Source organism: Anopheles coluzzii, chromosome 2 (assembly GCF_943734685.1).
Source record: "Anopheles coluzzii chromosome 2, AcolN3, whole genome shotgun sequence".
NCBI lineage: Eukaryota > Metazoa > Arthropoda > Insecta > Diptera > Culicidae > Anopheles > Anopheles coluzzii.
The window spans coordinates 118418265-118488680 of NC_064670.1; the positions used below are offsets into that span (position 1 = coordinate 118418265).

Sequence of the window (70416 nt, forward strand, 5' to 3'; positions counted from 1 at the left end):
GTAGAAAACATAACATTATTTCAAAACAATAGAACACTGTCACATAATTTCATAACAAAAGCAAGACCCAAATGTTGTCATCACCTTGAGATAACGATAAAAAGGGATTTTATACTTGAAATCAAATCTCTAGGGGTTTTTGCGATCATGCTTGCACCAACAAACCCATGCTGCTCTATCTCTCTCCCTCTCTCTCTCTTCTTTTCTTTCTTTCCTTTCTTCCACAGCGCTGCGGAACAGCATCGCTCCCTTTTCCACACACACACACACCCATCGGAACCGGACGGACCGTTCGCTCTGCGTGTGCATTTCATAAACCCCTCGCAGCACGTAGTGGTATTGGTGGCGCAAGGGGTTGATGATGTTGCCAGCCCAGCGCGAGCGCAACCGTACGAATGCACGCGCGCACCGTTTGTGTGCAGGAATGTGTTGAATGGCGCGATGCGTGTATGCGACCCAAACGCTCCATCATTCGTGGTGCTGCAGTATTGGTGTGAGGCGCATAGTGGGCTTAATTGAATGCGTTGCGGCGGTTTTCGACCACCATGCGCTCCCCAAAAATTGCGTCCGTTAAGCAAGAATAATTTAATTAGAACATTTTCTAGGTCAAAAGCAGTTATGGGGGGGTTCGGGAGTATGGCGTTTTTCTCACTTGTTATGGTAGAAAACAGTTCTTTTGTGGCCGGGGTTTGCTTATGCCTCCAGCGAGTAAGAGTCGTTACACAAGAAATTTTCGTTAATCAGATTCTAATTTTCTCACCCCAAGGTACATGACTGCAGCGCAACGATTGGGTTTAATGGCGATGAGCTAATAATAGTTTGAAATTATTTTTAAACGGCACATGGAACGGGATACAGATTCTTGCACAAAAACTCTACTTAAATTGCTATAAATTATGTAGGCATTTTTTGAATTGAATTTCCAAACCTCACAAACAAAGGGCCGTTTCACGTGCGGTGCCTTCATGCTGCCCTATAACTTTTTAATTGGACACATTTAAATGGCCACTCAGTTTTATTTTTTCAAAATTAATTGTAGCCTCATTTTTTACAACATTGATCTGAATACTGAACTGCTTCTGGGGTGGCCAGTGCAAAACGTTCATCACACATCATTAGGCGCATCCCGAGCGCCTAATGAGTGCCGTACCGAAGGCATCTCCTGCATCTCCGTCTGTATCGAGGGTACACCTTGAATGGAATCTTCCACTTGAGTAAAAGAAATCGAAAAACAAAAAAACAAAAGTGACCCTAATTCGGTCGGCCTAGTAATTAGGAAGCTTTTTCTCTCGTTTACTTTCGTTCGATCGCGACGCGAGTGTGCAAACAACGCGTTTGGGACTTCCTGCTCCTCAGACACGGCAAGGCAAAACCAAAAGGTAAACAAATACAGATACAGATACAGTTAACAAATCATGTCAACTCGGCCCGGCATCCAAACATCGGCCAACATCGAGCATAATCGGCACAGAAGTAAAAGTGTGTCCTCATTTCCCTGTCCGCCAGCAAAATGGGTCACATCCCGCCTAGAGCACGGCTTACTGTGAAATGGTCATTTGAAAATCCCGCGTCCTCTAATCGCATCCCCCTTACTGCCCCTATCGGCAGCCTGCAGCCCACGCGCATGGCACGTTGATTTGTTGGTGTTTGAGAGCTGCCTTTTTTCACCCTTCGAGCGCCATTACCTATTGCAATCAATGCAACGCAAACATGTGCATCTCGCCATCCAATATGGCGCTATGGGGAGCGCACCGTTGTGTGCGTTCAGAAACGAGCAGAACCGGTTGCAATCGAGAAATTGCAACACTCACACACACCAACATACGGAATAGGGACCGAAAAGTGCACAAGAGAGAGAGAGAAAAAAGCACCCCAACAGCACGAGCGAACGATGGGGAAATGCAGTTTGTGCACCCTGAAGACAAAGGCTTCGATGCAAGAGAAAAAAAAACAAACCTCCAGACACCCTTTCCAAGAATGTGCAACAAAGACGGAGCTTTTTGGTGGAGCGACACTGCCTCCGACGCTGTACGTTTGAGCATGTTTTTGCAGCATTTTCGTTGCTCGCCCAACAACCCCTTTACGACTTTTATTGGCCATTTTCCAGGAACGGTCTTACAGGCGATGTACAGTGGCTTCGTGCATATGCAAGCGATTCGGTGCATTGATTCGATACAGGAAGAACACACATGCCTGCCTTCCAGTTGTCTCCATTGCACACCCCACCAAAACCCCGTCCACCCCAAATCGACAAGCTGCATCGAGGCATTGGAATGCAAACGTGCATCGCTCTCCTGCCCTGGGTCTTTTTGCGAATTGTCGTTCCGGTCGTGGAATGACTAATCGGAAAAAAGCCTCCCCCTTTCTCAGCTCCCCCACCATTTGCGGTGTCTTAAAAGCGTGATGACCGATTAAAAGGGCGTGAACGGGTGACTTGTACGAAGGCATAAGAGAGGAATCTATGCTAGGGTTACTTTATTATCGAAGCTCGAACTTGCACTCAACGGGGCCCTACTGCACTGACGGTCGCGATGCTGGTGGTGGTGGTGATGTTGCCGCCCCGTCCAGATGCCGCAGATAGTCCTGCTCGAAATCGTTCATCTGCTTCGACTGTTCCTGGTTGAACTGTTGCTTCTTCAGCTGGTCCACGCTGAGCAGGAGCTTCTTGTAGTCGGCCAGCACCTCGGTTCGCTGTTTGCGCAGTTGCCGAATCTGCTTCTCGTACGTGAGCCGTTCCTGTCGGGCGGCGTCCCGTGTTTCCTGAAGAACGGGAAACAAGGGTTAGTAAGTATGGGTAACATTGTTTTGTAACTGTGGTGTGTATGTAACTTAGAAATTTTGTTCTTAATAACGTTTTGGAATAATCAATAACCTGATAGCCTTAGAGTCTTGGATTTTTAAAAGCTTCTATGAGTTTGTGACAAGCATTTTATAACAGAAGTGCATACTAGATTGCCAAAGTGTGCATTATGTAAGAGCAGATTAGTAACTTCATGCTTTTTCTTCATTTATGAGCCAAAACTTTGATAGCAACTCTTTATGTTTAAAAATAAATACTTAAATGTACTTTGTGGACTCATGTAAACGTTTCGTAAGTTTGTGGTACAATGGATTATTACTTCAGAAAAGTATTTCATTCAATTAAGCTTAACACAACGCTTTAAGTCCTTTATAATTTTGTCATATTTCTATACCACGTGGAAGAGCAGATGACTTGAATTGAACTCATCATCAATGGTTACATTACTGAGGTTTTTTTTAATTAATTTTGAATTAATCCCGGCATTACTCCTTACGTCAAATATTATACTAACATCTATCAAAGTATTAATGAGATTTCTCAACTAAACTAATGAAAAAACTTACAGGGTTTTTAAGTAGAATTGAGATCTGACATGATTTCCCAAGAAGTGGTTTGACATTTTGATAGGGGTTTCAGTTAAAATATATTTGAACCACTTTTAGCCTGATTTCAAACACTTTGAGCAAGTGTTTTTGCTGGAAACCGAATTCAAAATTATGTAAAAACCAAAAACTCTCAGAAAACTTGGTAATTGTAAAAATTTCTGCGTTGGTTTTGTCGTGTGATAGATACACACTGCTGACCATGTTTCGTTTCCCATCCGGACAATTCCGTCAAACAAATAAGACAAGTAACCCTGCTTAAAAACCGGCATGAACGCGTAGGTCTCATACGCCTCGGCAGAGCAAAAGAGGCAACATTTACATGCTAAAAATATTCATATTTCAATTCTGTGCGTGATCTCAAGCACTGCTCCAAAGTCCAAAAAGCCAACTCTCTGTGTCTGTGAATGAATACAGCAATATTTAGCATCGTTGGAGTTCCATCGAAAGCTCCATCTTTATGGCGGACAGAATATCGTAAATATCATCTCAAGCTGTGAGCTCTCGAAGCACTCCATACTCCGCAAATATCTTTGAGCGCATCTTCTCCAAAATTCCCCACTTGATCATCTGTAACACAGCGTACAGAAACGGGAAGAAAAGAAGGGGGGAGGCCCAAAGTTTCCCAATTTTCTTACCCACTTGCTAGAACCGACAGGCAAACAGACAACCAGAGAAGAAGCCTTTCCGTCAACAGACGTAACAAACCGATACCTTTTCCGAGTCGTTCGCAATGCTCAGCTTGATGCGCAAACTTTCGACCTCCTCCTGCGCCTTGAGCAGCCGCCGGTCCTGCGTTTGGTTGTGGTTGGCAAGGTTGCGTATCTCGGACCGCGCACCGTACAGCTCCTTCGCCGAGACGTTCAGCTGGGCGTCCTTTTCCTGGAAGCATCAATCATTCGGCGTTTGAAATTGTGAGTCAAAAGACTTCACACAACCCTCTCGCCTTCGCTCGAACGCAACGTACCTTTAGCAGTTTGTCCAGCTCCACGTTGCGCTCCTCGTACTTCTTGACCGTGCGCTCGAGCGCCCCATTCTTCGTCAGCAGCTGTTCCTTCACCGCCTCGAGCTGCTTCAACCGATCGAGCGCCAAATTAAGATCCTTGACATTCGCCTCGTTCTGCTTCTGGCTCGCTTCCAGCTCGGTCTGAAGGATGGCGACTTTGGACTTGAGAAACCTACACACACACACACACACAAACACACGACCAATCGTCAGCTCCGTTAGTCGTACAAACAGCCTTCCCCCCAAACCTACTTGATCAGTCCCTCCGAGCTGATGTTCTTCTTCTCCAGCACCTTCGGTACGACGTCGGCCATGTTTTTGCTGAGATTGCGAGCCGCCGTCCCGGCCGATGTCACCGATTTGCTTGCGATCAGCATTCCACCACCCGGACCGGGGCCACCGCCTACACCACCACCGCTACCACTGCCCCGCTGGCCATTGCTTACCTTGCGCTCCACCGAAACGGTCGTGACCTTCACCAGCTGCAGCTGCTGGTTGGTGGTGGTAGTGTTACTGTTATTGGCCCGCGTGCACTCTTCCTGTATTGCGTCGCACCGAATCTCGGTGAGGGTCGTCAACGTGCTGGCCGGTTCCTGGACACCTCCACCGTACGTATCCTTCTCCCCATCGCGCACCACCGCAAAGATGACGGCCGACGAGCGTTCCTCACATTCCGGGTCCTCGTCCGAAGCACCGGCAGCAGCACTGCCACCGCCACTGCCGCCCACACTTCCACCACCGATTCCACTTTCCTTATCGGTCGTATCGATCGAAGCGCCCAGCTCGGAGGAGGACGACTCATCGCCCGGCCCGACCACCGCCGTCGCCGCCGCCGCCGCCGCCACATTGTTCAGCTTCTTCAGGCCGTGGCGCAACCGGCGCTTCGTTGTCATCCAGCTGACGTTCTCGTTCAGCTCGAACAGGCCCCGTGACTTGGCGTTTATTTCCTCGTTCAGCCGGAACAGAACGCGTTCGCGCTCGAGTAGCACCGGATCCATGCTGTATTGTTTTCCGTTCCTGTCCGGGTTTCTTACCGGGCAACTAGCGGCACCAAGTGTAGAACACTTTTCTTTGTGTGTCAACCACCGCAAGGTGCTGTGCTTCCAGAACAAACCAACCGTGCACGAAAAGTGTCCCAATCTTTCTTTACTTTCCAGCACAAAAAAACCCCACAAACGAGAACTCTCGGATTTTCCGCTCCAACGCGTTTCGCTGCAATCGGTGCCCGGCGAGTGAATGCACGCCAAAGTGCCAACCGTTGATTGAAACGGGTGGCGTCGTATACCGTCTACAGCCGTTGCCGTTGACAACCGACCGGAAAGCCGGCCCGGGGGTTGCTATGGTTTTTCCTTTCGGCGTAGCGATGGTGAAACCGACAGCCAGCCCTGCCATTGCCGTTGTTTATGTACGCCAAACAGAATGCCGGCGACGCACCTGTTGATGGCTGTCCCGTTGCGTGCCGAGGGTTTGTTGACGTCCGGAACATACTGGGAATGTCAATTGAGGTGATGTGTTCCGAAAAAGCAAAGAACGTTGCCTACCGTGGGACGCGTTCCAGTTTACCGAAATGTGAATAGAACATGCATTGCTGGTGGTAGAAATGTGTTAAACCGTGTTTCTGCGACTACTAGGACGTGTTCTATGAGTCATTGCTTTTGGGAAGGATTTACAAGAAAAAAAAAACTCAAAAATGATAAAAATTTATTCTTTTTAGCACAAAGTAAAGTTGTGTTATTACGATTGTAATTACGATTTCTGTCAATCATATACATGATTTCTTTTATACTGTTTGGTTTAAATTGTTTTAACTTCAAAACCCTTATGCCACTCTACCTATGCTTGTAAGGGATTGCATAAAATGTGTTTGTTTTTTTGCGCTGCTTTTTTTTCAAATAACTGCTGCCGGAAATGTTTCATTCAACAGTACCAGAGTCTGCTACTGGCTTGTACTGTTCTGGACATTGACAGTTGTTCCTTGTTCCTTGACTGCGCGAGGTTCAGGTACAATGCTTTAATTGGGCTAAGTTTAGTATCAATTCCAGCAACGGCATTGGAATTCAGGAATCATTCCAGGATCTGTATGGCAGGATCAGATACAGACCCGATATCGGTTCGGGAACTGTTTCAGAACGAGTTTGGGCTCAGAACCCTTTTAAAGACCATACACCCTTAATTTTAATGCGGGGAAGGGTTAATGATTCGTTCCAGAACTGGACAGTATTCAAGGCCAGTGCTTCAGAACCTGTATGGGTTCAGGAACTATATCAGGAATTGAATATGATCTGGATCAGATCCAGGACTGGAAAAGCGTCAGGATCAGATCTACTGACGAAATGTGTTCAATATCAGTTCTAGGACCATTATGTTTTAAGGAATCAGTTCCATGACCAACAAAGATTTGGAATCATTTCCAGAACCGATTTGGGTTCCTAATAAGTTTCTTTCAATTTGCCCCTTGTATTTTTGAGGCACCTGTAAATTGCATAGTCTTGAAAACAAAACAAAAATTCTCACGCAATCTGGAGCTTTTTGGCACCCTAAAAATTATGTTGCGTAGTTCTGTAACCGGACTAAATTAACAAGTTTTACAAAATCAAAATCTTTCCAAATAGTAATAACGTATTGCTGCACACTGAACATTCAACGTCATAAACTTAACAACGCAACTACTTTTACACACTCAAACCTCTTGTGGCAAAATGTGCTATAAAAGACACGCAATGTCGACTTTCGTACCAACCAACGCCTTATCAATCGTTATCTGTGGCACTTGTTGTCACTGATTGCACCGCAATAGCGGGACACACCAAACGGAGAAGGTGATTTATCACCAAATTCAGTCTTCTGTTCACAAACGCCTCAGCCGTATCGGAGAAAGTGGCATTCGATTGCAGTTTGAACCGCATCGTAAAGATGTTCCGATTATCCAACGCGCTTGTTTTGGGGTTGCTTTCCCTCGCAACGGTAACACTGGCCCAGCAACTCGAGCTGGCAAAGAATTACATCTGCACCGAAGACTTTTGTGACGTGAGTATTTGTGTCTGCAACGTCACTCGGTGTGTGCTTTTATCAATAAATTGTTCCTCCGTTTGTAGAACTACCGTGAAAGCAACGAGTGTGATGCACTGAAAACGGCTTGCCGAGTGCAGAATGCTACGCACAATGGGATCATCTTCCCGTCGGCGACCCCTTGCTCCTGCTGCAAGACCTGTGTGGAGAACCTAAAGCTTGGCGATGACTGTTCGGTGGGCGGGTTGGGCTATCCAGTGCCGGCTGGAATTTGTGGCCCTGGGCTGTACTGTAAGGTGGCGGAAGGTGATGAGCATCCCACCTGTCAACCGAGTAAGTGTTGTGAGAGTTCTATTTTGGAGTGAAATATTGAATGAAGATCATTTCGTGAGCAGTGTTAGAATCGAGCAAGTGCTATACAGCTCAGAAGCAATTTGACGATCAACGGCAGGCCGGCTTGATTGGGCATCTGATGCAACGTCCAGAGTGTGATGGGGATGGACACTTTCAGCCGGTTAGATGCATTCCAGGACAGACGTGAGTAATGGAGAGCCTGTTTTTTTGGGAAAACTTCTGATGAGTTGTTGTCTCTCTCTCAGGTGTTACTGTGTGGATGAAGAGGGTAAGCGGATCTTTGGAGAGGCCGTCCACACCGCAAGCATTCAGATCTCGATGAGATGTGGTAAGAACTTCAAAAATGATCATTCAAAGATCTCTTCCAAAGATATTGTGATACATGGAAATTATCTCCAACTCCCCAGAATGCTCCCGACTGGCGGCAAAGGCACGCAAGCTGCTCAACTCGCAATATCCCGTACTGACGTCACGCTGTGACTCGAAAGGTTCGTTCGATCAGCTGCAGTGCGTCGACGATATGTGTGTCTGCGTGGACATGCACACCGGTCGTCCAACTTCTGACCTTCGCAACGTTACCCGGGGTCTTTCCGCGCTACCATGCTGTATGTAACACTAATTAATCTCCCCTTCCTCATAAGCTGCATCCATAATTAAACCACTTTAATACCCGCCACAGTCGATAAAAGGCTGCACGAAAATACGACCTACTTGCGGGACTGCGAAAACGTCAAGATCACCCAAATCTACGACATCAGCGAGTACGCGACGGAAGACTACAACGTGCTCGAGTTCGAGCGTGACATCTGCCAGCCGGACGGGTTCTACGATCGCATCCAGCTCCATCCGACCGGTGGCTACCTGTACTGTTCCGATCGGGACGGTGCCCCGATCGAGAGCTACCGGGCGCCAGTCAACTCACGCCTAGCAACGACCATGAACTGCAGTAAGCGTTTGGGGCTTATGCAAACCTTCACAAAAATCGTTCAAAATGACGCGTAGTGCAAATTAATTGTCTTGTTTGTCTTGTTTGCAGAATGTGCCCGTGCGAGAAAGCTGCTGATCGATAGCAAAAGCCTGGAGGTGCCCGAGTGTTGCCCGAACGGGAACTACAAGCGGTTGGCATGCCGGCGCGGCGAGTGCTACTGTGTGGACGAGGACGGGGGCCAGGTTGGGGTGGAACGGCCGGAAAAGGACAAACAGCGGCTGCCCTGCTACAATGAGGGAGATTATTGTCCGGTTTCGTGATGGCCAGGGCCAGTTGTTTGTTGAATTTTAATGCCGAGACCTTGGTCCACGCTAGTGAGCATCTGTTATGACACGTGTCAAAGGGTGGTTGTGAAACGAACAACGAACATACGATGGTCAATAAACAAAGCGTCTTGATGTGCGCTTGAAAATTAAACATTAATTTGCATGTCAAACTGCACGCCACGAGCGTGCGTCTCTCGATTCTCCCTACCGCGAGAACAAGCTTCCACGAAACGTTTATTACATTCTAGGCTCTACACTCTAATCGCTTACATATCGAATGGCACGTATCATAAACAAATAAACAATACAACATCCTCCTCAATACCGTCAGTGTGCAGCAGGGAGAGCACCTCGCTTCTTACAGTGCCGTCTCGTTCAAGGGCCGCGCCCAGTCGGGGAAGGACGCCAGCTCGGGATAGATAATGCTGCCCCAGGTCGGGAAGCTGGCCCAGCTGATGAGCAGCGTAAAGATGGACGGTCCAATGCCGGCAACGGCCATATCCTTGATCCGGATGTTGCCCACCCCGGCCACGATCGCGTTCGGTGGCGTACCGACCGGCAGATGGAACGAGAAGCTACACACCATCGCGACCGGAAACATCAGGTACAGGGGATGAATTTCAATTGCGATTGCCTGAAATTGTACATTGTGTCACGTTATTGTAAGCCCAACACAAGACAGTGACATGAAAAGCGGGCGAGACCGTACCACTTCCGCTAGCACCGGTAGCACCACGTTGCAGATCGCCACGTTCGAGGTAAACTCGGTGAGGAATTCACCGACCACGCACAGCACAAACAGCAGCAGCAGCGGCGGAAGCACCTTCAACCCTGCCAGCGACTGGCCAAGCAGGGCCGACATGCCGGAAGTGCGACCACCCTCGGCAAGGGCAAACCCTCCGCCGAGCAGAAACAGCAAGCTCCAGGGCGTCTTCTGGTTGATGAAGCGCCACGTGATCAGCCCAGGGGAAGCTTTTTTGGGCAGGCGGCCTACCAAAACGGAACAAACATAAAAGATAAAGCCGGTGCCAAGCACTCAGGGATTGTCAAGCAATGGACACGCGAAAGCTCTGCTTAGGTAAAGCTTGAAAGCGCGTGGACGCGCCTGTACGCAATGCTATTGCACGCAAGACTTGTACGCAAACTTACCGCCACCCTTGTGGAAGAAGGCGAGACAGTTCCAGTCGGCCGGCACGATGAACAGCATGATCACGACGAAGATGGCGGGAGTGGCGTCTTTGATTTTGCTGCAAAAGAAAACCCCAAAACCACGTGACCGTTCAATAAAACGGAACAGACATTATGTTCAGGAGTCACTCTTACACATCCGGTACCAGATCGGCCCATCCCATCATGAAGCCAGGCTCGCGGGTAAAGTACAGCACAACCGAGAGGACGAAAAAGAACGCTACTCCAATTTCGTGCGACGTCATGGGGCCAAGTTCACGGAGCCGGTTTTCAATCACCCGCTCAGCCACGGCCTCACCTTCAGGACCGATGTTGGCGGCACGGGCATCCTCACTGTTGGGTCTGTAATTGAGGGAGCCGTTTTGTGAATATCTCCTGAATTTATTTACCTTAAGTACATCCCAATTACCTAAACAATCCCATAAAAAGCCACTGCAACCACACCCAGGTAAGGAAGGTGAACAGCAACATTCCCGGGATGTTGTAGAACATAAAGGAGGGGAAATCAATCCCTGGTGCCTGGGGAAATCGGCTCTCGTAGATGCCCTTCAGCGTCAGATTCACGCCGGAGCCGACGATCGTCCCAACGCCACCGCACGTTGCCGCATAGGCCGTACCGATGTAGTAGCACATCGTGATCTTCGTTGGTCGCGGAAGTCTGCACAGCAAAAAACAAATGTTGACAACATTGAAATAGCTGTTCACCTTACCACACAAAAACACACACACACACACACTTACTCTTCATCCCGTTCTGTGCAGGATCCTTCGACCGACTTTGGCTTTTCGTTAATCTTGCACAGTCCTTGCTGGAAAGGTCAGGAAGAACAAGCGTAAGGTTTAGTTGTACTATAAATAGGAATGTTTCTAGTTCGCACTGCTACTGACCGCTTCGAGCTCCTCCAGCACGGCCTGTACGATCGGGCACATCATCGCGACGGTAGCCGTATTGGAGATCCACATCGAGACGAACATCGTCACCATGGTCAGGCCAAAGGTAAGCCGCCGCTGGCTACACCCAACCACGGAGATCACCTTCAGGGCAACGCGCTTGTGAAGGTTACAGTACTCGACGGCCAGCGCCATCACGATACCGCCGATGAACATCAGCATCGTGTCCTTCATGTACATCATGCACGTCCTGTTCGTGTCCAGGATGCCCATCAGCGGGAACAGCACGATCGGCAGCATGGAGGTGATGGGCAGTGGCAGTGCCTCCGTTATCCAGAACACTCCCATCACCATCACGATGTACATGCAGCGGAACGGGGGCGATGTATCGACCAGGAAGACGGACGCGGCTATGAGTGGAACTAGCAGCACTAGCAGCGTCTTCCAGTACACGCCCATAAACAGGCACATCCGTCGACCGCATCCTTCCGGTAGTTGTGTCCTGTGTGGTTTTGTAGATGGAAAACATATGAATAACACGTTTTACACGCTCACACGAAAGCGCTTACAGTGGTGGATCTAGCTGTAGTGTTAGCTGTTCCTTCTTAATCACGATCGGTGCCTCGGCCATTGCTTTTGCTACACACTATCGATCGACTTCTAAACACATTCACAGGCCGCACCGGAGAACATAAAAGCACCGGACAGCGATCACAGAGTTCCCCCACTAAAACTCCCCCTTGTCAAATGTGATCCGTACCGGTTCGGAGGTGAATCTCGACTGTCTGAACGGCTTTATCACACCGTTCAATTGGGACGCTTCTCGGCACCCTCTCCCCCTCCCCCTCCACAACAGGCGGAACACGCGACACACAGCACACGTTCTCGGTGAAGGGCGAACACGCGCTCTACCGATTAACCGTCCCAAAATGGCACTACCGGAACGGATCTTTTCCCCACCGCTTCACACGTTCACTTCACTTTAGTGTGGTTCGCGCCACTAACACAACGCGTATCTTCCTACTACGGGCGGAAGGTGTCGCAGCAGGCCTTTGCACAATCTCGCCACCACGGCGGCGGTCTCCTTCGATCGGCGGAAGCTGAATGAATGGGGCCGGACACTAAAAAAGCATCCTTTATGATTGATACGAGCCAAGCGCGTGCTGTGTGTGTGTGTTTGATGCCGCCGCCCGATCGACTCCTGCTTGCCCTCCGCTTCGTTCCCGCCAGTGCCGATGCTTTCCGATTATGTAGTGTGGCTGTGTGTTCTACTGCGCTGAATTTTGCTCCATTCCCGGTGTGTCTCCCCTTTGGGGGAGGGGCGCACGGGCAATGTGTCTACAGCTGTTTAAATTTCGAGTACAACAAGCAGGTTGAACGAACAGTTCCCGCGTTGGGTGTGCTAGAATGCTCGCTAACTGAGTGCGAAAAAAAAGAAACCAATTGAAGTAGCTGTGGATGTTTTTGTTGCTCTCCAGCTACACATAGTAAGCGTTGATGCGCCCTTTTTCAAACACGCACTATCAACGCTATCGAGCGAAATGATCGGGCTTTAAACAGCGTTTGGACGCGGGCGGCCATCAACCAGATCGCGCTGTCGAGATGGCTCAAGGGTTTGGTCGCTTATCTGCACGCCAACTCACGCAAACATGCCCTTACACGACCTAAATTTGAAAATAAAAAAAAAATGCATTATAAGGTTAAGTGCACACAGACACACCCGCCGATGGTCAAGCGCTTGGGTGGGTGCTCGGGCTTAGGTGGACGCGGTGGTAATCGGAGGTCGTTAGCGTTGCTAGGGCAATAAATTGAGTCCCCTTATTATCGGGTCCGAGATTAAGGGTAGTTTTGGAAGGTCCAATAGTTCTGGGAAGTGTAGTACACACTCTTCCCCCAATTTGTGATTAATAGTGATCTGTTTGGATGCTTTCGTTATTGAAGCTAGGCACTGTGGATAGGGCTGGAACGATTTGGTTACCTTATTACGGCAGTATACTAACACAGAAGTATAATTTGCTTGTAAGGGGCCATCCATAAATTACGTTATGCTCATTTAAACAAATGATGGTACTTAAAACGGGAGGGAGAGTAGGGAATTGGGTGAAACGTTGTTACGTACAATGGCGGATTAGAGGTTAGTAGAGGCCCTAAGCCGCCTACTAATGTGTCTGCTGAATGTCGGCCCTGCTGAAGTCTCTAGTCAGAAGTCTATCAGAAGCTTTATTGATGAATTGTCAGTCGGAGAAATATACAGATGGATTAATGGATGATTAAAACATTTGTATTTTCAGCGTAACATAATTGATGGATGAGCCTCAAGGAAGATTGAAATGCCCTTTTCTAGATAGACAAATATTGCATTGAATAAACTGTTTTGATCATTCCAAAATTTAGTCTAGATACTAATCCATTTATTTGAAATTAAAACAAAATGCTAAAAAAGCTTACAAAATAGTTATACCTTTCGTCCGTTTTTCTTCAAGTATCACGAATAACCTCTAAGCACAACTATCCATGACGTATTTGTTTTACGCACTTCCCCATGAAAGGGAACTGTTCAATCCACCCCGAAGGCCGGGTAAAAGATCACTGCACTCCAACCAAGTACCAGAATCGCGATGTATTTCCGTCCTCTCCATCCTGTCGATCATTCAGACGACAAATCAGCGTGTCCTCCTCATTAAATGTGATGCAAGCCGGCAAGCTTTATCAACGGGTCTGAGGCCCGGTTCAACGTCTTCTGCCGTCCAACAGGCTGCTATTGCAGTGGGCCTTATCCTTGACCCAGCTATTAATTTTATTAGTCACTAATCTTGTAAAGTGTTTTTTTCGTGTTCTTTTATACCGGCCAGCGTTTGTTAAATGCGTCGTTGATGACGCTTATGCGTCATCGTAGGACGTTGCAGCGGTCAATCGCTGATAGGGATAGGGTTATTTTTTATTTGTTTCGTCTACGTCTGAAAATGGTTCCTAATTCTACAAAAATACCAATATTCGATGACGACTGCAGTAGGGCGTTGATACGCTGGGCGTAAGGAAAAAGGGCCTCACGTACGATGTAGTGACGTACGTAATGGATCGAGCATCGATCACGTTGCCAAGACAATAACAAAAAAAAAACAGGAAGCACCGTTTAACAACGGGTCAATGGATGGCATTGGTTCGGGCCTGGCACGTACGATGATCGCGTGGTAGTCTTGGCAACCTTCAAACATTTTCGGTGCAGAACCCCATTGCAGCGCCCGATAATTCTCTCTCTCTAATGCTGGCTTCCGTTCACTTCACATTCGTTGCGTTTGAAATTAGCGACGAGTGCGCAAACATTCACTCTCATTAATAAAAATTAATTCAACTGTGACGATCGCTAATTAAAAAGGGTACTTAAAGCATTTACAATAACAGTGATGGTGTATGTTTTTTTTCAGAGAGGATCACAAAAACTGCCGCACAGTAAACTATTAAAACCAATGTAATTAAAATTCAATCGTAACCACTTACATACACACATACACACACACATGCACTCACTTTGATCCCATTCGCCTTATCGTACGTCATCGGCGGAAAGGTTTTTTTGTGCCGGGTTAACGGAGGAAGGCCTGGAAACTACAACTTCCACATATATTTACCAAACACCGACACGTACGATCCTGCTGCATTGGCGTGCGGTGTTGTTTTCCACTTCTGATATTTACAAAAACGAAGAAATTTCAATTTGTACCACTGATAGCGTGCGATAGTGGCGTTTGTCGGCCCATGCGGATGGGATGTACTTTTGTTTCCCCTCCTTTCCCATCATTGGGTTTGTTTGCTCCCATTAGTCGGTAATTTGTTTTCACATTACTTTTTCCCGGGGCGTGCGGCGTTTCTGAGAGTATAATTTATAACGCACGATTCGATAGGAACGGGTGATAAGCGGCTGTGAGAAGGGCTGATGTCATAATCCCATTAACGCAGTCACTCATCGGCAAGGGATCGTATTTCCTTGAGCCGGGCGATTGGTGTGATTGATGGCGCACTTGCAATGGGTGATCGATGATCATGATCGTTTCCTCGCCAGACGTGTTGAAAGTCGTCTAGAAGGCTTTCTTCGCCATTTTGTTTCTCTCTCTCTCTCTGCGTTCTCTCTCTCTCTCTCTCTCTCCCTATCTCTCTCTCTCTCTCTCTCTCTCTCTCTCTGATCCAGGATGCACCTAGTGCCGTACTGAGGATTGGCGTCAAACAACTTCTTGGCGATACGTTACTCCGGCATCGTTACTCATCCTCAGTTCGGAGGGCCCAAGACTGTTAGAAGACCACTGAACGAATCAGTATGCAATATATCTCATATTTGATGTGTTCTCGAAGACTTTAAAATCTTAGCAGAAAACTATTCTAGCACTATTCTCCTGCACTATGCGTCTTCGAATTTCAGAGCAGATGTTGTTGTCCCAAGTAACGACCATTCCAAGAGAGAGTCCATTTTAGAGTCCTGCAGCGAGCTAAGAAGAGAATAACTAGCGTAGTTCTTCCTGAAGGGACATACGCGTTGGGAGAACCGCTCATAGCATGGAGAGCAGACGTTCCCGGGTAGGGTCATAATGAACTGTATTGTGCCCCTTTACTATATAGAAAGACTATTCAAGAATTTTATCTCTCGAAACCTCTTTTATTTCATTTTCATTTTATAAAATCTTATCTATGATATTATGAATTGGTAAAAAATGTCATCAAAACTCATCATAAGTACATAATATGGAACTCGAAAACAATGAATGCAATTTGTGAATATAAATATAAATAATTCATGACAAACAACTTTTCGCACGAATCTTTGAATAATCGATAACAAAAAACTGAAATTGAAGAGTGAATTTCGATGAAAGGCATTCGTGCTAGGGCCAAATATGTATCACAAATACTAAACAGCTCTTGATAGATTGTATGTGTAGATATTTAATGTTGAATCTGTTGGCCTGAGATGAATTCTAAATGAGAAGAATGAAAAATGAGATGACATCTAACAAAAGATAAAAGGAAAAGGTAAAAGGACGTAAAAAACAAATCACATTCCTTGTGCCCAAGACCCTCATATGCAGGAATGCAGGTTGTCGCACATCATAGAGAAGAATTGGGAGAAGGAATCCCAATCAATTAATTTGGTCCTTAATTCCCTGTTTGTTGGCCTTCATTTCAAATTTCTCCCGTATTAGTGAGGTATAATATAGTATACTACTGCCACAGTACTAGAAAGCTAAAAGTCTCTAAAAAACATAAGAAAATCCACACCTTGAAAAGAATCGACAACATAAGTTAACAATAATCGTATATTTATTTATTATCTCTACATTCTACCGCTTCTGTTTCATAGTTTGCATAGTTTGTTTTCGTTTTTTTCCTTTTACTTTGTTCCTATTGGCGAAAAACATAAGAAAAAATAATTCTTTCCCTCTTTCTCTCTTTCTCTCTCTCTTTCTCTCTTCACATTCCAACTAATGTCTTCCTGGTCTGATGGTTTAGTTGTTTAGGATTTGTGAAAAGAACAATAAAAATCTGTTCCCTTCTCAGTCGCCATTACACTAAGTAGCTCATTGTTCTCTCGTTTGCTGCTGCTACTGCTGATGCTGCCCTCTGGCCGGAATTCATCCTACTTTTCACTCACTAATTCACACACATACACTGGAAGACTTCGCTTACAAAATGTTTAACCATCCGGCCTATCAGGGCAGCGCTACTTCAGGATTTTATTCCAGGGGGACTGGTAAGTACACCAAACCCATAGGATCAATTGATTTGCACAAATTCGCTGTCTTGTTGAACTAAACACTTCGGGGTTTGAAAATGCATCACGGAGCTCTGCTGGCGCCTGCATACCAGTGGCAGTTATTCCAATAAATGCATTTCCTCTCGTTTTTCTTGCTTGTTTTTGCTTTTTGCGTGCCCTTTCTTCCAGCTTGAACTCATCTCCTGCTTCCAGTTCAGGTTTTGGCAAACTTTTGGCACATGTTTTGGTACACCGTGTTCTAACGTAAGATGTGTAAAAAAATATATGTATGTATGGATAACGCACGTGTACCAAGCCGCACTTAGAATCCGAAGTACATTACACAATCTGCCGGTATGTGAAAACGAAATAAGAAGGATGCATCTTCAACTCAAATTTAGACTATGTCACTGTGTTCCCCTTTAGTTTAGCGTCGCGTTCGTGATGACGGGCCGTGCCCAGTCGGGGAAGGTCGCCAGCTCGGGGTAAACGACGGCACCCCACGTCGGGAAGCTGGCCCAGATGACGAGCAGCGTGAATATCGACGGTCCGATGCCGGCCACCGCCATATCCTTGATCGCAATGTTGCCGACACCGGCGACGATCGCGTTCGGAGGCGTTCCTACTGGCATGTGGAAGGCAAAGCTGCACGACATAGCCGCCGGGAACATCAGATACAGGGGGTGAATTTCGATCGCAATCGCCTATAAGAAGGGTTTGTAAAGCAATTAGATGTAATGCTTGCATTAGGTATCAATCTTCTCAAACGTACCATTTCGGCGAGCACGGGCAGAATGACGTTACAGATGGCCACATTCGAGGTGAACTCCGTCAGTGTCTGCGCTGTCAGACACACCACGAACAGGAGTAGTAAAGGAGGAAGCGTCTTCAGTCCAGCGAGTGATTGACCGAGCAGGGCGGACATGCCAGATACGCGGCCACCTTCAGCCAGGGCAAAGCCACCGCCGAGCAGGAAGATAAGACTCCACGGTACCTTCTGGTTGATGAACTTCCAGGTGATCAGTCCGGGCGTGGCTTCCGTTGGGAGACGTCCTGGAAGAGAGTATAAGATTAGTATGAATGTTTGATAAATGAAGTCTCTTGAAATTGATGCTCCCTCGCTACCTGGATTGCTGCGGCAGAACTTCAGACAGCGCCAGTTGGCAGGTATCATGAACAGCACTATCACAATGAACATCGCCGGCGTCGCATCCTTGATCTTGCTGTAATGTTCCAACAAACAAAAAAACATTTAAATACAATCTTTTTCTAATGCTTTCTCTTTCCGTATCAGATCTACACTTACACTGTGTTCAGCACGTCAGCCCAACCGGTAATGAATCCTGGCTCGCGGGTAAAGAACAGCACCACGGCAACGATAAACAGAAAAGCGACACTCTTCTCGTGTGACGTCATCGGTCCGAGCTCCTTGTATCGTGTCTCGATGACACGCTTCGCCACCGCCTCACCCTCCGCACCAATGTCAGCTGCCTTCGCTTCGGGACTGTTGGGTCTGTGTTGGGCAATAATGCAAAAAAAGCCAAAAGGTTCCTCTGTCAATCATCCTAATCAGAAACGGACGGGAAGTCACGTGCCAGCCCTGCTCTACCTGAACATTCCCATGTACAGCCACTGCAGGTAAACCCAGGTGAGGAACGTGTACAGCAACATGCCCGGAACGTTGTAGAACATAAACTTCGGGAAATCGATACCGGGTGCAGTTGGGAAGCGACTTTCGTAAATACCCTTGAAGGTAAGGTTCACGCCGGACCCGACGATCGTACCGCAGCCGCCAAGCGTGGACGCGTAGGCAGCGCCGAGGAAGTAGCAGAGGGTCGTCTTTGTTGGCCGCGGGGTGCTGAAAGGCAAAGGTTTGCGTGAATTAGCACGTTTGGAATTGGTGCTGCGAGGAGCGATCGTTTGACAACTTACTCATCGTCCACCTTCTCCTTGCCGAGCATGCCCTCCTCTTCGCCCGTCTTCTTCCTGCGTTCGTACATCTGGCACAGTCCTTGCTGGGATTTGGAAGTTTTTAAAGAATCTCAATTAATTTCAGCTTTTAATCATTTTGGGAGCACCTGGAAACGTACCGATTCTAGCTCCTCCAGCACGGCCTGCATAATTGGACACATCATGGCGACGGCAGCCGTGTTCGAAATCCACATCGACACGAACATCGTTACCACCGTAAGGCCAAAGTTGAGGCGCCGCTGGCTACAACCGATCACCGAGATCACCTTCAGCGCGACACGCTTGTGCAGATTACAGTACTCAACCGCAAGCGCAATGATGATACCACCGATAAACATCAGCATCGTTTCCTTCATGTACATCATACAGGTACGATCGGTTTCCAGTACACCGAGCACCGGGAACAGGACGATCGGTAACATCGACGTAACGGGCAGCGGTAACGCTTCCGTCACCCAGTACAGTGACATCGTCAGCACGACAAACATACACCGGTAGGCGGGCGTGGTGTCGATCAGGAACACGAGCGACGCAATCATTGGCGCAACGATGACTACCATCGAGCGCCAGTACGCACCGATGTACTTCATCGTCCGCCGGCAGCACCCGACACGTGGAGCCGCTACCGCTTCCCTACAAAGAAAAGCAGTAGAAAGTCAAGCATTAATCAATCGTCGATTGAGTTCAATTGGGTGCAGCTTTTGGTTGCTTACATCGCAACCGCCTCTTCCAGATCGCGTTCCTTCTGATCGGCCATCTTGCTGTTCGAGGGCCCACCTTAGCTGACCATATGATTTCACAAGACGGTGGCTCTGTGTTTGGAAGAAATGGGAAGGTAAAGAGTAATGGGGAAAGAGTTATTAATATTAACAACAATCATTAAGTTCTGCGTCCGAAAAACCAGCCCGGAATGCACTTTCTAAATGGTCGGAGGCCCGTTTTGTTCACGATGTACACACACACACACGTCAATTATGGTAGAATCGTAATGACGGCCGTGTACAGGGCCCGCATTGCTGCACGATACCACATCGAAGGGCTTTTCGTTTCGGGGTTCGGGATCGTTTGCTGGCAGGACGTTGCCCTTTTTTTGAAGGGACTTGTTTTTGTTGCTGCGTCTGTTTTCTTTAAAAAGCCGTATCGCAAGAGCGTCCAGGTCGGTGGAAAGGTTATCGGTGCAGGGCAAATTTACATTCTTGCCGCAATTGCCGTGCGCAAGTTGGTAACGAAGGCAACAAAAACTGAGCGTCTTCAAGGTTGGATTGAAGTCGGTTTCCAGAGAACATTTAAATGTACTGTGTAAAAAAATATCTTGTTTTTTGAAGTATTCTACGATGACGTCTTTCTTAATGATGCTGTCGAACGGGAGGAATCTTTGCAGTGGGAGTAGCAACTGTCGACGATCATTGTTTATTACGCCATTTGCAACTGGCAAATGACTCAGCCGGCACAAGTGTTGAGCAGCTACTAGAACAAGTTCTAGCCCAGCATCGCAACGCAATTGACAACCCGAGCCGTACTTCGGTACACCCTGTCACATCTCATCGATCGATCGTGCATGAAGATCGCGGAAGTGTCTGCCATAGTAGTGGAACAACATTCTGGAAACTATTTTGACGTACTCGTTTCAAACGCATGAAGCCGTATCACAACATTTATTCGCCCCGGGACACACATTGGCACACGCTTTGAAGTAGGTCCGGTTGTCGATAAGACCTTTCCGTCTTATCATTCCAACACTACTGTGCGGGGATTTAAAAAGGGCGTAAAGCCACAAGCGCGGGAGCTGCATGAATGCCTTCTCTATTTACTGGCTTTTTTGTGTTAAACCCTCGAGCCACCACATTGGATTCGACACTGAACTTGACCGTAAGCACATCTGTGCATGGGGTCTGAAAAACCAGTTTGGCATCAGTTTGACCAGTTGACAACACCGCAGCTCCAGGCGCGACGCTTGGATTTGCATGGTAATGAAATCCACGCGCCCGCAGTTCCCGCTCAAGAATCCCGTTCGGCACAGGTGGGAGTTGGCAAGATTGCCTTTTTTTCTTCGTTGCTCACAAGCGAAACGGGTTTCCCATGACGCGAAAGCGTTCAAAACTTCAGCAATGTGAACAGAAATCGAAAGTAAAGGCTTCCGGATTCGGGTTTCGTTTGCTTTTAGCGTGGAACAGTCAACACCTGGCACTATGCAGCGTTAACGCGCACGCGAGATAAAACTGTCCTCCGTTTTAAGGGACGTTTGCACGTTCGATACTTTGAAGTTTGACCTATGGGACCAAGGTACAGGCCGCTCTAATCACGGCATTATTTACAAGCTTGTAAGTAAAACGACCGTACGGAATGGGAGTGCGTGCTCCACACGAAAACGTTCCAGTCATTCCGGCCGTTCCCAAGACTGGGCTGATAAGGCTGGAACGCTATCAGCATTTTGCAGAGCGACATGAAAGACCCCCCTCAGCACTACACTGCGTAGTTGGTCCAGGAAGCATACTACTGACTGAAGCTGCGTATTTTGTTAGTGCTGGTATGTTCTGCTCCACATTTCAACACCTTCAAAGTCGCAATGTTTCGTCAGATCTTGGGCATGATGACATAAAGCTCAACGGGGTTCTCTGGAGGCTCGGTTTAGACGGCTTTGTTTGGTTTTGTCTTAACCCCCAGTAAGACTGGATAAAGATTAACAAACACACACACACACATACACACTGATAAAGAAGCGATTACTGTAGCGAACGTGTAAGAGCGGTGCTTAGTTGTGGAATTAGCACACCCCGCGTACTTTCAGCTTGTGTTTGATAAGACAAACCATACGGACAGTAAGCGCTATCTTCAAATCATGGTACAAAAATGCATCTTCTTTTTTGCAATAACTTTGCAAATCAGTGAATCAGTGATAAGTGTTATCTCGTGATTACGCGATGAGATGGACATTGCCCTTTTTTGCTGAGGTAGCGTAGGTGCATCTCTCCCAGGTGTCAAGTGTGGATCACCTGCGTCCAATTTGCGCACAAAATCGCGATCGCGCAACAGACATCTCGTTTTCATCACCAAACCTCAGGGTAGGCGTATTGTTCGAATGTTTAGCGTGTAATATAATACTCTAAAAATATTCATCCTTCTCATGACCATCAGGGCAAGGTCGGGGGGCCCTGCTATGCGCCACATCCCCCTGCACAGACCAAAACAACGGTAACGGAATGAAGCCAACGGGAGAGGTCGGTGTGGCGCTCGAACACTGCAAATTGACGTCAATTTTACTCCATCATCAGGGAGCAAAGCACCATCATCATCTTCTCGTATCTCCTCCCCGTCCTGAAAATCGATCCTCTCATGTTCGCGGCCTCGCATTGCCAATCGCCAAAGGTCACCTGAACGGCTTACGCAATGCAGAATTCGGTTTGGTCGTTTGTCAAAAATTCTTCCCGACCGGTCGGTCGGCCGAACCTGGCACTGAACCGGTAACAACGCGCGACACAAGAGCGCCAGGATACAGGCGTCCTTGTAGCTCGGACTGTCGGACAACTGACATCTGGTACGGCAGGCCGCATTGAAGCACGCCGGCGTCTAATTTTAGGGTTGCCGGTTTCGGTTTGGATCGCGCGCGCACGGAAACTTATCTCACTCTCCCAATCCGTCTGCGCTGCGGACGGATGCGGAAGAGCAACACGCGTCAGCCGCAACTCATTCATTGCGCCATCGAGCTCTGCATGCTGGTGCCGCGCGTCAATAATCACGTGTGGAGATGAACCTCAGCTCTCGGCGTAGGCGTTGCGTCATTGCGCAAACTGGCGCAGTTGGATGAGTAAGTTCTGAGGGGTTTCATTTTCACCGATTTTTGTGCACTAACGCTTCAATATTGACCCGTAGACAAGCTCCGCGCATGGGATCAGTTGGTCGTGACAGTTTTTTTTGTTGTTTTGCAATTACCGGCTCGACGCGACAGCAAACAAAGGCGTTCCTACTGACGACGATGGTGGATAATATTTCGCTTAGTTTGCGGCTTCAGCTTTCCAAACCGACTCCCGAGTCGGTCGGGCCGGATCGCACAAGGTATGCGCATAAATCGAACGTATGGGCTACGTGATCGTGTGCATGTAGCAGAGTTACCGGGTACACTCCAGCCTTTTCGCAACGTCTTTGCGCGTCTGTGACGAATTGGTAATATAAACGAAGCGCAAGAGGAGCACGTGAACATGGAGAGTTTTTTAAATAAACAAAGAACAAACAGTAACGTTTTTCTTCTTGTTTTTTTGGTAAGACGCATTGGTAGAAGAAGGAACTATAAACAACGGAACAAACAGCAGAAGAAGAAAAAAACAACCTTTTTCAAACAGGTTTCTCTGCTGGAGCTGCATGTTTATGTAAAAAGACGCCAAAGAATGATCCAGACAACAAGTTGGTCTCTTGCGTTGGCTCAGGTATTCTGTTTGTGTGTGTGAATGTGAGATAGTTCTTGCTTATCATGCTGCGCTATGTGTTTGAGCAGTTCCACCAACTATGCAATCGGCCCCTTCCAAACCATCGCGATAACAGAACTCGGGCTCCGAAAATCCGTAAGGGAACGCGCCACATGTGCCACCTTTGAATATTTGAACAGATGGGAATGGGACCTTTCTTTTTATTAGGGGCAAAGGCAATTGCATCGATCATACAATATGCGCACTGGAACGTTGTCTTTGATGTCCAGAATTATGGCATTTTTTTCTCTCTGCCTGTGAGTATAATAATTCACACTCAATTCACACTCCCGCCGAAAAGAAGACACTAAACACACAGAACAGAGAATCGGTCTGTCCAATGTCGCGCCTTCAAACAGGATCATCCAAAACCTTCGGCTCGAGTCTCGAGTGGCACCCCACTTAAAGTGTGCTAGCTCGGGTGTCGATAGAAACGGTCAACAAAATCCAGTTTATTTGTGTTAAAATAGCAAAACAATGCTACGTACTGTGCCTGTACCGTGCAGAAGCACACACCCCTCTGTCTATCGCGGTAAACCATCGCACCCCACAACGCATCGTCAATAAACTGTGTCCAGATTTCGACCCCAAAATGCACACCGCCCCACCAGCCTTCGATATAAATCGATCGCGTCTAATTATCGATGGCGCGAAATGTTCGTGACCGGGTCATCATCATCATCGTCATCATCGAAAAGCATACGGGCAGCCTTCTCGCACGGGCAGCGTCGTGCACGCAATAATTGAACCGTGCGGGAGTTACTTCCCGTGCTCTGGTAACGCTTACGTAACGCCGCTGCACACACACACACACAGGCACAGGCACACACACACACTGAAAGGAAATCGGATTTTGCTGATGGCAACTCGCACCAGCAGCAAACAACACTGATGAACTTTTCGCCACCTTGCCCCATGCGGGGTTCAAGAGATCAGTACCGATTCCGCCACGCTATCAAAAAGCTGGTACCAGTGTCCGGCTTTACGCCATGCCACGCTGATAACGAACTGCACTGCCGGGGTGTGTTCGTAGAGTTCGAAGTATTTCGAGAAGGGAACAGCGAAACAGTTCAATTTTGTTGGAACATTTCTGTGTTGATTCGTGGCGGTTGTTGCGGCGGCCCTTTGTTATGCCCCTAGCCTCCAGAACGCTTGTAGGCCAGTGCTGTTACATTGTCCCTTAAGCGTTACATTACGGGTTTAATCGGTTTTAATTGCCTTGCCACTGGCTGGAATGCGGTGCAGTGTGCGTCACATCAACGAACGTTCGTGAGGTTCATGTTTCTCAGAACAAACTCCAACATGATCTTGCTCAAATGATCGTCACAGCTGAGAGTGTTCTTTCGTTGCTGTTCCCACCTCCTTCACCCTCGTTCTGTTCTCGCTCGTTCCAGACACTTCAGGGAACAAGTTTACTTTCTCTCCGTTTTCTCTATTTGTTTCCAGCATCTAGAGAAATGTTCGGTAAACCTCGATAAGTCTCTGTTCTCGAGTCTAGAGCTGCACAGATCTGTCTCTGCGTGAGATCACATGCGGCTTTGAGGAGATCGACAGGGTCGGGCGAAGATATTTTTATCCTGCCTCATGGTGAAGCTATTTTTACCAATTCCTTCTAGTTTCCTCTCCATTCTCATCTCTCTGAGAATACGAGATGCATACACATACACACACAGACACACAAGCACACACTCTATCACAAAACGCCCACCCCATTTCGAATGCTTAATGGATTAGATTCATGCTTCATCTGCATCGCCGAACGAAGATCGTTATGAATTAGCTCGAATGATTTTCTCTCTCTCTTGGCGCACTGTGTAACGAAGCAGAGCACTGTAACGCCTTAGCGACAAATTTCATTTTTCCACATAATACACCGTAATAAACACATACACAGAAAATGGAACACATTGAGGGATGAAAAACCCTCTGCTGCACGTGTGTGCGCCATATGTAAATTCCAACCGTCATCCAGCCAACAAACGAATCCGCTACTCCCAACCAAGAGACATGCACATTTGTCTCCTCAGACCGCATAATAACACAGAGTTCTGCTTCTGCCTTTCCGACACCTCTACATTGCTGCAACGCATTGCACCTTTACACGACACAACCCGCTGCAACGGTGGCAGTTTTGCTTCAAGCATGCACCCCCTTACCGAAGTTTCGCGCCGCTGCACACAGACGCACACACACACTCGCACACAGCACACACACGGACGGACGGACGGGACCGGGCAGAGCGACCGCACCGCCGATGCGTTCAAATCGGAATGAGCCGAGATCGAACTGGCCCGCGTGGTCGTACCATGGGGTGAAGTACCATGGCTTTCGGCTAGGCAAGGAGAGCGAGAGAGAGCGGAGGCTTATGGCACGCGCCCGACAAACGTCCGATAAGGGGGTCGATTCGGGAGAGAGTGTGAGTTGTATATCATTGCCGGCCATAACCGGCTTACCGGATCGAGCAGTGAGAAGAGAGCGAGAGAGAAAGAGAGAGATATAGAGAAAGAGAGACAGAGAGAGAGAGAGAGAGAGAGAAGGAGAGAAATAGGAGTTAAAAAGAAGAATGTATGGAATTTTTGATTTTGTGATGTTGTTTGATGTTCTAATGCATCTCAAACTTCTAATGCTCTTAGCGCAAATTTAAAATTTTATATACTTTTTTATATACTAGCAAACTTTATATTTCGCTTGGTATTTTATACGTTTAGAGAGGTTTGAGTTTTTAAGAGATATTTTCTTCAGTTAGATTTGGTAAAGTTGACTCTTTGTTATCGCTTTGCTACGCGTACATTGTTTTCACATCATTCTTTCGCATCCTATCGTGTCCTAATCTTTATTCAATCTCTCTTTCTCTCTCTATTTCTATATCTATCTATATATCTTTCTCTTTTTCTTGCCATTTTCTCTTAAGTCCCTTCTCACTTTCTCTCTCCATCTCTCTTTTGCTTTATTTCTCTATTTATCTATATCTGATTATCTTTCTCACTTTATCTCATATTTCACTATATCTACCACTTTCTCCCTTATGGTATTTCACTTCCGCTTTCTCCATATTGCTTTTTTCTATCTCTTTCTTTACATTCATATCTTCCCATTTCTCTTGATCTTCATGTTTCTTCTTCTTTCACTTTTTTATGTCTCTCTTTCTTACTCTTTCCCTGTCATTCTCTATCTTTCTCTCAAATTTACTCTTTAGCTCCTTTCTTTTTCCATTGCTCTCGTTTTACTTTTTATTCCCTCTCGCTTTCTCAATCCGCATATCAAACAGCGTTTTGCAAGGAACGTAAGATTCATAGGGTGAACTCTACTCTCATCAACTTGTGAGCTACGAGCGTACTTAGCTCATTTTTAGCGTACGGAGTTACAATGAGCACGCGGAGCTACAGAAGCTCGCAGAGCTATATCGATGATGTGGAGCTCCATGGAGTGATGGGGAGCACCCCACGGGCCTCCTCATAGATGATTACGCACTGTACAATTGATACTAGCATGTACATCTGTTTCAAGGCATTTTACGTGATATAAAAAGTAAAAAGTGAACGATTTATTTTTTATAATAAATAATCGAAATTAAATTAGAATCGAGCAATTGAGAGCATTATTCACTAAAATAAAACTCTTGTTCGCTCTACTTGTGCTGCAATAATCCTTATCCGACGATTACGGTAGCTGGGTAGTCGTGATAGGTTCACTGGAACGCACCCACGGTTCCAATCCGATTCCGACCAGGCTGCGATTCCGATTCCATGGAATCCAGAATCATCCGTAATCATTCGGAACCATCAGAACTATCGGAATGGTCAACATGCGGTAGCAGCTTCGGAATAGTCTGGAACCAGTACCAGCAGTGTTGTCTGTATACCCATCCCTACTGAATAGCCGTTTGGTTGCATTTTTTTAATGGTGCCCGCTCACTATGCTCCAGCAGTGGAACGATGGCTTTCGCGTGTAAGGTGAAAAGTGATGTTGAAAGGCTAAGGCAACTTGTTTGTTTTTTATGTTTTAATGTTATGTTTAATTTTCAATTTAGATAAAGTACTATTTGCAACAACTTTGATATCACATCTATTATTATTTATTTAATGTTCCAATTGGATTAACATTTTGTAATTCTTAAAGTTGTTTGAATATCATGTTTAAAATCGATTTGCAAAAGAATATTAAAAAAGATCCAAAACAATATCTCACCAGAACCAACACCCCCAAAAACCATACAATCATTGCACCATTCACGATTGCGCGGGTATGATGAAAGCGATTGAAAACCGACACGAAATTCAAACACGCTACATCCCGACGCGACAGATGCAATTGCCGGTCTTTTGTGTGAAGCTAATAGTGCCGTTTGTTCTTGTTTAATTTCAGGGTTTCAAGGCTTATTCCAGTTCCCATTTTCCGAGTGTTTTTTCCCTTTTTTAAATATATTTCTTACATGTAGGTATGTAGCTTAATGTTTAGTGTTATAAAATGATGAAATTCGTTCAAGATATTGTAATATTGTGCAATCATCAATGAGTGAATAAAAAATGATGCTTTATGCTGGAAAACTTACCCAAAATAATGCTTGTATCTGCAGAATGGCCTTATCACCGATCGCACACCACCCCCTCTTCCTTCTACCACAAACAGGGGCCGGAAAAGCAACAACCTAAAAACCCACCCCGTCGTTTCCGTGTTTAATAGCCTCACTTCAAATTACCATCCAGGTAGCGCCACACTACGCAACTGTGGAGCCTCTTTCTTCTCCGGGCGAGCAAATTGTCCACACTTAACGACCAATACACTCGACTGTCGGGGTAAAACTGACCCAGCCGCTCTCCCGTGGATCTGCCGCCAGCGGCCTAACGGTACGGAACCCCGGCCCCATACAGTAGCAGAGTAGTGTATGTTCCGCCCTTGTTCCCTTGAAGTTGGTGCACCGCAGCAACCCGTGGCATACCACACCAACCAGAACTGTTGCATGCAGCGCTAATGATAATTCCATACATTTTGATACGTTGCGACGACCTTTCTGGAGTGAGATGGGGGATGGGTGCCTTTTGCTCCCCCGTTCCCGTTGGGGTGGCTGTGGCTTGGGAGGGGATGGGTTTTTATGTGGTTCGTTTATGCGGATCCCCATTCAGCAGGGATGAATAATGGTTACAAACCCACTCACACCCCTTCTTTCTCACACTCTCTCCCCTCACTTCTTTCCTCTGGCTGGATGATGGTTTGATTGATAGAGAACACACACACACACCTCATCAGAGTTCTTTCTGCGCTGGAGTGCGCTTCGGAATGAGGAACTGAACCACCGGCCCAATGCTGACTTGTGGCGTGCTTTCGGTGGCTAGCCATCAAAAATGGAATAGAGAGAAAGAATAATCCACACACACACACCAAAATTGTGGTGTCACAATCGTAAATATTGATTGATTCATTGTGTCAGGTTGGTTCCTTCCTGTAGGCTTTACGTCCCCCCTTTCCCATCTAAAGGACATCATTTGTCTTTCTATTTTTATACTTTCACATTTTCCGGTATAATCTATACAGTCCAAGAAGCGAAATAGAATAGGCTTAGTTAACGGTGTGGGTCAGCCGTGATGGGTTCGGGCAGTGCCGGGGGCCACTACACGGGGTCCACCATTATACTATCCTTTGCGTGACACGCGGATGTCCTAAATTATTAACTTCCCCATTGCTGCTGCTAGCATGAAAATAATTACGAATGTCTTCACGATCGATTTTCGACTCCGATGGTAGGGCTCACGAGAAACATTTGGAACGTTTCGCAGTCTTTATGTCCTTCTCCACCGTTAGGTAGGGAAGAAGCCAGTGGGGGAAAAAATCGAACAACTTTGACCTTTAAAATGTGAAGCGTTTTTTCCTCACTTTCTGCGCTTTCTTACAGGATTACCTAACACAACACATTAAAGCTTGTTGTTTAAAAGGACTTTTACATCTGTTTTCCAAACAACCGAGCTACGAAAAGCACCGTAATAGGATACGTTGTTTAAAAACGGTGTCACACTCACTCACTCACTCACTTAACGGCGCGCGCGACGAGCGCCCGCATATCCGTACGCAACGGGTTGCAAATCCCCTTCGCAGGGACATGATGATGTTCATGTTGGTGTAATTAATTGAATAAATTCTAACCCCTAATTGCATTCGCGCCGCGTACCCGGGCGTTTTGATGGGTTTGCGAATTGTTTTGGGATTTTACATTAACATCGACACATGCTGAGCTGGCTGGCTGGCCGGCAAGACAAATTTCGTATAAAAGATGTTCCGACACCGAACAATGGCATCAGTCATCTGGCATCAGCTTTCCAATCCGGCAACACAGCATCTTACCAGCCACAGTGCAGCATCGTCTTGGTCACATATTTAACTCCAGCAAACCAACCAGCAACCAACAGAATACAATGGCCGCGTTCAAAGTGCTCGGTAGCTTGATTGTCGTCCTGCTGGTCGTTCTCGCCCTGAGCGGTCACGCCGAGGCCGGCTACCGGAAACCACCCTTCAACGGTAGCATCTTCGGCAAGCGCAACGGTAACTCCGTCGGTAAGTGTGTACACAACAGTCGCTACGGTCAATTACATTCTAAAAAGTCGACATCCTTTTCTAATCGAAATGTGTCACAGACTACGAGGGAAATGCGAAGGTCCTGTCCACCATGTGCGAGATTGCGGCCGAAGCCTGCCAGAGCTGGTTTACGCAAGAGCAGAAGTAAAGCAAAGCTCCTACCTTCGCAGAGACAGACCGGACAGAGACCGCCCGCTCAACGATTTGATGTGCTTCTACGACTACTTGCAACATAAGCTACAGCTACAGCGGATTTTGGATTTGAACACACGTGGTTTTGCGTATGAGGACCAAGAACAAGTTTGAAAACACACACAAAAAAAATGATCAAAAACAGTTTGTGCCACGTGTGCAGAGCAGGGCTGCGAGAAGGCCTTGGTTTCATGTAAACGTTCTATTCCGGAATAAAATGTTTTAGTGCTACCTAATCAGTAAAACGTGCTTCAGTAACACTGAGAATTAAGCCATTTTTGTTTTAATTACGCGCTCAAATATAAATCTTTTATTCCATATCACAATAAAATATAACAGCAAAATACCGATCAGAAATGACGTCTGCGGTGGAGATAGGACTGATTCCCCCGCCTTCGGCAACAGAATAGCGTATCCAAAAAGGTTCCATTTCACACAGGTTTTTCGGGTCGGTATGTTTGAGGTGTTGCTAACTAAATGCTGACTTTTGCCTTACGTAGGAGGAAGATTAATTGATTCGTTTCGCTGTTAGAAAATGGTTAGGATTTTCTTACGATTTTTGTGTTTTTTTTAATGCAGCGGTACTCAGTCCGTTTGCGAGTGGATTCAAGTGGAACGGAAAATATACGCTACATGCGGTACAGTAACTAATGCTGATCTTGTTTTCCATGGGCAGTGCTGTATTCGTCATTTCCTTTTCTTTTAATTGACTAAAAATCTCATTCTCCAGCACGGTTGCACGGATGCGACGGCACACAATACACAGGATGACAGCATTCTTTCATACTGCTGCTTGGTAGCGAAAAACGAAATGGACAGCAACTTTCCTAGCACCATTCCAATGAGGAGCCCCGCGCAGGCTGTGGGAGCGAAACGGGAACGAAAATAGATGGATAAAACGTCATAAAAGCTAGCCTAAATTCGAATGACTTTTGAAGTGATGCGGGGTGAAGTGGCGATGCGTGGCGATGCGGACCGAACAGGGTCGACTGCTTCCCTCGACTCGTTCTCTGCACGCTCTATGCGGTGGACTCGGGGCCACCAGGCACTTTTCCTTGCTTGCGCAGTTCGGCGACGTACTTGCGAAGGTAGGTCATGTAGTCTTGCATTAGCGTTGTGTAGGCCTGAGGGGGGGAGGGAAATGGAGAAAATTAGACCGCCTTTTCGTCCTTCTTTGGTATCATCCGGTCTCCTACTTACAGTGTCTAGCACGTAGCGGGGGATGTAGCCCTTCAGATCCAAGCAGAGCAGCCACTCGAAGATGCAGTGATCCTTTTGATTTTCAAGCTCCCGCATCGCCCAACATGACACCTTGTTTTCTCCGCTGCAAAATAGACGCAAAATGATTGCCAATAGTGAAATAAATCCTTCTCCTTGCACAGCGCATCCACCTTACCGAATGTATTTGGTGTTCTGTGGCGCACCGGGATAGTCGATACTGATCGCTGCGCTCACGTAAACGTTGCTACACTTTGCCGTCGATTCTGCTTCCTCGCGTGCCGCGTTCCGCTTCTTTTTCGCACTCCCCTCCACCGGCTTCACCGACGCGGCCTTTCCCTCCTGATCGTCCGTGAGTGCGTCGGAAAACACGTCCTCATTCTCGTCCGAGACGGCACCGCCGCCGCCCGCACCGGTCGCAAAGTCCTGGGCGCCCAAGCTTTTGCTGAGCGTCTTAAATGCAGTCTTATCTTTCTGTTCACTACCATCGGCAGCACCGGCCGTCGGTCCGTCCGTTTTGAGCTCGCCATGCGATTGGCTCATCTGCGGTACGGATTTCGACGCTGGGATGCGCCCCGAAACGTCCCCCTTGCCGATGCTACCGACGGACGATTCTTCCCCGCTCTCGTCGCTTTGCCCTCCGACCGACCCGTTGCCCTCGTACTCTTCCGTCACGGGGGAAAGATTGATCAGCGGGTTCGGCAGGATGTCGACGCCCTCGATGACGCGCCCATCGCGGCACAGATGCCAGCAGCGCAGGTTCACGAAATCGCGACACTTGACCACACCGCCACCACCGCCGATCGTGGCCTGGTAGGAAATGTCCGTGTGACTATCGATTTTCTGAGAAAACAAAAAAAAAAAAGAAAAGAAATCAAACAGGGATCCATATCACTAGGCAGCTTTGTTAAGGCACTTACCCGAATAATCTTCGATTCCAGCAGCGTTGGGTTCCACTTCGGCACGTCCTCAATCTTGTAGAACAGCTCCTGCAGCAGCTTCCGGGCGGGGTAGTGAATCTTCGCGGTCAGCTTGTAAATCTTGCCAATCTTTTCCTGCTGGCAGCTTTGTATGGTGTCCCCCTTGGCGGTTACCTTCTCGATCTTCCACCCGTCGGATTCGAGCAGCATGTACGCCTTCCGCACACACTCCGTGCCCATCTTCTTGAACTCGTCGTCCTGCATAGCGTGTGAGACAGCCAAAGGACACAAACAAAAATCAATCACTTCACTGTACACGTTCTGAACATCTCCTGCGACATCCGAACAGCCCAAACCCTCCGATCGAACTGATCTCCATCAATCTACATCGAACAGCCGCCAGGTCGGATTTTATATACGCATAAGGGGGGGGGAACAAACTAAATTTGAATAAAATATGCCGATCCCGATTTCTAGAACTTCTCCCATCCCACTCGATCGGGCGAACTGTCGACCACTCCTGAATCTGAATTGTCGATTGCGCTCGTTGACCTGGAGCCCAAAATCTTTTCAATGTCAACCGTGTGGCGTCACGACTCGGGATTGCGTAAATCGCTGCTTTACATTGCATTACAATAATATATGTTACCTCCACCAGCGTGCGCAGGGTACCGAGAAAGTTACAAACGACCGCATTTTCGACCACGATCGAAGCCGATCGGTCCACAACATCACACCCGTTGGCGTGTTGCTTTCGCCTTTGGAAAAGATTGGCCAGGAAATGTTTCATCCTTTTTTTTAGCGATGCGAACCTATTCGTACGGGCTTGCTTTACGAACTGAACGGTTGATCCAGACGGGAAGTACTACTTTGAGATTCCCCAAGCCCCAAGCGTACAATCTTGCCTTGAGAAGCGATTGAACGATGAATGGGAATCTTTCGCTCTTGTTCTGCACACGATGCTAATTGAATCATGGTAATTAAAAACCACGCCAATACATCGTTTGATCTTTGCCCGTATGGCTCTACCACAACCACCATTCCTTCCCCATCGTCGTACCTGTTCGTCTTCATCGTCGTCGTCGTCGCTGTTGTGAATGGAGTCGAACGGTGAGTAGAAGTTGCCTATGCTTTCCGTCCTGCCCGCCTGCATTGCGCTTAGGAATGGATCCAGCAACGGGGTGCGTGCATCCATCGAACCGGGATTGGTGATTGCTGGGAATGTTTTAATAGTGTATTAATATTTTTTTCCCCTCAAAACCCCATCTAGCAAAACTTGTATACCCACCAACGAAATAGTTTCGCGCATATCGCTCCTGCGGTATCACGCGACAGTCTAAAAACCATGCTTCGCCCCACGCTAGCACAAACGAAACCACTATCAAAAGCACCTCGAACACCGGCTGTGGTGTAGCAGTCCACTGGAATGTAATGAAAGGTTAATAATGTGTCCTTTTGGTCTTCAAAGACAGCTAAATACGCTCTACTTACATCGTAAAGAAATACTTTGCTAATAAGAAATGCACAGGAACTAGTTGTAGATAACTGGAAGGAAAAGATTTGCAAAAAAATACAAAACGGACGTTAATGTTAATATTTCGCTAGTGATCCCACCGTCCGGCATTGGGAGCGCTAATCGCAATCCACACTTACCGCTATCACTAGCCAGTGGCTGATGCTCAGCAGCCCATAAAACAGTATGAGAAAGATAAACCTAATGAGGGCAGCAATTACAACATCAAACAGCGATGTGTAGACCGTATAGTGCAGGACCTGAGTTTGAAGTGCATGGATCACGTTGTCGCCGGTAATCTAAAGCGGTAAAGCAAAGCATTTCACTAGTGAGAACGTTTCCCCCTTTCACCGTGAAGCTCATGGCTCGCAAAGCAAACGCACCACCACGCAGATGATCCACAGCAGCGAGATGAACACGACATCGAAGGTGACGAACAGGCAGAAGAACCTGCGGACGACCGACATGCGGCCCTGCTCCATGTACCCGGCAATGAAGTCTTCGCTCAGCAGATTCACCGTGTGCGATTGCGATCGTGTCACTGCGGTGAAAGAAGCGAAACATTACAACACATTAAGCGATGTAAGGGCAAGTAAGTTTGTGCAAGCGTTCCTACTCACTGGCGAGCGCATTCATCGGTGGCCCACTGCCGTACCCCCGGGGTCCGTGCATCATAAAAGGGTGATGGACGACCGGCGTGTGTGCTGACTGCTGCAGCTGCTGCTGCTGTTGCTGGATGGTGTAGAACGAGTGTACGGCCGTTCGAATCTCATCCTCCTCTGCCATTATACTGCGGGAAGCATGTGGGAATGCTTCGCAACGGCTACTGCCACATTAAGGGTGAGCTGGAATGGATTAACACGATTATTGGAATTTGATAGTAAATATGCGTTGTTAAGTTGATTGTACAGAACATGAGTAATGATGTTGAAACATTGTTCTTTTACCGAATTCGACCACACTACCAACTGAACCTTACATTACAAAATAAGATAATAAACGACAACAATGTGGAGATTGAATGGACAGTGCGACAAAACTCAACACAAATGTTCAATGTTGCGGCAACAGTGCGACAACATGAACAACGATTTTTAGCATAAACGAGCAAACCCTCCCGTGCTGATAATACCTTTGTTTACAAGCCGTACAAGACTAGACACACTTCCTATTGCCTGCTGCTCTGCGCGCCTTGATGACCGCACCCATACAACCCAGCCAAAGAGCTAGCAAGTGTTTCAATTGCGCTTCGAAGGTGATAAGGTGCAGGGGTATTTACAAATGGGAACCAATAAACGCACACACACACACATACTACAGTCTAACACATATGCTAACCGCCACATTTACACACAGAAACATACCGACCAAGAGGGAACAAAACGGAACAAACAAAAAGGCCAAGAACAACAAACGACACGACGCATCCGATGACTCATGGAATGCATGTAACGGAGGGGTGCATTATCACACAGCGGTGGTGTTGGTGTAAGCATTATCCATTTACCATTGTAAAAAAACCAGTGGGAAGAAGATGCTGCTGCACACGCGGGTGTGTACCAATTTTCCGCTAAATCTTCCGCAGCGACCTAATCGCGTCCACTGATCCGCAGCGAGATGATTTCCGGGTGCTCGCGCAGCTTGTTTCGTTGGCACACTCTTTGTGCCGGGGGCACCGAGATAAGATACGGCACAAATGACCTTAGCGTGGTGCGTCTCGTCGATGTTGTCCCGCGAGTACGTCGAACCTTGACGGTTTGGGCTGAAAAACAGCTGATGTTTGAACGACGGGTTCTTCGGTGGAAAGGGTGATTTTGCCACCGCCGCTACCACACCCGGCCGGCCAAGATTAGACAAAGAGAACGCGGGAAGCGAAGCTAAACAGGATGAAGAGCAGCAGCAGCAGAAAGGACAGAAGGCACTTGAACACTTGCGTGCAGATGACTTTCATTTTTTTGTTGTGTCGAGGGAAAATTCGCGTTTCGCGCGCGCCTTTCGCCTGGGATGACGTAGGTAGTTCGGTTGCGGTTGCTAAATTTCTCTCGCTCGTGTCGATTCCGTTCGACTCAGGCAGGCTAAGGATTGGTGGGTGGTGGACGGAGTGAGGAATGTAAGGAAAGGAAAGGTCAATTAGTAATGATGCCGTTGATTGTTATTTGCACTCAAACACGCGCACGCACACTCACACTGACGCGGGTCGTGGTTTGTGTTCAAATCAATTGCACCAACCCGTATTGTTTCGCTCACCCGCGGCCAAACACAAACGCATCAGATTTTGTGTAGTTTTGCGTATTTCGATGATGTTGTGGTTTTGCTCCGTAGCCACCGTGTACGTCTCAGCCCCCTACCCCTTGTGGGACACTGCACGTCTCGCTCAATTGTACCGTAGAAGAAGGAAGTGCACGGCAGTGTATTCGCTTTTACTGCGCAAACCCTGGTGCAGGTGGGTGTTTAGTTGTAGAACTTTCCGTTCCTATTGCTTATCACGATCACTTTCTATTGTGCAATTGGCAAAAACGCAGTTTTTAGTTGGGAAAAAACACACACGCAAATTGCACAGGGGGATAATTGTAAACAAATCACGATTCTGCTGGCTACTGTCAAATTTGACAACGACGGCTTCGGAGCCAGTGTGGCCAGATTTTGTGGGCGGTTTTCGGTAGGAGCGTCAAAATGTTATCAGTAGTTTTCAGAATGCAATTTTATCGTATCTGCTGTCAGCAGCTATTTCGATTGATATTGCGATTACAGCAATTATCCGCAGTACGCGATACTCGATATACGCGAATTCGCAGTACGCGATTCCTCTAAATTTGACAGCTCCGTGTGTTTTTTGCAAATATTTTAATTTTTTGAAATATTTTATGCTCTTTTTGAATTTCCTTAATGTTCTTTTTGCATTTTGCATTAAATTTGTGCAAAAGATACCTATTTTATAACAAAAAACTTGAATGCAAAACTCTGTGGCGATATTTTTCAACCCTCGAACTGGTAGTGTAAACTATTTTTCCATAGGAATCCGCTATACGCGAAAACTCGAGATACGCTATTGCGCTTGGTCCCGTACGATAGCGTATATCGGATAATGACTGTATTTTCATCAATTGGTAAGTTGAACATAGCAATAACGATAAAAAAAACATACGTTTGAGCTTGTTCCTACTAAACTGGTATACATAGCTAGAATTTTGTTTTATTCAGCTGATTGAAAAAAAATCGCACGTCTTATATTATACGTCGATAAATAAATGAAAGGATAAATGAAAAATCGGCAATTTTAGCGTGGTCATCTGTGAATCGGTAGGCATATCAAAAATCGGTAGGAATACAGATATCAGATCTGGGCACTCTGTATGAAGCAAAAGGTGTTTGTGTAGATTTTTCACTAGGTTTTAAGCTCGAGCAGTTTTAAATTGATGTTTCGGGTAGATCGTTATTTTCTCTTCCTAATTTTAAGGTTGCTCATGTGGGTCTTCGTAAATTAGTGAAAATGATTGGTGGAAGCGTTTATCTGTTCATTCGGAAAGGTTTTTAAGGTTGGTGGTTGCTCTAGAAAATTAAAAAAGTGGTAGAATTTTTTTTTCACTAATAAGATCATTAAGTTATAAGCTTGTCATGCGGTAGGTATTTTAATATTTGTCCAAAAAATATTAATTTCAACCTTTGAAGCACTTTTGTTTAACTCAATAATTATTTCACTCGTTTAAATTGTGAAATAAAATCGTTAAAAATACAACAACAACAACAAACAATACAGGATTTCCCAAAATATTTACCAGTTGCATACTTTCAGGCGTATTATTCTCTTGACGCTGGAGAGCAAAAGCGAATTTGAAAACAAAATAACCGTTAAGCAAACAGTAATTTATAAGAAATTATTTTGTCTTATTGTTTGCTCAAATACACACTTATAGTTGATAGTTTATTGTCTCGAAACAATACCATCAATAGTCCTAATGTAATGGGCAAGAATCATTCCTGTAATGATCAATAAACAACGCATCAAAACGATCCACTTGTAATCGCCCCGCTTCCCGCTTAATGGTGTGTAAATGTGGGAACGTGCATCTTTGCCTCAGCCCGCAGGACATTTCTCCGTCCAGCGTCTGTCAGCCACAATCGGGTGTGCCACAATCATAGCCCGTGCCTTCAAACCCAGCCCAGCCAAAAGATCCCCGAATTGTACGTACGCTGCGAGTGTTTGTCTGTGTGTGTGTGTGTGTGATTAAACGCAACAGGGTGCAATTAGTTCTGCCGTTTAAAAGCATGCTACCGGTATTTGACACGGTGCGTCGGCTGCATCGGCTCCCACCAGCATGTGCACACAGGCGGGACACGAACAACATGTACTGAATAATCACACGATCGTACACCGTTCGCGTCGCGATCACTTTACCAGCAAAACGCCACAAAATCCGGCACCGCACCCGTACCCACTGGTTGCACTGGAGAGGCCATCTCTACCGAAATTAAAGCATAAAGCCTCGCGGGCAAAACGCACCGTTTTGATACGATCTGCTTCTGGTTTCTGGGTGCGCTCCAATGTTTGCAAATGCTAACTTCCGAACATCGGCTGACAAGATATCATCTCCAACATCGGCCATGTCTCGGCGTCGGCATGCGCTGCCGACCGGGGACCCCCGAATGTGAATGTGAAACGTCCAACAAAAAAAAGGTCGATTAAAACCGAAATATAAAAGGTACACACACAGAAACACGTACTGTCTATATTCACAGAAGTCATTGCAATCGCAAAAAATGAATTCAAACAAGGGTAGCAATGCCGGAGGGAACAGCAACCGCCAACTCCGGGAGAGTCTTTCAAGACACGGACGGACTAAGCACAACGCAATCGTCTGCTTCTCACCTCAACACCCATTCGGGCCGGTAAAATAAAGCTACAAGCTCCCCAACCAGCAAACAGCAGAAGCTGCCGGCCAAAGACGAGCTGGATTGATTTGAAATGCTAATTTTTGCTCCTTTTTAGCCTCCCAATTCGTAGCGGTAGAAACAAAACTCCTCCAAAACAAGAAAACCCTCTCTTTTCGAACATGGAGCCAAGTTGCGATAACACTCCTCCCCCTGAGGGCACACCGGATTGTGATCGCGGTCCGCACCGGGGTGAATACAGATCTTCCGTGCCACGGGGAAAACATGAGGCGTTCCCGGTTCGTCGAGTTTTGGGCCTGTGTTTCGGTTGCATGTTGCTACCTTTTTTACGGGTGTATCTTCGGGAGTTTTAAAGGCTCGCTTACGCTTGGGGAAGAACTTTCGCCTTTCGCCATGTTGGCGTCGCCCAATCCCTCGCACAGCCCCCCAAAACCGGACGACCGAAACCATGGACGATTGTCCCGAACGCTTGTTTCTTTTATTTCTCGTGATCTGTCCAAGGTCTCCCTTGCGCGGTTCCAGTGGCACCGCTCGTTTGCGGGAAGGACACATCGCCTCCGGGGGGCGTTTCGTCTTTCATTCTTTTTTTCTTGTGTGTTGTTTCTCTGAAAGGGTTTGACGGAATTTAGGGGCGCATCTCTTGTATCCATGGCAGGGGAGGGGGGTCATGTATCACTAGCAACCGTACGGCGGCGGACAGGCCAAAAAGGACACGGGACAAAGTCAATCCTACACACAAAACTACTGAACGCGCGTTGTGTACGGAAAAGCGGCAAGGATATATTATTAATGAAGATTAATGACTGGCTAGTCATCATCGGCATGATCATTCGCTGGTGCAAGGGTTGATAATTTAATAACGCCAGTAGGCAAAAATCGAACCCCGAAAGACGAGCGCTCCAGGAAGCTGATCGGTGATGCTCCAGTTTTTGCTGTTATTATGAGGATGTCTAACGGGAGTTAAGATGAATCTGATTCTGGCAGAACCGAGCAACATGGAGTGGAGCGGTTGGCGTTGTTTGTTAAAATGTCAATGGGTAATGAAATTCCTGTTGTGTTTTACTTTCAAGCACAACGGGGAGCAACGATCGGCCTTGCTGGTACGTCGTCTGGAGCGAGAGAGAGAGAAAGTGATTAATGAAGACATCGCTTAATGGCGATAATTCAATGCAAGACGAGGGATGGCATAGCGGCGGAATGAATTTATAGTAAGGTTATTAACAATGAATATAAAAAAGCTGGAAAGAGAGGACGGATTGTCAATCAAGTTGATAGTTCCTCCGAAAAAAAGGTTTTCATTATTGGTCAGTAGGTCAAGGTATAGTATACAATTTGAAATTTATAATAATGATACTATCCTATCCTATTCTATTGTTAGGTTTTGAGGATTCAGATGAACTGTGAGTGTTTGTGATAAGAACGTTGCAAGATAACTGAGGAAAAATGTTAGAACCCGAATCTAGTCCCCTCCAATCTAATGGAGGAATATCTGCGAAGAAGGACGTGTCGAATTCTACATCACTCAGGTCTTCCAACAACTCTCACACAGGACTTACACATCTCATCGGCGGAAAAGTGCTCATGCCAGAATTCCCCCGGTGGTCCATTCGTCATCCGAGAGCGATACTTCACATTCAGTCCTCTCCTCGCATCGTCACAGTTCGCGATCGCTATATACCACCAACGCTCCCGAGAGCTGGTGAAGCTTCCAAAATTACTGCAGCTCACGATGAGTCGCGTTTCAAACTTTCCGGTCGCATGCAGCCCGTCTCAGCCGTGTCCTGGTCCTGTTGTGATTGCTCTCCAACAGATGACTCCTCCTAGGGGAACACTTACTCCACAAGAAGTCGATAGTCGGTACTGTTCTCCAGCAGGTTCACTTCGCCATTGCACATTGGGCAAACGCCTGTATAAAAATCGAAAAACCAACTTCATCGCAGGTTAACACCATAATCATTTTCTTAAAATAGATACTTAAACTTAGTTGAAACCAAAATATTTCACGTTTTTATCTTAAACTTACTGAGATATAGGCCATCAAAGTGTAAACTTTGTGTTTTTTGTCCCAAATTTGAGCAATTTTTCGACCGAACATATTTTAGTATATGATGGTTAGATTTTGATAATTAATGTGTCATTGGAAAGGTTTTTTGTGATACTTTGATGTAATGTCTGAATATTTTGCAAAAACTTGTTGTTAAAGTTTATTAATGATTGAAAACCAAACATCACTGCCGAATTTTTGGATATTTTCATTTTGGAGAGTGATTTTTTTTATGATTCGACTCGATTTCACTCGTGTGTCGTATATCATAGGAAAGATCAACATTTTTCCTACGTTTTGACGTCGAAATTAGCTGCGACCATCTGCGACCCCGAAAATTATTAAACTTTTTCTTGAAAAAAGAGCGAGCGATTTTGACGTGTTGTTGTATGAGCCATTAACCACCAGTATCCAACTATCTGTCATAAACGGGCATTTGAAACAAACAGGCAAAAAACAAAACTGAAGAGAGGAAAAACAGTTTAAAAAAGGTCGTAAGATAGGAATCAGTTCTTTTCCAAACAAACCATTAAAAAACACAACTTTTTTAGTGCGTAATACTTTAAAAATTCATGTTCAGTCAGAAACTTATTGCACCTTCGTTTTAATTCCTAACACTTACTGTTGAATCTGTTAACTGATACGCAAGAATGCAATGTTGTGAGCGATAATTATTAAGTTTTATTCGCTGTCTTGACGATTTTAGTGTAGGACTACCCTGTATAGTAAGAACAATTGTATTAAATGAAGAAAAACTGCAATAGCACAAGGAATTGATTTTCATCCCGGCGTTTGTATGGCCGTTGCCCACTGTGCATTGGTGTCACCATGAAGCCCACGATGGAGTTGGCGGACGTGTGCCGTACCTCGTACGGTGACTCCTGCGTTCCATTGCCGGTGGTGGTCTTCTCGAACGCAAATTCCGGCTCCGCTGTGGTTGTTGTTTTGAGAAACTGATCAAAGTACTCTACCTCATCGTCCGGTGGCTTCAGATCACTTGGAGGTCTGTAGATCGCTGGAGTTCCACGGGAGGACCCCAACCTAATTGAATTTTTTTTATCTAAACTTCTATAATGCCCTTACAGAATCCTTACCAAAACCCGATTAACGATTGTATGCTTGAAGGCCATGCATGTACGAAATGAGGTCGTTATGCTAAAAAAGAACATATTATCAGCTGCAATTATAATAACAATCCTACAGTTAACACTACCATACACACATCGAATTACTAATAGGGTATTTTTAATAATTCCATAATGCATTCTTGAATCTCGGACTAGAAAACCGATCATCAGATGTGTGTTATTAGCGAAAAAAGTGATCTTTTCGACATGTTGGATCAAATTATGTCTTGTAATAGCCTACACCTTTAACATCTTCCTTTGGTGTTGATGTTCTTGAACTACTCCATGTCGGGAATTAGAACAGCATCCTTTCCAACGTATCGATCAGCCCGCTGCTAGCGGACTCTGTTCATTTAATTTAGATCACTCAAAAAACAACACAAAATCAGTCGTATGCCAACACCATTCCGTCATGGTTTGGCTTGTTTCCATAATCAAAATTAGGTTCCGCTTAAAAATGGAAATGAATAACAATATGGCTAGCGGTACTGGAAGCGCTCCGCTCGCAAACGACGCCATACTACTCAGGCCCATTGTAATTGCATTGAGCCTAAATTAGCATATAATGATCCTTATTATACGTAAACATATGTTTTGATTTCATCAATCGAGCAAATGCTTACACACAGCCTCCAAATCTTTCTTTCGTTTGTTTTGTGTACTCTTCTTAGAGTCACGGTTTGACGTTTGCAGAATCGTACAACTGGAGCAGTTACAAGCATCTGGATGCTGAAGATGCAGAACCAGCGTTGACCAGCTATTATTATTCTTATTAAAAAAAGGAATTCCCCAAAGTAGTCTCAACGGGTTAAAACTCATTTGTATCCTCCCGTAATACTAAACGACTGATTCTGCTGGACATGATTTTGGCGGAGCCGTACCACGAAACGGTTACAAACATGTGGCTAGCCCTTCTGCTGCGTGTTCACAATACATGCAAGTGCTGATGCGAGCCCCCGAAACCTCGGTAATAATCGTCTAGTTCCGTTTTCACTTTCCAGAAGCGCCCTGGAACGTTTCTGCTCGCCGATCGTTCGTCCGATCGATCGATCGATCGATGCTGCTCACGATGTTAATGACGGTGGCGAAGAAGAAAGCACACTGAAACGAAGGTACCTCGATTGAGATACAGCACCGTGGCGCTTTCCCATTCATTCGCCAGTGCAGGTCCGATTGAGGCAGGAAGAAGCCAAAACCCTGATCATTTAATCATTCAGATTGCGCACTGCACATAATTGGATGGTTTATCGTACTAAACACACCAATTTTGAGGGGGCCTTACGTGAAAGAGTGGGGCAACATTTCGGGCTGCTGACGTCGGACGTACCCGAATTGCCGAATTGCGTCGGTACGCTCTTGCGATCGATTGTTTTTCCAAAAGGAAGCGAGAAATTAGCTGTTGACGTGTTTGATCGTACGTAGATCGTACGTACCACCCGTTCCAGCTGGGCGCCCTCGTCCCCGTCTTGGCGTTCTCATTTTTGAACGGGAAAATCGATGAATTTTCGAACCGCGCTGTACATGTTGTGCCGTACCGGTACACCGTTTTCCAGCCCCGTTATCAGAGGATGCGCTAACCGTGGGAACCGTGGTTTGGAGCAGCTGAACCGAAAAAGCAACATCTTTCTTTTATGTTCGGTACAACTAAATCTCATCCCCACATGGAAAGTACGCCGTGGCGACGGCGCCTGGAAGGAAATGATTACGATAAACGATCGGCAATTATGCGTGGTTGCATGTATGAGGGGTTTGTTGTTGTTTTGTAATCATCTTTTTGTGGGATTTGAGTTGATTCTGTGGCTCTTGGATCTTGGATTTGGCGAGAGTATTGATGATTTATTGAGCTGGAGCCTAGAGTTTGTGATAATGTGATCTTGGGCACGGATTAGATGATCATCAAAGAAATAGAACGAACTTGTTACAATGTTATTATATACTGATTTGATTTTTTCAAAATCTTCATATACTTGAAGAAGACATCCATTACCTAGCAGAATATGTTTTTTTCTATCTATATGTTTGTTCTGCAATACCACTTACTATTGCCAGACCAGACCTATACTATTGGTCAACAACTTTCTAAATGTATCTTGCTTCAATCAACGACCTAAAATCTGCTTGTAATTCAACAATTTTGGTGTTGAATAATCTAAATAAACTAAAATTATTTGAGCTAATTCAAGACAACTGGCCAGGTACAGTTCAGAACAGTACCTTTTTCATTTTAGATTTTTTTTAAATAAAGCAGTGTGTTCCATTTAGTGTTTACAACAGCCTTGTATCTAAAAGCGTTCATCAACTTCAAACTCTGCTTTTACAGCCAACAATATCATGGTAATTATTATTGCTATAATTAATCTTAAAAGCTAAAATTATAATCAAAATGGTAATATTAATTATATGAGGACTTACTTAGTTGCCAAATTCTGAAACTTCGGCAGGAGCCGTATTAATTTTAAATAAGATAAAATTAGCTACAATGCGAATTACACGACAAGGACTCAGTGAAATTTCATTAATAATAATACTTGATATCCGAAACAAGTTATGCATTAGACAAGAAACTGATGATATGCAGATATGTTACAACACAAATGCAATAAAGAGTGACGAAGAGTTCGTTCTGTTAACCTAGACTTAGATATGGACAAATAAATGCGGTATTTCGAAATAAAGACAACGGTAAGCTGTTCTACACACACCCATCGGAGCAAACTTAATTTGAGTTTGTAGAATGGAATTTATAGCAACACAGAAAAACACATTGTTATCGTTAACAATTGGTGATGGGACGATATCAAGCGCTAACATAAATAAAAACTTAAACAAAACTCAATTGCACTGACATATTCATGCCTTTTTAATTGCACGTTTCGTTTTCATAATAATCACAACTACACACATTGCCTCCTAATGATCCTACAATAAAAAAGCCGAGCATCTATGCACGCATTCTTCGCGTACGAATTGAAATGATAAATATACTCATTAATAGCAAAAAAGTAATGTAATGACAGCAAGTACAACCTCGTCGAAAACCAGTCTATTTATTAATAGTTAGCATCCGAGAGGGGGGCACACGTTGGATGTGTATAAATATATTCATGAGTTTTCCCGTTTTTCCTCTGCTCTGCAAAGCTTTACAGGTTAAAGCTCGCTGAAGGCAATTTGTTGCTTCACGCGCATTCATGTGCGTTTTGAGCTTTTAGTTGTGCTGGTTTGGTGAGAAAATGGGAATCTAATAAGGGTAGAAGCAGGGCTGCTAGGGTAAGTGCATGATGGAGTACAGAGAGCAACACAGAAGAGAGAGAAAAGAAAAAACGGGAAGCTAAAGTGTTGAAAATATGTACTTAGTGTACGGGCATGCAATCGTTAGGATAGTTAAGCACCGTGGAGATAGAAGACTTGTAATTGAGGAGGTTTTAAACAGATAAGGGATTATGCTGATGGAATGAAGAAAACAATACTAAATTCATCAGCATTTAACGCACAATTTTTTGCTCCATATTTTTGCCGTCGGGTGGGGATAAGGATCAGGTCGAATCTATTCCTTCGAAAATGAACCGTCGGGCATTTGTTTGCTGCTTGCATACTGCAAACGCAAACGGTTTCTCGAGCCGTGTAGGAGAAAACCAAACATCGAAAACAGAGATGGAAAAACCACACAACCGCACAACGGCAGTCGGGCTTTTGGGCTCGTCCCAACGCGCAGCCCAACACGGTCTCCTTGGGGGTAATTTTGTATAATTTATACCAATTTTGTTTATAATTTTCATTTCTGAACTTCACTGTTTTCGTTCTCGCATTGCGGTCAGTTGTGCGCTTGGTCGGATTGCGGCTCTGCTCGGATCGCTCCGGAGACGGCGCGAAAGGTTTGGCCGTGAGTTCAAAGGTACGGTGCCAACGCCGGGCGCGCTTTTCTGCCTGCCCAGGAAAGTGGACAGACTAATGCGTAAATGCTGGCAGCGGCCCGCGCCGGACACGTGAAGGTCCGTTTGCGCCTTTCGCCAATGGCCGCCGGAGCCTTGGCTGGCAGTCAAGCTCATTTCTCGTTTGACTCCCCCCCCCCCCCAGGGATGGGAGGGTAGTGTGGGTGCATTGAGGTTGCAAGGAGAAAACAAAACCCCCCCTCGTCCAGTCTCCGCATCAATGATGGCCGTCAGATGATCGTACGCGCAGCGCACAAGCTTATTATTTTCCACTTTTCTTACGCACCGGTGTGTTTGCTTGTGCTGTTGTTGCTTTTCTTTCGACACTTCCACGTAAAACTGTTCAAAAATATTGCATCGATCACTGCCGTGTTCTTTGTTGCCGTTTTGTTCTTTTTACTTTGCTTCCCCCCTGCGCAAAGGATTCTTGATGGCAGTTTGTGCAGTTCTGCAGACGCACACAGACGCGTTTTATAAATGTGCTGCCCGATAAGCTGAAACACATTGAGGTATGGCGATGGCAGCGTCTCGATTAAGATCTGAGCTTGCACACTGGCCAGGACACATTTCGGTAATGATCGCTCTCTATGTGCTGTCCAAGATGGCGTCGATGGTGGAGTGTTAAGGTTAAGTACTGTTTCTGATAGGTATACGGTTCCGTCTGGTAGCTGCAGGGCCACTTGTACGCACCGGACCAGATGCTCGGCACAAAGGAAAGTGTTTTTTTTTATGTTCGTTTATATGCCAAGTTTAATGATCATCAAGTAACGATCTTGTATGGACGAGTGAATTTATTATGCCCATCTTTGACCAAACTAGGACCAACGTAGGCCATCTTCGAGATGCGATGATCGAGAACGGTACCGTTGAAAGTAAGACAAGTGAAAGACCCGTAAGGTATATTTTGGTGCTCCTATTGTAACCGAGAGCGTACAATGATGCGTGGTTTGTGTTAATCTAATGCAATCAGCGTGTAATTCAAATAAATAAATAAAATAAAACAAAAATCTAATGTTCATAAAAATGGCATGAAATTGGGGTTTTCTTTGATGTTATCAGAAAGGGTTGTCATGCTTCGTATAACTAAAAACGACACTTTTAAAATAAAATACAGCAATCGATGTACCAAGGCACCTGCAGCTATCGCATATCATTGATTAGCTATCTCTCACATACCTACCTTTACGATCACCCCACAAATTGACGGGTGGATAAGTATACGCATTAAGACTAGTTAAAATAATGAAAAATATAATTTTATCAAAACTATGTGTCGTTTAACAAATCTTGGTTTGTATGGGAATTTGTCTGCACATGACCAATTTATTTAGATAATCGTTATTGTTTCATCAACACATGAACTAATATCTTATCGATGCCATACCTGGCCAGATGCTGATTTGAGCTTTGAAGAATACGAGGGATAAGTTAGGAATTTCATTTGAGGTCACTTTTGTTTTGTATAATTTACGAAAATAGTTTTTCGTGATAATGGGTGGTTTAGAGTTTTCTTTCACTCTTTTATTTACTTTTGTAGACTGTATGCTACTACACTAAAACATAAAAAAAACAATAAACCTTCCCAATTCAATTGATTCGAAGGCAATTTGACATAAGTATTTGAAAATTTACGCATCTTAAGAAAATAATTGTTATGTTACAAACTTACATAATGTTAAAATAAATGTATGTGAAGTAAACATCGAGATTTAATTGAAGGTATTTTTAGTATTTCACTTCAAAGCTTAGTGTTGGTCAAATTGACGGGCTCCGTAAACCTAGTCTTAAGAAACTCGAACATGTCTCAGGGTTATTCTTTGTTACATTGTGAGAATATTGAAATAAAAGTTACATTAAAGGCACCACTTAGTGGCAAAACAGTAACATTTTTAACAATATTTTCATACTTATTGTTTGTCATGTAACAATAAATAATGTACCCTCATTTATTACACCTGTTCTCACTTTCCTCTGAATCGTTATCCGGTTGCTATGGATCGCAATCCATGAGATTGGATCGCAATCAACTACGTCTGAATCGTTTGCAGCTACGTTTGGATCGTTTTCAGCTACGTTAGGATCGCTCTCAGCTACCTTTGGATTTTACGGGCGCAAAGTTTATTTAGTGGCCGTTTGGCGTACTGCACATCATAACGGAGGATATGAAAAGCAACAATTTCATATTGTTCTATGTTTGAACCCAATTGAGAACTTGTGTTGAAAAACCATGTTTAGGCTATGAATAACATTTCACAGATTTGTCGGCTTCTGCGCATCAGAATAGATTCCTATCCAGACCGCCCCTCCATAGCAAAGCAGGAATATCCGACTAAATCTCGAAAACATGACAGGACAGCCTAAACAGGATGACCACGTAGGTCGTTACGTCAAAAAGAAGAAGATTGTGCAGGTTTTTTTTGGAAAACTTGGTCAAATAATCAATGAAGTATGAATGGTGATGTAAGCCTCTAATAAAAAATACGATTAGATTTTACAATTGAATGCATTAATTATTTAATTCTTTCCTTGGCATGCAAATGTGTCCCGCGGTCACTGAATAAACGGTTGCGCTGCAATGAAATTTGCGCGAGCTACCGCAAAATCCAAAGGTAGCTGAGAGCGATCCAAACGTAGCTGAAAACGATCCAAACGTAGCTGACAACGATTCAGACGTAGTTGATTGCGATCCATTCTCATGGATTGCGATCCATAGCAACCGGATAACGATTCAGAGGAAAGTGAGAACAGGTGTATTTTATGCTATATGCTTATGAAATACAACAATGATAATCTAATTCACGTTCTTGTTAAACAATATTTTGTATATTTATCACAAAATATTACTACACAGTAAAGCTAAACGCTAAAGCTAAAATGCCATTTATACAGTCATTTGCTGTCATGTACAATGTATTATTACATTAAGATATCAGCAAAACAACAGTCACTCTTGAACAATTTTTCAAGCCATGTGTGCAGAACAGCAAATGAAACAAACCGCAAAAGGTTGCCACAAAGGCCATCGAACAAAACAGCCCTACAAGGCAGAACATTTGTTTTATGTACGAAAATATAACAGGAACAAAGAAAAACCTCAACCTAACAAAAACAGAGAACCGTTCCCTATATACATATATGATATACTTGTATCAAGGGGACCAACACATGACGCTCTTAAACTCCCCCAAAGCCTAAAACAATCCTTTTCGTACACGTTGTCCATTGTCAGCTAACGTGCGGAGTGTGAATTTTAAACGGAAATATTTCCTCCAAATATCATCCCCAAACTGTGCATGCTCTATATCCGTTCGATGTCGATGTCTCAATCCGTTCAACTCGGATTGATTAAATGCCCACCAGGCCAAAGCCGATGAAAGCCGACCACCATTCTAGCTAGCTGTCCATTACATTTATCAAGTAGCGGTGCCCTTCTTTGCCACGCTCCGGCACGACACGTCGACGGTAAGACATCTATTATGAATCATTTTCGCACAATTTTGCATAAACCTCACCTCCCTTTCGCAATGTGTCAAGCCGAGTCGAACACCTTTTACCTGCCATTCCTGATCAAGACAGCCGGGTGTGAGTGTAATGATAGAATGCAAATAGTGCTTAGTGCCGTGGCACGTGGCCCCCATTCGACTCGAGTAGCCCGTTCAGGTAAACCGCAACCGCTGTCAATGAGGTAGTATTGACTATCGATCGGGTTATGTTTTTTTTTGTTTCAGGACACATCACGCACCGTTCATTACGGCACTGATCACCGAGAAGGTTGCAATTGTCGCCCGAAGGAAGTACGATAATATTTGGACAATTATTGATTCTCTTTGCCCCGGTCCGGAGGGAGCAAACCTGTCAAAGTGAAAGCATCTCAGAGCACACACACACACAAACACAAGTTTGCCATTCTCAGCAGTATCGGGATGAATCTGATAAGCCGAGAGGCTAAGGAGAAGCCGAGAAAGCCCCATCTCGATAATAGTATTAATAATAATCATCATCAAACAATCGTGCTCACGCTGCGAGATTGTATCGTATAATTTGCGCATTAACATTTAATTGACGAAAAGTGAAATTAAAATAAACCGAAGAAATTTGTGTCGTGTTGGAGAGAGAGAGAGAGAGTGAGAGGGAGAAGGGAAAAATGAAGAAAGAGAGCTTGGGCAACCGACACGCAAATAATAATTCCGCTTCCCGTGTTACGCTGCGAAAACGCGTTGACTTTTTTCTACCGACGGGCATTTTTGCATACCGTGTGGCGAGCCTTGGCCACCAGTCCTCGACCGGGGCAGGGCACAGCCGGGACAGCGAGTGTAATTTCTTTCAACCGGGCTGCCGTTTGGCTCCGATGGATGCAATTAGAACACGATCACGCCGTCATCCTCCTCGGGGCCTGGCCGATAAGATGGCCTGGCGTTGAAGATACGACGATGACGCACCGGGCAGGAACAAACCTTCGGGGTGGTTTTGGCGAATTATAATTGCTGGGTAGGATTGATAAATGTTGAATGAAGCTTTGCTATGTGTTTGAGCATGAGGAGCAGACGCAGGTAATTGAGCAAATGGAGATGGAGAGAAGCAACGAGGCAAGCATCAGCCCTAATTCGGCCAAAGGGGGCGTTCGAAGATTACGAGCTTGAATTTATGAACGGAACTAAAACCTGCTTGGATTTGGCAGAACATTTCGTCTCCGATTCAAAGGAAATCCAAGAAAACAAAAAGTTAATGTCAAACACGTCTCCACCGAGCAGTTATGCAGTTGAAGATCACAGGATATCATCAGCAGCATCATAATCATCGTGATGGGAGTATCAAAAACCCCGTTTTTGAGCTTTTCGCGCAGTGTCTATCACAATTCCGGGGAACTCAAACCGTGGCCACCTATTAGGCGACCGTGATTTCAAACGAAAACATTTGCGACCCTTGGTGCTAATCAAATAGTGATGGTGGTGGAAGTCGGACGCCGAACTGAAAACCGCGGGCGTGGACGCGTCCTCCCGGTAGATCGGGGTTTTGCTTCTTCGCTACGTCCTTCCCCCGGGGGCGCTCATTCGGGCACGGGCTGGACGACACCGACCGTACCGACTGAAAGTATCAATTAGAAGTGTTTTATATTTCCGAGTTCGATAAATTCAGACTGGGTAAGGTTGGCAAGCAGAGCTTTGGAACTCTCGACGACGATGTCGATGTCTTGTTTTTTTGCTGCTTTGATTTTTATTACGGCATGCAAGGAAGTTGTCCCACCGTCTCGGTGGGGACGTTTTGATCGCACAAACGGCCGGGAAAGGGATGCCGTGAATTCGCTAGGAATGGCCGCAGGGCCACGACCAACGTCAGGGCGCGTTTCAGTGTGTGGCTGCCGTTCTTTATGATGATGAATGAATCCAGCAATTAAGGGGCCGCTGTTTCGGGCGTCTACCGGCGAAGCGTAGAACCTCGGACACGTAGCTCAGTTCGCGGAAAAAGGAAAGTAGCATGATCGTGTTGGATGGTTCCAACAACAACCACAAAAAAGGTTGTTGCAGTAGCGTTTGCAGTTCGTCATGACTCTTCTTGGAATACCTGGTTCCAAAGCGGGCAGGCTTCAAAAGTAGTCCGAAATCCGCATCCCCCCGAGGGAGAATCGTCCCTTTTCCGGTGAATGGAGGACGTTAAGCCATCGGCTGAAGATCACTCCGAAGGTATACACACACCGCAGTACCGTACGTGATGAGTGACCCACCGGTAGCAGTACAAGTGTGTACGCTGGATACTCCAGTCCAGTTAAGAGTGCGACAAATGGAAAATGGATCCAGCTGCCTTCGGTGTCGTGGCCCCGCGCGCTAATTGGAGTTCCGGGAAGGGATCGCGACGACCCAAAGTGTGGACCACCTTACGGGGACAATTACGCAGATCTTACCGTTTTCTGCCACTGTGCTTCCAGCAGCTAAAGGTCCTCCATGTCCTCCAGGTCTCCTCTGCCACAGACACAGAAAGGGACGCTGTACAGCAAACAACAAGGTACAAGATTTACAGTTTCTTTTTTTTCTTCTTTTTTGTTCGTCACTGTACAGCCCGTTCAATATTCAAATGACAAACGACGACACATCACATCCCGCGGACATTCGTCCGTGTCTCGGTTGGGTGCATCTAATGGCCTGTGTGGTTCCCCACCAACCGCGTCATCTCCTCCTAGTTCAATATCCGTTATAAGTAATTAGCTGTGCGGTTGGCCCGGTGAAGGACAGACCACGAGGGAAGGTTGGCATCGATAGGGACCGATAACTCAAAAAAACCTGGCGGCCCAGTGCACTGATGCCTCTCTCTCACTCTATCTCACTCGCGTCGGTCTTCAAGGACCGAGGCTACCATTTTCGTACGAGCGGAGACCCGACGCGAGACACTTCAGTGTAGTGGACGGGGTGGTTGCTTTGAATGATAATTGTTATCGATAATTGGGGTAGCAATTTCCACTTCACTTCTGTCAGTGTGCTATTCATATTTTTTCCAGCGTTTGTTTTTGTTTCGTGCGTCTGCCTACTGCTGTATGTAGCACTAGGTACTAGTTGCATTTGCTCCGCTCTGCCACAGGTGCCACAGTAGCAAGGAAGACGTTAGTTATTTCCAAACGCAGCCTTTTTTATGTCCTATTTTCTCCCTCGTGCTTCTATTCGTCTGTGAAGTAAAAAAAAGTAAATGAAACTGTGCCTGCGTACCGAATGCGTTACCGAGGAAACGCAGCAAGAAGCGTGTTGGTGCAGTAGGTGACGATGCTGCAAGGTGCTTAGCTTTTCCAAACACACCACACGTTTTGCATGTGCACGGGTCTGTCCCCTTGTGCCGGGCGCCTACCGCGAATGGGGCAATTTTGCGATGGGTTATGCTGCCACAACACTTTTGACGGGTGGATGTCAAACGGGCTGGACGATTTTTCAACCGGTGTCATAAATGGGAAAATAATTGTACGACACGCTGTTGCCGGCTTGAAGGAAGGCTGACAGTTTGAGCGTGGGGAGGTGGTGGTATGCGATGTAAATGTAAATAAATGTAACAGCTACACAGGTGAAGCAAGGACCCAAGGAGCATGCTGATGGACGTTTAGCGTTCAGCACAAGAACGTACAGCAGTTTGGAGTTTTTAAAACGTTTTGTTCTGGAATCATGATTGAGCTAGCTGCTGTGATGCTCTTGTTGTGGAAGTATAAACTATCTGCTTCTATTGAAGTTTTTACCCATAAAATATCTCGCTTTGGTGGGGTCAAAGTGAAGTATTGAATATTTCGTTAGTAAAGATTTGTTTAAAATAAAAGAGTTTTCCACTCAAAACTAAATGCATTATAAATGCGCATAATTCAATTTAATTTAAGATTTTAGAAATCAAGAACGCTTTAATGGAGCCACATTTAGCATTAGAACAAAACATAGCAAATTAAAAATCAGTGTTGTTTCTCAACCTTCAAATTTTATATTGTTTTTCTAGGAACACTATTGCCAAAATTGTGTCACTAGAATTTGCCTTAATTTTGACGGCATTTAATGAACTATATTTTTTAGAATCAAAACAAGACTTCGACATATGCATAGCAATCAAGCTTAAACATTTAATCAGGAAGCTTGTAACAGCCATTTTTTTAGAACAAAAACATTGATTTTCAGTCAAAACTTGGTGCTCTGAAGTGAAAAATTGATAACAATGATAACAAAAAAGTCGTAGAAGTAACATTTAGGGACAACTATTTACAAAAAAAAAGGATAAATGCATCTATCATGTGGAATTGAAGGAATGACTATATTTTGGAATAATATTCAAGACTAATTACTTTACATTTTTCTGGATTTTTCAACGACTTTCAACGACTTACACCTCAACAAGGAAGGATATCTTTGAGATGAAATAAACAACATGATTTTGTTGTGGGAAAATCTTACTAAAATTCAATCTTATAGGATTTTAGTTCACAAATGCTTTCAAACCCCATTTAAAAACAGCGATTAAAAATGTTCCGCAGCTAGATTTGCATTTGCGTTTGCTGGCCTAACATTGTATGTCGCATGATTTATTGACTGCTTTTTAAATGTACACCCGTTTCTTTAAAGGATAATTATTTCCAATGCAGACATCACATATTGACACATCATACATCAATTTGCACCATTGCGGTAATTACACCTAAAACCATCCCTTTTGTCGCAGCTTGAGTGTGTGTGTGCGTATCAGTGTCACGTTAAGTTAAATTCAATCTTCTAATCAACTCCACGCTCACGATACCTGCGTCGTCCTTACGCCACATTTTAGTGCTAACCCACCCCTGTGTGTTTGCCATGTTCTATCTACAAAATCGATTGAATTTCCAGCTCAACCAAGGAACTGCCAGAAAAATGGAGCAACTGTCGTGCTCCTACCCGAGAAAGCAATAATTACTGTGAGAAACGTAATGAATGTGCCACGCTGGAGGGGAGAAATTATACAAATCAAACTTTGCTGCATAATACATTCTCAGCTGCAGAGCTTCAGCCAACGGCTGAATGGCTTCATTCGCCTTTGCTGCGAATCGATGCGATCCGCACCCGGGCAGCCACTTGGCAGAATGAAGAAATCTTTGTACAAATGGGTTAAATTTTTCAGTGGCGACCCGTTGAGGACACGCACAAACAGAATGCAAAAAAGGAAAAACCAACGAAGAAGATGGACACAAACCGACCGCGTGAGACTGTTTCGCTACACACCCTTAAAGTGGCCATTTTGACGTACGCCGAATGCCAAGGCAACCATCGAACGGGAGACATAAATCCATCAAATGTGTTTGCCGGTTCGGGGTTGGACGAACGCTCTTCGCCCCATTCGTTCCCACTCCTCAACCCTTTTTTGTAGCCAATGTTTCCGGTGTGTAATATTTCCGCGCACTGCGTGATTTATTGAAACCGGCGCTGGGCGGGGGTGGGTGCTCTGTAAAAAGGGGGATACTGCAACAACAACAACAGCTACAAAAAGCTTTACGAGTTAGGTTGCTGCAAAAGTCGCTTTCCGCTGATATGCATTCTTTACATTTCTCACCGTCTCACCAAGAGGGCGTTGTGCGTTGTGTTTTCGAGCGAGGTCGGTCGTTTGCTTTTCTTTGACCCTTCTGCTAGGAACCCCGTGCTATTCCACGCCACGGAAACTCGCCACATCAAATGCGATGCATTTCGGAAAGCCTTTTTAAACCTTTGCAACCTTTGGGGCGGACCGTGTCACAGGGGAACGGGTTGGCGTTGCCGGTTGATATGTGGTCCTGCTTGGCCGCGGCCAACGGTACGGATGAGAGGCCCCCTGAGACCGCTTCACTAAGGGTTGGATAAAATGTGTTATTGATTTATGCATCAGATCGGTCCCCACTCCCCCCTCTCCAGCAACCCCTTTGCGGACGATGGAGGTAGAAGCCGCTCGGTGGCCTGTACGGTGAACCCGACCCGCGTGGTGGTGCGCTGGGTGGAAACAGAGTTATTTTTCATTCGTGTCATAAAATTTGCATATTCATAAATTTTACACACTCGCCCATCTAAAATAGATGGAGAAGCATTCCCGGTTCCCGCATTCGGTCGGCACAACCGACGGGAACCTGCCACGGAAAGCTCCCGGATGACGGTGAAGGGTTTACGATTCGGACGCATTTTGCACTCTGTTATGATGGCCGATTGTGTGTATGTGTGTGTGTGTGTGTAAATCGTAAAGAAAACACGTGCAGTGGAGTTTCGTTTGGTATTGTTTGCATCGTTTCAAATGGCGACTCGCACCAAATGTAGCACACAAACGGTGGAATATAAATTTTTGTTACATGTTTATATCATTGTTGTTGAAAAAAGGAAAATGTTAAACCGTTCTATTGTGCAAAACTGAGAAATATAAAATTGAAAGCACATTTAAATGTTAGTAATTGTGTAAAAAGCGTAAATGGGAGTTGCTAAACACACAAAAAAGCTTTTGGCTCGTTCATTTTCAGCATTCATTTAATTTTTTTTCTGTCCATTCTGCCCGCAAAATATGAAAAAAATCTATTTGGTTATTTACATTTTTTTTAAAGCATTTGATACTAGAAAGCTTACTGCTGAGACCAGTTTCTGTTCTCTTCTAATGTATAGTTGCTTTATTTTCATAAAGTGCTTTTTCCAAATCAAGTGGTTTAATTTAGATCTTACAAAATATGTATCATGCAAATTGATCAAAACTGAATTTGAACGTCTGTTTCAATTCGATAATCAGCAAATTGGTCAAATAAGTATCTTTTTGTCACGTAAAAATAAAGTTAATCAGCAATTCAAATTGATTTTGTTGCACTAGAAGAATTAAAAGGAGCTCAAATGGTTCAAAAAGGAGATATAACCGCGAAGCTTTTAAAAGGTTCTGAAAATTAAACGCATCAAAAAACAATTAATATTAATTTGCAACCAATGAACGAAATATTCTCTATAAAAAAAGAAAAAGGTTAAAATACCGAATAAAACCCCCAATTCAAACAAAAACATTTAATGCAAGTTGTACAATATTAACGAGAACAGTCTAAAACACCTACAATGAATACCAACATCTCACTATGATTACATGAACATGATCTTCACGAAATGGAAATTCTTCCCACTCACGTTTCCCTTCAACATTAACACACGGTTCAACTTTCATCGCGCCAGCACGATTACAGATTAAACAAACACACCATACGATACAGCAGCTCCAGTAGGCAAGCAGAATAATAAACACCTCAACCACAACACCAACCAACGCCAAACCAATGCCAGCCAGGCCAAGGGGAATCATTAACCCATTATCAAATCACCTCCAAATTACAGTGTTTTATTGAAAAGTACGGTAATTTGATCTTATTTTCACTTAATAATCGCGCCTAATTTGTAACTCCAGCCAGCCTCTCCCCTCTCTTATCCTACCACAGCTCCGATTAGAGCCGATATTCGGAAGTGGAAAAATCCGGTCGACCTATCCGAAGCCTAACCTCTTCTGCTCGCTTCGGTAATAGGTCCACTGCACCCAGCATATTCCACTAGCCCATCTGGGCGTCTTCATCCCCGCACAGACTGTGTGTGTGTGTGGGGCTGTGTTTTCAGCCCGCAAGAAAGTTACAAATAGTTCCGTAGCAACCTGTCTCACCGGTTGCTGTGCGAATTTTGTCGTAAGCCAGAGCATGGAGGCTTCGAGCCTGCGCCAAAATAATCATCATCCGCGGTGGCAGCACCGGTGGCTACCAGCACCGGCATTAGCGACCACAAATGTGCCACAGATCGTCAACATCATTATTTTTATTATTTTATAATAACAATAATCATTATGATCATCAATATCATAAAGAGTCATTATGTACTTAGCACATATTTAAAGCGCGCAGCAAGTCACCGGGCTCACTTCTAGCAACACCACAGCAACGTCGGCAGCAGCAGCACTGATTGGGAAAGGGAAGTAGTAGTCCACCGATCGATCGGTCGAGGTACCAACTCGATTTCGCTTTCCACCGCAGTCCCTCCCCCAGTTTCCCCTCTTTTGCATAGCGCGCGTTTTGACGCGTCCGCAAAATCGATCTATCCGAAAATCGAAAACCCTTTACTGCCCGAGCCCGATCGTAGCCCTTTGATAAGGTCGCCATAAATCAAAGCGCACGGTACGGCCCACTCGAACGCAAGCTGGTCTTTTTTTTTTTTGCTTACTTTACTCTGCAAAACCTAGCCAACTTCACTTCCTTCGCGATCAAGCAACAGCGTTCTTCCCATCGATCGCTCTGCCCGGAGACTCGGACCTTCTCGTTCCAGGGCACACCGGCACAACCGGATTGATTGATTGATATTGATTCGGAGTTTTTAATGAAAAATTCTTTCCTCCCCACTCCAATCGAGGGGGCCCATCCATCGTGCATCGTCTCGAGCTGCAAAAAAAAAGCATCACGCTCCCGCGACTAATATAGTGTTTTTCGTATAAAAGTGTAATATATTTTATTGATGGTGGAGCCGTAAATCAGGCGCGCCTGTCAGAATTTCTAATTGCAATGCGGCGGAGCGTTGCCTGAGCGTTGATTCATGGCCACGAGTCAGCGGCAAACGGCGATGCGGCGATCTTATGGGCAAATAACATTTGTCATGCGCTTGTGATTGATTCCTCACATACATATACACACTCACACACACACACACCGTGATTGAATTTTGCTGTCGCATTGTGGTGCTAGGACGCTAAGAGTCGCAAAGGGTAGGGAAATAATTAAGACTACGTGTCTACGTGCTGGATGGGGATTATTTAAAGTTCTCTGGGACAAGATATGCCGATCAAAAAGGGCAGTGTGGCATCTTTGTGGTAGCTATGTGGAGGATTTTCATGTTTTATTATGTCTGTTACTAAAGTACACTGCTAAATATATCCTGTCCTTATTTTGAATAATTTTTGAGACAGTCTTAAAACAGGTTTAATAATTAAGGTGGTCTTATAGTTCAGTTGAATATACTTATCTCCTATACCTTAAGCTTAAAAGAAAATTAGACCGAATACCTAAGTCTACATAAAAAACTCATTCGAGCAAATTCAGTCATATTCCATGTGGCATAATCGTAGCGTCCTCTGTTAGCAATTACAAGAAACTGTACTGTCCTCAACTGTTCGGCACTGAAGCTGATTAAAGATTAATCAATCATATTTGTTTTGCAGAATAGATATTTACAATATTTTTCAACAAAATTTACAGAATTCTGTAAACGTTAAATGCTTTTAATTTATCTCTTCTCATGGACATTGAGTAGTTCGGTGGTCTTACAGACCATGTAATGTAGAGTTATTAGAGACTATGTGATGTGAATAATATTTACTAGCTTTAGGTCCTGGATCAATACTCAAGTTATAGATTCCAGAAATCTATCTATCTTCAATTACCATTTAATTTTCAAAATATTGAAAATCCTGAATGTTCTATTTTCTACATATTTACACCTTTCATGCTATTGAAAGCTCTTTACCCACACCGACCACTGCTCAACCGATTGCATCGAAATGTGTCTCTGTGTCAGGGCTTTCCCATCCGTACCTTTGCCGTTCGAATTAGCCGCTCGAACGGCGAAGAGTAGTTCGTCAGCGCTTGTCAATCGAGTCAATTGGGTATGAAACGTAATTATGGAAAATCAAAATGCACCGTTCGCACACAGAAAAAAGACACATACAACAAAAAATCATTCGCATAGAAGGACAGTAAAGAGGAGCAGCTCTTTTTTTGTTTGTAACTGCCAGCAGCAGTCCTCCATCTTGGTTAGGTGGGAGGGTTGCAATTTGCAATTACATTTGTGCTTTTTGTTCCATGGGCTTTAGTGTCCCCTTAGTGGTTGTATGTGTGTGTGCTTCCGCTGTTATGTTCCGTTGTCGCTTTCCCGAGTTCGACAGGTTTTCCGATTCGCGAACCAGCGACAATGTCAGTTGGTTTCATTGCCACAAAACTCCCGCAACGTGCAGGCACCGATGCACCGGTGACAAAAGTCCCCAAAGCCCACAAACACTCACAGACACACTCGTCCAGATGCAGTTGCGTGCACTCGCGCAGGCCGACGCCACTGTCGGCGGTGCGTTTTTCGATAATTTAATTTAATTTAACTGCATTAACTGCAATAAGAGGCACACATTTACTGTGATTGCGCAATTAGCCGTGCATTATCAGGCACGCGCGCTGCATTTGCATGCCGTTGTGCCCAGCGTGGAGGAAAATGCGCTTCCTTCTCCCCTTCCGTTCGCTGGCCTGTTGGGTGAATTGTTTATCATTTTATTGAGCCCAACGCGTTGAAATGTTTGTTGATATCGTGGGGGTAGGGTCGTACGTGTTGGTGGAGGAATTCTCCTCGGCGAAACATTTCAATTGTAGAAAAGGTTTGTCTTCTACCGCACCCGTTGCGTCTTTCGTACTGTGAATAGCAAAGTGGAACGGAATTAAATGCGTCTTCCTTTAGAGTCTTGCAATGGTGGAAGTAATTATTACAACAAGGAGTCTTCCTTTCCCTCTCCCACTTGTTCCTAGCAGCTCAGGCAGCACCCGTCTTGGGTGACTTGGCTTACAGTAGAACCACCTCTTGCCCTTCGACCACTGTACTATCTATAGCGTTTCATTCTACCCGGGAACGGCATCGAAATTGATTTGTTCCGACACGTTTAGCGGTTGTTACTTTCTCGCCTCATTTTTTCCCCACTGCCCCATTCCCCTGTTTCGCTGCACTTTCGCCAGTCTCAAATCGAACGAGCAATTTAACGCTGGCTTGAATTCAATTAATTACAACACTTGTTCCTTTTGTCCGTAAACGTGCGGCGCGGCGCTACGGTACGAGCTCCACAGAACTCCACACCGTTTCGCCAAGGGTATTTGCGGACGGGAATTAATGATGAGCAAATGTGAGTGCATGAGCCGGTGGCTATTTATGGTGGTTCCTGTTTAATGAGGCCCTCCTTAGAGGTCGGTACGCATTTGAATACAGGTGAGGCAACATTTGTATGGCAAAATGGGAGTGTTGTTTTGTGTGTCGGTTTGCATTTGCTTTTTAAGTTTTGTTTCTTTTTTATTATTTATTGTTATTATACCTTATAGTCCAAGACCTACCGATAAAGAACTTATCCTGCAGCTATATCTTTCTATAGCCACAACAGTCTGGAATGAAGAATGTCTTGATGATCGCCCCGTTGGTTGTTTATGTTGTTTAATATATTTATGATTTTGGATAGCACATTTGTGTTGTTTGCTTGGCCGTTGAACATACTAAAGAGACAAACAACACTCATTATTTAGCCTTTGTAGAACCTCCGTCATATGAATATATCCTGAAGACAAGTTAGATGTAGGTATCTTGAATGGATTTTCGCACATTACGGGTTATACCCTTCATGTCACACCGACGTGCTCTATCGTGAGCAGGCCAACGAGAAAGAGAGATACCTTCTTAAGACATCAGCGTAGCACGAATATCCGTATAAGGAACTCGACTATCTGTATTGTTGCACTGCAAATTCCTTGTCCTTAAAATTGCATCTACAAGTATTGTATTCTCTTTTACACCTCTGTTCTTACGTATATGTAAAATTTTGTTAAGCTTTAGATTGAATGAATAAATAAATTAATTAATTATTCATTCTAGATTAATGTATAACACACAAACGAATTAATCAAACGTAACGAGCTCACTTGACTCTGGGATTGGATTGGGATTTATTTGTTGAGACTTTTAAATCTTCCTTACTTTCTCTGTATTCTACGTTCTGACTGTGATAAAGCTAAATTCCTTTCGCATCTCCAGGGGCGTTCAGCTAACGAACCAAATGTGTACTGATAATACAAAATGGTCGCTTTAAATCACGTAGAATGTATATTTGTACATTCTTCAAAATGTATTGTAGAAGAGAACTATCTCAAGGAGCGCCTACACTTTGCTGCAATTTGATGCAATATATCAAGCACACAATAGTACGAATAGACACGCATATCCTTTTCTTTTTTGGCTTGAATCGTATTAGGAAGTGATTTATCTATCATCATCACCTTCAAACATCTGCAGCAATGCTGTTCTACAAAACGTGCTACAAAACGTACCGATTCTTATCTTCGACTTTATCTTTATCCATCTTCTTGCGAAACCCAATTCCTACCCAAGCACATCGCCCGGACTGCAGTGCGAATTCGTTGCGTTGCAGATTTTACGCTACATCCGCATTTGATTCGAGAGTTTACGACCGCGGCACCTCAGTCTGCGAATAACCAATCCTTCAAACAGCCATTAGATATATCTCGTCGTTTGGAGTTTGTCTGGTTGGCTCCTTTTTTCTAGATAAAGAACTCTTCCGAAGCTCGTCCATCACGGCAAGCGGGAGAGCATGCATTCCAAGAAGCCGGACGAGAGTTCGACCCCATAAACCACTGCAGTACAGGGTCCACCACCACGCTTCTGGGGCTGGGGTGTTCGCCATCATTAGACAGCATGTAGTATGCACACAATCTGACACACACACAATCCGAACAGCACGAATCACCAGCCCAGCCACACGGATTCGGTGTCCCCGGAAGGTGGTTTTTGGAGTGAAGCAAATCGCGCGCGTGCATATGCATTTCTTACCAGCGTCTTCCAGGAACGGGCTACGGGCGAGGCAGCCGCTGCAGGCTTTTGCGTTTGCAGAATGCATAAATTCGTACCAGGCTCGTACGAACCCGAGCCGTGCCGTGCTAGGGTTGAGCGTTTCGATTTTCTTGCCCCAGGGGCAAAAGCTCCTCAAACGATCCTCACTCGCTGTCTCGCTGTCGTTGGTGGCAGTGCGAGGTAAAGGATTTACTCGGTCTCTCCAGGGCTGCTCCACTGGGGTCCTTCGGTGGGTAGGTTGCCCGGTTTCACCCGCTCCATCCGCTGAAAGATGCATACGGAGCGAGGGGGCATTAAAAATACATAAATTTTGCTGCGCCGGGGTGCAGTTTTTCCGTCCCAGCCGATGGGAAAGTGGCATGCCCCGTTCACTTGGTGCATGTCAGTGTGCTGTGTACGAGGGGGGCAAGGGTTGTCTGTCCGTCGTTGAGCTCGGGCAGCCTAACTGTGAGAGCGAGCGACTTTTCTGTGGCAGGCTGATTCCGGTTTTTCTTATCGTCACAATGTATGTGTGTGTGTGTGTGTGAGTGTGTCTGCTCGTGTACAGTGCGATGAGACTTATCTGTGTCCTTCGTTAGCGTTGGTGCGATGGTTGGGTTAAGAGTTGCTGAGGTTCAAATGGATGAAAATTACAGCTTAGGGAGTAAATAGATTATCAGGACACTTTTATACAAATGGCTGTTCGGGGTACAAATGTGAGATTGTGTTTTTTGTTGAATTTGGGCATGTGCGTATGTGATGAAAATACACTTAACAGCTGATTATTTGATACAGATACTTTGGACACCAGACAGCTTTTTATTGAAGTACAATTAGTACAATTGATTAATAAGATGACATTATGTACAATATACTTAATAAGAAGTTTTAAGAAGACCTATAAAACCCTGTAAAATACTGCATAAATATACGTTACAAAAAGCTGTGCAGAAATCCAAATGGTAAAATAATGTTTAAGGAATGTTTTTGTATGGTTTGTGGTATTACAGAGCTTATGACTTTTAAAGATGTCTATGCACGTAACCTTTATTATATTGAATTGTGTTATTGTCTATGGAGCTATACAATTTCATTGGCTTGTTTCAGTCCTTTTTGTATTTATGTCACTTCTTATTTCCTTAGAATATTGCTCTTTTACTTCAGTAAAGATTTTATCATTTTATTTCTTTCTTTATTTTATTTATTTATCACTGACGAATCTTAAAACACTTATTGTTGTTTGTTCTATATTACGTCTTGTTTTTATCTTTGTAATCTTATACTATAAAATTTATTTCCATAATTTCTGATAGCTTTTTATTAATGATTTATCCTAGTTTGTGTGCGAATAGTCATTTTGAGCACTTGATGTTATTTCTGGCAGTTGTGGCGAATATGTTCTTATTGACCTTATAGTTTTGCAATCTTTGAATTTGTTTTCAAACTTGTTAGTAGTTCAATATGCAGCAGCAGACCTAATCAACAAGATTATCATTAATTCTTAACGCTTTTCAGAATCTAATTTCTTACAACATTTTAATAAATAGATATTTGCGTTTGCAAAACAACTTTGGTTTTATATACTTTTTTGAAACTATTCCACATTGCAAACATTCATGTCATTTGACTTATTTTAGCGAAGTATCTTTTCAGCTCACCTATCCGGTTCGTTCCGGCAACTCTTGATAAAATATTATGCACCATCCATTCTGCCATGCTTTGCGGAGCTGTACCAACTCAGCTCCAACCAAACCGGGACGTAAAAAGCGTAAAAAACCCAACAACACCAAGAACAAGTAGGGGGAAAAAACACCCAAGAACGCACAACCCTTGGCCCTGCTCTCTCTCTCTTTCTTCCCCTAGCCAAACCCAACCGCACTCTGGGGGTGGGTGGAAAAGTGGGCTACACGAAGAACCGAGCGTGGGTTTGGGTGCATTCGCAACAGCACCGGAATATAAATCATGCCCCGGTCCGGCCACGTTTGGTGAAAAATTCAAAAAGACATCGATCGACCTCAGAAGACAACGACGTTTGTGGTGGTTGAGTCTGATGCAGTGGTGAACAAGAAGAAGAAGTAGAAGAATAACAAAAAGAAGACTATAGTACAAGGATGCGATGCATGCAGAATCGAATCAGCTAAAGCACGACCACGAACCATCGATCGGGATCATCCAGGCTGTTCAGAATCGGAAATGGGCAAGAAACCTTGGAAGAACGAGAACTTCGAACCCCGGGCCAAGGCACGTCAATGCTAGGCGGTCTCTGCCTTTCCTCCGAGAACAAAAAAAACACACACAGAAACGCAGACAACGAATAAGTTATGCATGTCTCTTGAGTTCCGTCGGGTTTGACGTCTTTCGCCTTCGCTCTGCTCCCCACCTGGTTCACCACCACCTCTTCGACCCTTCGACAACGCTTTTCCTGTGCACGTTTGTGGCTTTCGTTGTTGTTGCTGTTTCGCGTTCGATTTTAAAATGGCTGCTGGAGGCGAACGTAAACCGCAACCCGCAAAAGACTTCTCTCGAGCGCTCCCACGCCATGCCGATGGGACCCAGCACCCGCGGTGGATGGACGGTTTCGGATACGGAGATACGTATCGGTACCGTGCCGTGCCCGCGCACGGCAAATGGCGGCAAATGCTGGGCACCCCTGGGTCCGTACGCTTGGTGGCTGTGAGCGCGTGCTTCATCCATGCTCGGCTTGCGGTGGGATGGTTGCGGTGTGTGTGTCTGTGTGGAATATGGAATATTTCGTAGCAGGGGTCGTTCGTTATTTCTTCACCGCGGGGGCTATGCTTCTCGGGGGCTGGGGGTTTTTGGTTTTCGTTTTTGTGTGTTGTTTTCTCAAAACTCCAAACCGCGTGTAGAGAGATGCATCGAATGCTGAATGCTGTGCAGCCGCGTGATTGGTGGAAGCTGCACGAATGCTGTGCTGTGAGGGGATGGGAAAGGTGGTCCGTTCAATTCCGAGAGGCTTTGGCTGTGTTTGCTGGATGTGTCGGTTCCTGCGGTTGCGTTGGTGGAGCCGGTACTGGTTTTGGGCTTGGGTAAGGCTTTAAGATGGCCGTTCGGCAGGAGCTTTATGGCATTTTTGCTTCTCCGTTCGTTGCTGTGGAGTTGCGGATGGCAATACACAGCGAAGGTATGACTGATTCATTGGTTAACATTATTCTAGTATTTTGCAAAGGCAAAGGCAGGCAAAGTTAAAGATTTTTTGATTTGGCCGAAAGCTTTATTACAAAAATCACGACCTCGAAAAAATCTGCTGTGTGAAATACTATTTTAGCAATGCTTAGAGGTATTTAACATAAACATTTTTACAAATTGAAATGTTTAAATACCTTCTTGAATGGTGAATGCAATGAAGTAAATGAATAAAGAAATATATTATATTCAAATAGGAATAAGATTTTAAATACAAGTTTATTTTAAATATATATAACTTAACTTATATCTGATATAACTTATATTTCTTAAACAAGCAACAGTGGCCTTAGAAACAATTTAAAAATTTCAAAATAAATTACAATTTATTAAGTTTTATAATGATGCTTTTAACAATCATTAATATAATTACTAAGCTTTAAGACAAACATAAGCTAGAACAGGATTAAATTCTTTCGATAAGTAAACTAAGTGTTCTAATGTTTTTTTTAATCAGGTAGGTAATCCAGACTTAATTCACTGGTTGAACTTCTATTGCCTTCCAGCTATTGCATTTGTACTGTATAGTTGACATGTTTATTTATTAATCAAAACGGATTCAAACTCCGTGTGGACAGAGCGCGCTATATGCAAGACAGATTGCCCTGCTATAGCTATACTCATAAGCCCTATTGTAGCTTAGGCACACCTTGACTGACACCTGACCTGAAACATCGTATAATGCTTTTCTTTTTAGTGGGTATATATTTGTTGTAGGAATTGTTCAAAAATTACAATAAGCAGATTGATTGATTGATGTTGATGTTGTAATATTTAGATAAGTAGTGAACAAAATAACCAAATTCAGCTTATGATTCCGAAACTTCCGAAACGCCAAACATTTCGTAACTTCAAATATAAATTCTAACCACCTTCGCTTACTGTTTCATCCAACCTCCGCTCGTGATGTTCGGCTCATTAGCATTCGGCCCTGAATAATTGAGCCGCTCCAACTCGAGCATCCCTAGTGCATCCAACAACCCCACGTCAAACCGCTGTGACCTCACGTGTAATGAGCGAACGACCTCGGCCAGGCCGCTGCGCGCATCGAGAGGACTCACGATTTTTCCACACACACCGCTTCCAACCCGAATCGTACCGTCGCATTGCCATCATTAAAACTAATATTAAAATTAAAATGCAATGCAACAGCTACCAACGACCGAACGACGAAGGATTGCGAAAAAAAACAGGGGAAAACATAACGCTCCTCGCCACCTTCCGCCCAGCGCAGTACGGATAAATAATTTTAAAATAAACCCATAATTGCGCAAGGTCGTTTGAGGCACGCGCACGAGCCCGACATGGCGGATTGTCGTGCCACAGTGAAGCGAAAGTTACAGCGCCGCAAGATAGGGAGAATGGCATCGCAAAATTGGGAAAAGTACACCGATCATGTCGCGGGTCCACGGGTGATGATGATAACGCATTGCAAAGGTTTTGTCTTAATGATTTGGCTCTGAAAAGTAAACTACCAAACACAGCCTGGAACGCGCGACCACACGTGGTCCCCGTGGATCCTGCGCGAAATGGATTAAGCATAATTGGCGTGACTCAACATCTGCAGCTTTGATGCATCACACTTTATTGCACATCTTTTATGACATGGGAGAGAAACAAAAAAAAGTATTCAGAATGTTTGCATCCTTGATCACCTTGCATTGCGATCGTTTGTGCATGTTTCCCGACCGTGGAACCAAACCCATAATCTTGCCCTGCAGCCAACCTCGAACGAACGTCCACACACTCAAGCGTCCATTTCGCGCCATTTTTCATTCTTTGACAGATTGCTAAACCTTGCGACGGGTTCTGACCGAAGGTTTCAGTCGAGAAAAGCCCGAGCGATGGCTATGGAAAACTGGTCGCTTCCAAGAAAAGAGAACGTTCCGTGCGAGACGCTTCTTAAATCTTGAGGCTCGTTTCGATTCTCCCACCGGTCCTTTGGCAGATTGAAGGGGGGTTCTAACGCCGCCTGATGCACACTTAATCATGCAGGGGGAAGAGCAACGAGCAAGATACCACACATCAAAGATTTACGGAGCGTGTGTATGCACCTTTCGTTTGCATCCCATCGCCCATTTCCTTCACAAGTTCCTCGAATTCGCATCGTTCGCTTCACCGAAAGGTCGTCATCTGTGTCGATGTGTGCATGTGAATTAATGCTTTCCAAAAGTCCTGCATGCATTTGGGTCGCTGGAGCAGTGTAACGGAGTGTTTTTCGTGTCGTTCATGTCGCTCGAGATCGCCGCTTGCCGTTTGGCGAAACTGTTACTTGGCAAAAGACGGGCGCAAAAGGCACTCTCGACTCCGTTCACTTGCTCGGCAGTTTCTTCCTCTTCCTGGCCTGCGTGTGTGTGTGTGTGTGCGGTTTCTACTGTGCCATTCTGCACAGCTGAAAGCGTATCATTATCGTGTGCAGGCAGGAAAGGAAATGCATACGCGCAGAGGGAAAAATACTGCCCGGGATGAGCAGCTTTAGTTATATTTTTTGTTGGTTTGATTCTTTCCTCATTTTTTGGAGGAACTGCACACCGAAGCAGGGTGGGAAAAACGTACCATTTTCGTCTCGTCTTTTCTTTGGCACAGTGGATTTGGGTGATTTGGAAGCAGAGGGAAGCTTGGCTGTAGATGATCATTCATTTTGAACTGACGTGACTGGTGGAAAGGATTTTTGTTTTTTTTTCTTTCTTTATTTGCAGCATGATCAAAAAGTGCCAGCAGACACGCACAGTGCTTCACTCACCGAGTCATGTGGACATCCGTAAGCCGAAAGCTGTGTTCGCGAAACAGTGTTGCATTAGAAAGACCGCGCGCAAAATCCCGGTGATGGTGTGATGAAGAACGGCCCGGGACACAGCACAGACGCACGCACTCACGCTCTGTTTTTGTTTCGTCCTCCCCGTTGACCTTGACGGGACGGCGGAGAAGAAAGCTATAATTTAATTGCAATTAATAATCGGTTAGTCAGTTATGAGGAACTTCAGGGTGTTTGAGGTTCGGGATGGGGTGTGCCGCAAGAAGGGCCTGGGATGTTTTGCGCTTTTTGTCCCTCGCGGAAACAGGCATTATGGAGCGCACTATGGAAATTGCGTACGGTTTGCCATTTTGTTGTGAGATAGTATCCTTTGCAAATGATACCATGTACCGTGTAATTTGTACATCGTTTGGAGTGTTTTGGGTATTTCAGAGTGATATTGATATTGGTGTAGTTTTAGATAAAAGGAATCGGCGAAGAATCAGATTACGCAGAAAATTATCTGTATGACAAAATCAAAAACCTAACCATTCAAAAGAGATACAAAGATAAATTTAAATGATAAAATGTGGATGGAATTATTTAGAACCTTGTATTAGTTAGTTTATTTTATTTTAAGCTATTTTATCTCCATATGTGAATGCCAGTTTTTGAAACATAATTTGAAGTTTTACGCATTAATGGGTACGAAGCTATGTTCTCTCCTCATTGAATTCTATACTTGATAGCATCTTGGCTGGTGGAATTAAAAGGGATGTCTAAGAAGTGAAAAATTGTATAAGCAATTGAAGCTGATTTTAGGACCTGATTAAGGGGAAAAATACTTTTAAAATTGAATCCTTCTTGGCTGAACACAAGACCTTCATTAACATATTCACTACTTCTACGTCACGACTACTACTTGTTTAATTTCAACCAGGCTAATATTTTTACAATTGTGGGAATGTTACATTCCGAATGTAATGCAGCTGTGTTGTACCACTGAGGAACTCTAAGGACCGCCTTCAAGAATTTGTTTGGAGATCTTTGTACTCTTTAATTTGTAATTTGTGTGAGTGGGCACAGATTGACCAAATGGATTACCCCTAATAGCAGGATAGTCAGTCCTACGTATGGCGGCACGGTCTATTTGGGGCTTGAACACATGACGGGCATGTTATTAAGTCGTCCAAGTTGACGACTGTACCACGAGACCGGATTTTGGCGTTATATACAATGCTATCTAAGTGGTAGAACCTATTTGCCGCTACTGTTGCAAAAGAGGCCAAATTTCAGTTCTCAGCTCTCAGAGGTCAGCTCTTTTCCTAGTCGTGAAGGTATAAAATAACCTATAACACAGAATATATTCTTAAAAAAATATATTATTTAGATAATGATTCTTTGTGGTTGCTAAGTACACCAGCATTCTTCTGTAAGACTTGACTATGAATACATGAGACTGTGAGCTGTAAAACTGTAGCAATTCATCCACATTAACATCATATTAATTTCCTTTATACGGTCTAGTTTAATGAATAAATCCACTATGCTATCTCAGCTTTTTTCAAAACTAGATGATCAACTATTAAACATTGAAGTTAAAGGGAGCAATCATAAACTTTATTTACTAGATGAATTATTATTTCCTCATGAAGAAAGTGTGCCCATTTCGTATCAGCTTTAGTTTTTCTTCTGATTAGATTGCTAAATTACACACATTAATGGAATAATCAATGAGCTACGTCAATATACATTTCTTTTCTATCAGAGATTCCTTAAGTTTTCGAAACTGATAATCTTTTAAAAGACTACGTAAAACAGTAGACAAATCACACTAATCTTCTTGGAAAATTTAAAGAAAAACTAATCATGAGTGAATCACACTCTTAGGAACGAAACGATTCTAGGTATTCTTGTATAAGAACGTCTGTTAGGTCCCTTTACTACATGGCTGTTAGAGTTAACTAGTAGGATAGATCGAGTTATGAGCTCAGACTTGCATTTGAACAGTGTAGGAAACAATCATTATTATACAATTAATATTCAATGCAGAAAATACGAAGACGAGTCTCTGACATTCTTCCACACCTTTGTAGATCCTGAACAGCCTAAATTATTGCATTTCAAACACACCAAATAGAAAGACTAGACTTCTCACCGCTCTTTCGGTGCCAAACATTGCAGGAAACCCCGTCAGAACCGTCACGCGAGCGACCGATGCATCTCGGGTGCAACGATGCAAAGCATTTTAAAAAGCCGTCGCCCAATGCATATATTCTCACGCTTACTTTTTCCGTTTTCCCCCCATTTGTGACGTTTTCGTGGCATTTGTATGTGCCATTCTTTTTGCGCAACTTCTCGCGCCTCTTTTCTTCGCTTCAAGTTTTGCTTTTTTCCGTCCCGTGCCGTCTTTGTCCCGTTCGTTTCCCTTCACTCGCTCCCGAATCGATGAGCGGGCAGGTTTCAGTTTCGGAACCCATCCGTTCTCATCCACAGAAATAAGGTGATTTTTTCCTCTTCTTTTTGACGCTTACGCTCATGGCCCGGATGCTTCATTCCGCTCAACCAGTGCGCACCACCGAAGATCGAACACTTTCCGGTGGTAAGAAGGGGAGGAGGGGGGAGGGGGGGCTTAGTGGCTTTTTGGACCTCACCCTGGCCTGTCTTGGTGCTGTCAGTGTCTCGGTGTGAACCAAACGTGTCCAGCGTCCGCCG

The 70416-nt window shown here is 44.9% G+C and overlaps 6 protein-coding genes across 6 annotated transcripts; 2 read left to right on the forward strand and 4 right to left on the reverse strand.

Annotated features, from left to right (window-relative positions):
- Nucleotides 1-2014: 2014 nt before the first annotated feature.
- Nucleotides 2015-6016, reverse strand: LOC120953488 (uncharacterized). The gene is made up of 4 exons (XM_040373453.2): nucleotides 4664-6016; nucleotides 4373-4583; nucleotides 4120-4287; nucleotides 2015-2760 (listed from the first exon to the last, which is right to left on the reverse strand). Exons 1-4 carry the CDS (start codon nucleotides 5407-5409, stop codon nucleotides 2512-2514), a joined length of 1374 nt encoding a protein of 457 aa, XP_040229387.2. The 5' UTR covers nucleotides 5410-6016; the 3' UTR covers nucleotides 2015-2511.
- Nucleotides 6017-7218: 1202 nt separating this feature from the next.
- LOC120950723 (thyroglobulin-like) lies at nucleotides 7219-9185 on the forward strand. The gene is made up of 7 exons (XM_040368978.2): nucleotides 7219-7438; nucleotides 7507-7753; nucleotides 7816-7957; nucleotides 8020-8102; nucleotides 8182-8379; nucleotides 8454-8720; nucleotides 8811-9185. Exons 1-7 carry the CDS (start codon nucleotides 7325-7327, stop codon nucleotides 9020-9022), a joined length of 1263 nt encoding a protein of 420 aa, XP_040224912.2. The 5' UTR covers nucleotides 7219-7324; the 3' UTR covers nucleotides 9023-9185.
- On the reverse strand, nucleotides 9186-12634 carry LOC120950722 (protein I'm not dead yet-like). The gene is made up of 8 exons (XM_040368977.2): nucleotides 11677-12634; nucleotides 11105-11609; nucleotides 10958-11025; nucleotides 10626-10874; nucleotides 10352-10558; nucleotides 10178-10275; nucleotides 9738-10018; nucleotides 9186-9662 (listed from the first exon to the last, which is right to left on the reverse strand). Exons 1-8 carry the CDS (start codon nucleotides 11736-11738, stop codon nucleotides 9387-9389), a joined length of 1746 nt encoding a protein of 581 aa, XP_040224911.2. The 5' UTR covers nucleotides 11739-12634; the 3' UTR covers nucleotides 9186-9386.
- A 3765-nt stretch (nucleotides 12635-16399) lies between these two features.
- LOC120947426 (protein I'm not dead yet-like) lies at nucleotides 16400-25567 on the reverse strand. Its single transcript, XM_049607872.1, has 9 exons — nucleotides 25438-25567; nucleotides 19535-19633; nucleotides 18941-19454; nucleotides 18783-18865; nucleotides 18460-18708; nucleotides 18157-18363; nucleotides 17976-18073; nucleotides 17623-17903; nucleotides 16400-17554 (listed from the first exon to the last, which is right to left on the reverse strand). Exons 2-9 carry the CDS (start codon nucleotides 19576-19578, stop codon nucleotides 17273-17275), a joined length of 1758 nt encoding a protein of 585 aa, XP_049463829.1. The 5' UTR covers nucleotides 19579-19633; nucleotides 25438-25567; the 3' UTR covers nucleotides 16400-17272.
- A 3947-nt stretch (nucleotides 25568-29514) lies between these two features.
- On the forward strand, nucleotides 29515-30822 carry LOC120947427 (neuropeptide SIFamide). Its single transcript, XM_040362752.2, has 2 exons — nucleotides 29515-29827; nucleotides 29908-30822. The coding sequence occupies exons 1-2, from the start codon at nucleotides 29689-29691 to the stop codon at nucleotides 29994-29996; spliced, it is 228 nt and encodes a 75-aa protein (XP_040218686.2). The 5' UTR covers nucleotides 29515-29688; the 3' UTR covers nucleotides 29997-30822.
- Nucleotides 30823-30960: 138 nt separating this feature from the next.
- On the reverse strand, nucleotides 30961-36273 carry LOC120947424 (steroidogenic acute regulatory protein-like). Its single transcript, XM_040362750.2, has 12 exons — nucleotides 35878-36273; nucleotides 35199-35766; nucleotides 34312-34536; nucleotides 34075-34232; nucleotides 33832-33990; nucleotides 33670-33723; nucleotides 33467-33599; nucleotides 33239-33393; nucleotides 32179-32436; nucleotides 31437-32101; nucleotides 31241-31364; nucleotides 30961-31164 (listed from the first exon to the last, which is right to left on the reverse strand). Exons 3-12 carry the CDS (start codon nucleotides 34475-34477, stop codon nucleotides 31060-31062), a joined length of 1977 nt encoding a protein of 658 aa, XP_040218684.2. The 5' UTR covers nucleotides 34478-34536; nucleotides 35199-35766; nucleotides 35878-36273; the 3' UTR covers nucleotides 30961-31059.
- Between the last annotated feature and the right edge of the window lie 34143 nt (nucleotides 36274-70416).

Coding starts and splice junctions, on each gene's coding strand:
- LOC120953488 (XM_040373453.2), bottom strand. CDS start 5,409: ATGGATCCGGTGCTACTCGAGCGCGAACGCGTTCTGTTCCGGCTGAAC. Junction 4,584..4,663: donor AGCTCGGAGGGACTGATCAA/GTAGGTTTGGGG, acceptor GTGTGTGTGTAG/GTTTCTCAAGTCCAAAGTCG. Junction 4,288..4,372: donor AGCTGGACAAACTGCTAAAG/GTACGTTGCGTT, acceptor TGATGCTTCCAG/GAAAAGGACGCCCAGCTGAA.
- LOC120950723 (XM_040368978.2), top strand. CDS start 7,325: ATGTTCCGATTATCCAACGCGCTTGTTTTGGGGTTGCTTTCCCTCGCA. Junction 7,958..8,019: donor AGATGCATTCCAGGACAGAC/GTGAGTAATGGA, acceptor TCTCTCTCTCAG/GTGTTACTGTGTGGATGAAG. Junction 8,721..8,810: donor AGCAACGACCATGAACTGCA/GTAAGCGTTTGG, acceptor TCTTGTTTGCAG/AATGTGCCCGTGCGAGAAAG.
- LOC120950722 (XM_040368977.2), bottom strand. CDS start 11,738: ATGGCCGAGGCACCGATCGTGATTAAGAAGGAACAGCTAACACTACAG. Junction 11,026..11,104: donor TGCTGGAGGAGCTCGAAGCG/GTCAGTAGCAGT, acceptor TGACCTTTCCAG/CAAGGACTGTGCAAGATTAA. Junction 9,663..9,737: donor TACCGGTGCTAGCGGAAGTG/GTACGGTCTCGC, acceptor GTACAATTTCAG/GCAATCGCAATTGAAATTCA.
- LOC120947426 (XM_049607872.1), bottom strand. CDS start 19,578: ATGGCCGATCAGAAGGAACGCGATCTGGAAGAGGCGGTTGCGAT. Junction 18,709..18,782: donor AAGGAGAAGGTGGACGATGA/GTAAGTTGTCAA, acceptor TTTGCCTTTCAG/CACCCCGCGGCCAACAAAGA. Junction 17,555..17,622: donor TGCCCGTGCTCGCCGAAATG/GTACGTTTGAGA, acceptor CCCTTCTTATAG/GCGATTGCGATCGAAATTCA.
- LOC120947427 (XM_040362752.2), top strand. CDS start 29,689: ATGGCCGCGTTCAAAGTGCTCGGTAGCTTGATTGTCGTCCTGCTGGTC. Junction 29,828..29,907: donor GCGCAACGGTAACTCCGTCG/GTAAGTGTGTAC, acceptor AATGTGTCACAG/ACTACGAGGGAAATGCGAAG.
- LOC120947424 (XM_040362750.2), bottom strand. CDS start 34,477: ATGGCAGAGGAGGATGAGATTCGAACGGCCGTACACTCGTTCTACACC. Junction 34,233..34,311: donor ACCGATGAATGCGCTCGCCA/GTGAGTAGGAAC, acceptor CTTTCACCGCAG/TGACACGATCGCAATCGCAC. Junction 31,365..31,436: donor CAGAACACCAAATACATTCG/GTAAGGTGGATG, acceptor TCTATTTTGCAG/CGGAGAAAACAAGGTGTCAT.